Genomic DNA, 72089 nt, shown 5'->3' with positions numbered 1-72089 from the left:
AGAAAATAGAATTCCTCTTCTTTTTCTTCTTTTTTCTTTTTATTATTTATTTCTCCTCTTCTTCCTCTCCTCTTCTTCTCCTTTCTTCCTCTTCTTATTTTCCTTTTTCCTCTCATTCTTTTTCTTTTTCTTCCTTCTTAATATCACTTAGCAACTTTCTGACAAAATACATGAAGTAGTATTGCTTGTTTTTTTAAAATGTTCAAATAGAAAATTTAGAAAAAAATTAAAGGTTTTGCCTAATGCATTTTTCATATGAATATACAAACATTTGCATATTCTACAATAATTAATATCACCAAAAAAATCTATGAACAGAAAAAAAATACTAACTTTTCTAAAAATCTATCTTTTGCATACATGAACATATATATACACAGAGAACATACATACATATATACATTTTTATAAAAATGCAAAAAACAAAAAATCTAAAAAAAGGACATATACACGCTCCTTCTTTTCCTTCTTCTTCCTTCTTCCTTCTTCCTCTTTTCTTCTCCAACACAACACTTTTTTTCTTAAATGTTACATATGAACATATAAAGAGCATTATACAGCATATACAGAGCATTATATATATAGTAAACATACATACATACATACATACATCTTAAAAAATGAAAAATAGGCCGCGGTGGTCGGCGACGACGACGATGGTTGGCGGTGGCGCTTACGGATGGCATGCGGGGACGGCAATGAGAAGGAAAGGGGAGGAGGCAGGGGCTCACAACGCGGGGAGGGGTCGAGGTCGCCAGCCGGAATCGGTGTGGCGGCGGACGAACGGTCTCGGGGATGAACGGGTCGCGGGAGCCGGCGTGGTGCTTCCCCGGAGCGACGGCGACGACAGGCGCAGGGAGGGGTCGGGGCCGGCCTGAGGCAGAGGCGGTGGCGCGTGGGGCAGGGACGGCGTCGGGGCGACGCGGGGCAGCGGTGGCGTCGAGGCGGTGAGGTCGGGGCAGCGGTGGAGCGGGGCGGCGACGGCGTCGAGGCAGCGCGGTGAGGCAGAGGGCGACGGCGCGGGTGACGCGCGGCGACGGGGGCGGCGACGATGTGCGGGGGCGACGATGGCGGCAGCGACGGGCACGGGCGACGGGGCAGAGGGCGGCGGGGCAGCGGGAGAATGAGGAACTGAATGAAAATTTCACAAGTGTTTTCTTATATACTGAGAGCATTGGTCCCGGTTCGTGGAACCAACCGGCACCAACCGGGACCAAAGGTCTCTTTTCAGCAGCCCAAAGGGCGGGAAGCGGAGGCCTTTGGTCCCGGTTGGTGGCACCAACCGGGACTAAAGAGGGGCATTGGTCCCGGTTGGTGCCACGAACCGTGACCAATGCACCCCTTTAGTTCCGGTTGATGGCATCAATCGGGACCAAAGGCCTTGTGCTGCCCCACGTCAAAAGTTTAGTAACACCTCGCTAGCTGAGAGAGCTCGAGAGTGGTCTATAAGCGCTGATGCGCCCACCCTCTCGAGCTCCTCTCAATTGTAGGCTTTCGGGCCTAACCGTACGTTGTGTGCCTGTGGGCCTATTGGGCCTCCTGCGGGCCTGAATCCTGGCCCATGGTAGGGTTTCTAGTCGTATTCAGACCGTGGGGCCCGGTAGGTGGCACTTTTTTTTGTTTTCTTTGTTGCTTTATTTATTTTATTTTGTTGCTATTTTTATTGTTGCTATTTTTATTTATTTCATTAAAGTTTATTTTTAATTATTTTTCTTTTAGGTCACAAAAATTATAAACTTTCTGTTAGTGCCATTAGTTTTCAATTTTTTTTTGTTGCTTTATTTTTTTTTATTTTTTTTCTACTTACAACAAAATACTTATTGTTGCTATTTTTATTTATTTTATTAAAGCTTATTTTTAATTATTTTTCTTTTAGGTCACAAAAATTATAAACTTTCTGTTAGTGCCATTAGTTTTCAAATTTGTTTTTTTATTTTCTTTGTTGCTTTATTTATTTTATTTTGATTCTACTTACAACAAAATACTTATTGTTGCTATTTTTATTTATTTTATTAAAGTTTATTTTCAATTCTTTTTGCTTTTAGGTCAGAAGAATTATAAACTTTCTGTTAGTGCCATTAGTTTTTTTCCATTTTTTGTTTTGCTTTTTGCATTATTTATTTTCTTTCATTTTTTGCTTTATTTTTTAATTCTTTTTGCTTTTAGGTCAGAAAAATTATAAACTTTTTATTAGAGCCATTAGTTTTAGAAAAATTATAAACTTTCTGTTAGTGCCATTAGTTTTCAAATTTGAATAGTTAAAATTTGTATTCTTTGAAATTTGTGTGAATCACAAGTTTGTGATTAACTTTACTAAAAATGAGCATAGATGCGCTTATAGAGAAAATTCAACCTAAATTAATAGTAAATTTCTATGAATTTCAGAGAAATTCACTCGGAATTTAGGTTAAATTTCCTGTATAAGGGCATCTATTTTCGCTTTGAGAGGAGCTCAACAAGGCAGAGAGGGAAGGGCTTATAAACCAGTGTGAGCCCCCTTCGGTTGGCGAGGTAGGACTAAACTCTGACCGCAACGAGGACCACCCTTTAGTCCCGGTTTGTGGCACAAACCGGGACTAATGGTCATGGACCAGGGGCGAGGAGCATTGGTCCCGGTTGGTGCCACGAACCGGGACCAATGCTCCCTTTAGTCCCGGTTGGTGGTACCAACCGGGACCAAAGGCCTTGTGCTGCCCCGCGTCAAAAGTTTAGTACCACCTCGCTAGCTGAGAGAGCTCGAGAGTGGTTTATAAGCGCTGCTGCGCCCACCCTCTCGAGCTCCTCTCAATTGTGTGCTTTCGGGCCTAACCATACGTTGTGTGCCTGTGGGCCTATTGGGCCACCTGCGGGCCTGAATCCTGGCCCATGGTAGGGTTTCTAGTCGTATTCAGGCCGTGGGGGCCCAGTATGTGGCACTTTTTTTATTTTCTTTGTTGTTTTATTTATTTTATTTTGTTTCTACTTACAACAAAATACTTATTGTTTTTATTTTTATTTATTTTATTAAAGTTTATTTTTAATTATTTTTCTTTTAGGTCACAAAAATTATAAACTTTCTGTTAGTGCCATTAGTTTTCAAATTTGAATAGTTAAAATTTGAAATCTTTGATATTTGTGTGAATCACAAGTTTGTGATTAATTTTACTATAAAATAGTTTTTTTCCAGTTTTTTTGTTTTGTTTTTTGCATTATTTATTTTATTTTATTTTTTGCTTTATTTTTTAATACTTTTTGCTTTTACGTCAGAAAAATTATACACTTTCTGTTAGTGCCATTAGTTTTAGAAAAATTATAAACTTTCTGTTAGTGCCATTAGTTTTCAAATTTGAGTAGTTAAAATTTCAATTCTTTGAAATTTGTGTGAATCACAAGTTTGTGATTAACTTTACTATAAAAATAGTTTTTTTGCAGTTTTTTTGTTTTGTTTTTTGCATTATTTATTTTCTTTTGTCTTTTGCTTTATTTTTTAATTCCTTTTGCTTTTAGGTCTGAAAAATTATAAACTTTCTGTTAGTGCCATTAGTTTTAGAAAAAATATAAACTTTCTGTTAGTGCCATTAGTTTTCAAATTTGAATAGTTAAAATTTGAATAATGGTATTACGAGGGCCGAACCATAAGACATTAAAGCATTTCAAATGAACTCTGAAAAAGTTGAAAGTTGGTATGGTATCATAATTTCACCCACATAGCATGTGCATGTACAAAACGGACAATGGTATCATACTCATCTGTTACAAAGTTGGCATGGTATCATCATAATAGTTGCGGGAGAAAGTCTTCATTTTTTTCTTCGCTTGTGTCATTTGCTTATTGCGCCGTAACCATGGATAATCTTCATCGTTTATCAGGATGCTTGGGTCAGCCTTGACTTTGAAGGGAGGAATTTCATGAAACTTTTCATAATCTTCAGACATGTCTGTCTTGCCCTCCACTCCCATGATGTCCCTTTTTCCTGAAAGAACTATGTGGCGCTTTGGCTCATCGTATGATGTATTCGCTTCCTTATCTTTTCATTTTCTCGGTTTGGTAGACATGTCCTTCACATAGATAACCTGTGCCACATCATTGGCTAGGACGAAAGGTTCGTCAATGTACCCAAGATTTTTCAGATCCACTGTTGTCATTCCGTACTGTGGGTCTACCTGTACCCCGCCTCCTGACAGATTGACCCATTTGCACTTAAACAAAGGGACCTTAAAATCATGTCCGTAGTCAAGTTCCCATATGTCCACTATGTAACCATAATATGTGTCCTTTCCCCTCTCGGTTGATGCATCAAAGCGGACACCGTTGTTTTGGTTGGTGCTCTTTTGATCTTGGGCGATCATGTAAAATGTATTCACATTTATCTCGTATCCTTTGTAAGTCAATACAGTCAAAGATGGTCCCCTGGACAACAAGTACAGCTCATCACAAACAGTATTGTCACCTCTGAGACGTGTTTCCAACCAATTGCTGAAAGTCCTGATGTGTTCACATGTAATCCAGACGTCGCACTGCTCCGGGTGTTTGGAGCGCAGACTGATCTTGTGTTCATCGACATACGGGGTCACCAAGGTAGAGTTCTGTAGAACTGTGTAATGTGCTTGAGACCAAGAATATACGTCCCTGCATATTATTGAGTCCCCTCCCAGTGTGCCTTTTCCAGTCAGTCTCCCCTCATACCGCGATTTAGGGAGACCTATCTTCTTAAGGCCGGTAATGAACTCAACACAAAACCCAATGACATCCTCTGTTTGATGGCCCATGGAGATGCTTCCTTCTGGCCTAGCGCGGTTACGGACATATTTCTTTAGGACTCCCATGAACCTCTCAAAGGGGAACATATTGTGTAGAAATACGGGCCCCAGAATGACAATCTCGTCGACTAGATGAACTAGGACGTGCGTCATGATATTGAAGAAGGATGGTGGGAACACTAGCTCAAAACTGACAAGACATTGCGCCACATCACTCCTTAGCCTTGGTACAATTTCTGGATCGATCACCTTCTCAGAGATTGCATTGAGGAATGCACATAGCTTCACAATGGCTAATCGGACGTTTTCCGGTAGAAGCCCCCTCAATGGAACTAGAAGCAGTTGCGTCTTAATCACGTGGCAGTCATGAGACTTTAGGTTCTGGAACTTTTTCTCTGGCATATTTATTATTCCCTTTATATTCGACGAGAAGCCAGTCGTGACCTTCATACTGAGCAGGCATTCAAAGAAGATTTCTTTCTCTTCTTTCGTAAGAGCGTAGCTGGCAGGACCTTCATACTGCTTCGGAGGCATGCCGTCTTTTTTGTGCAAACATTGCAGGTCCTCCCGTGCCTCAGGTGTATCTTTTGTCTTCTCATACACGCCCAAGAAGCCTAGCAGGTTCACGCAAAGGTTCTTCGTCACGTGCATCACGTCGATTGAAGAGCGGACCTCTAGGTCTTTCCAGTAGGGTAGGTCCCAAAATATAGATTTCTTCTTCCACATGGGTGCGTGTCCCTCAGCGTCATTCGGAACAGCTAGTCCGCCGGGACCCTTTCCAAAGATTACGTGTAAATCATTGACCATAGCAAGTACATGATCACCGGTACGCATGGCGGGCTTCTTCCGGTGATCTGCCTCGCCTTTGAAATGCTTGCCTTTCTTTCGACATTGATGGTTGGTCGGAAGAAATTGATGATGGCCCAGGTACACATTCTTCCTGCATTTGTCCAGGTATATACTTTTAGTTTCATCTAAACAGTGCATGCATGCGTGGTATCCCTTGTTTGTCTGTCCTGAAAGGTTACTGAGAGCGGGCCAATCGTTGATGGTTACAAACAGCAACGCGTGCAGGTTAAATTCCTCCTGTTTGTGCTCATCCCACGTACATACACCATTTCCATTCCACAGCTGTAAAAGTTCTTCAACTAATGGCCTTAGGAACACATCAATGTCGTTGCCGGGTTGCTTAGGGCCTTGGATGAGAATTGGCATCATAATGAACTTCCGCTTCATGCACATCCAAGGAGGAAGGTTATACATACATAGAGTCACGGGCCAGGTGCTCTGATTGCTGCTCTGCTCCCCGAAAGGATTAATGCCATCCGCGCTTAAACCAAACCATACGTTCCTTGGGTCACTTGCAAACTCAGGCCAGTACTTTCTCTCAATTTTTCTCCACTGCGACCCGTCAGCGGGTGCTCTCAATTTCCCGTCTTTCTTACGGTCCTCACTGTGCCATCACATCAACTTGGCATGATCTTCGTTTCTGAACAGACGTTTCAACCGTGGTATTATAGGAGCATAACACATCACCTTCGCAGGAACCCTCTTCCTGGGGGGCTCGCCGTCAACATCACCAGGGTCATCTCGTCTGATCTTATACCGCAATGCACCGCATACCGGGCATGCGTTCAGATCCTTGTACGCACCGCGGTAGAGGATGCAGTCATTAGGGCATGCATGTATCTTCTGCACCTCCAATCCTAGAGGGCATACGACCTTCTTTGATGCGTATGTACTTTCAGGCAATTCGTTATCCTTTGGAAGCTTCTTCTTCAATATTTTCAGTAGATTCTCAAATCCTTTGTCAGGCACAATATTCTCTGCCTTCCACTACAGCAATTCCAGTACGGTACCGTGCTTTGTGTTGCCATCTTCGCAATTGGGGTACAACCCTTTTTTGTGATCCTCTAACATGCGATCGAACTTCAGCTTCTCCTTTTGACTTTCGCATTGCGTCCTTGCATCGACAATGACCCGGCGGAGATCATCATCATCGGGCACATCGTCTAGTTCCTCATGATCTTCAGCAGCTTCCCCCATTGCAGCATCATTGGGCACATCGTCTGGTTCCTCTTGATCTTCAGCAGCTTCCCCCGTTGCAGCATCACCGTATTCAGGGGGCACATAGTTGTCATCGTCCTCTTCTTCTTCGCCGTCTTCCATCATAACCCCTATTTCTCCATGCCTCGTCCAAACTTTATAGTGTGGCATGAAACCATTGTAAAGTAGGTGGGTGTGAAGGATTTTCCGGTCAGAGTAATACTTCGCATTCCCACATTTAGGGCATGGACAACACATAAAACCATTCTGCTTGTTTGCCTCAGCCACTTCGAGAAAATCATGCACGCCCTTAATGTACTCGGAGGTGTGTCTGTTATCGTACATCCATTATCGGTTCATCTGCATGCATTATATATAATTAAGTGTGTCAAAAACCATTACAGAACATCATGAATAGATAATTAAGTGACCAAATTAATAGAAGTTCATCATCACATTAAAACCAAAGTACATACATAGTTCTCATCTAACAACATATAGCTCTCCAGAGCATCTAATTAATTAAACCATACATTGAAACTATGTAAAACATTTCAATGGGAAAACAAATGCGATCATAATTGCAACCAAGGTAACAATTGATCCAACGACATAATGATACCAAGCCTCGGTATGAATGGCATGTTCTCTAATCTTTCTCATCTTCAACCGCATTGCATCCATCTTGATCTTGTGATCATCGACGACATCCGCAACATGCAACTCCAATATCATCTTCTCCTCCTCAATTTTTTTATTTTTTTCCTTCAAGTAATTGTTTTCTTCTTCAACTAAATTTAACCTCTCGACAATAGGGTCGGTTGGAATTTTTGGTTCAACTAGCTCCTACATAAATAAAATCTATGTCACGTTGGTCGGCATAATTGTTATAAACAATAAATGAACCAAATAGTTATAAAAAGATAATATATATACCACATCCGAATCATAGCCAGGACGAGGGCCGACGGGGGCGGATACCAAAACCATCGCACTATATAATAACAAGCAATAATAAAAGTAAGAAAATTAGACAAGTATCTATCTAAAGTAAGAATTTTTTCTTTCGGAAAGAAGATAAGAACAAGAGGCTCACCACAGTGGTGCCGGCGACGAGATCGACGCGGGCGATCAACGGCGGTGAAGATGGGAATGGGACGTGACGGGCCGCTAAACCTAGACAAATCTCAAGGAAAATGGAGCTTCGAGGTCGAGCTTCGAGAGGAGAAAGCTTAACTAGTGTGGCTCGGGCATTTCATCGAACACCTCATGTGCATAGGAGGTGAGCTAGAGCACCACAAAGCCCTCCCCTCACCGGCCAGAGAAAAACAGAGCACGGGAGTGCTTTGCTCGTGGGCGAGGGGTATATATAGGCACCTCATTGGTCCCGGTTCGTGGCATGAATCGGAACTAAAGGGAAGCCTGTGGTCCCGGTTCAAGCCACCAACCGGGACCAATGGTGGTGGGCCAGGAGCAAGGCCCATTGGTCCCGGTTTGTCCCACCAACTGGGACCAAATGATACGTCCATTTTGCATCATGCTTTTATATTGATATTTATTGCATTATGGACTGTTATTTCACTTTATGCCACAATACTTATGGCTATTCTCTCTTATTTTACAAGGTTTATATAAGGAGGAAGAATGCCGGCAGCTAGAATTCTGGGCTGGAAAAGGAGCAAATATTAGAGACCTATTCTGCGCAACTCTAAAAGTCCTAAAACTCCACGAAACATCTTAAAATAAATAAATAAAAATTCTCGCCAAAGATGAAGGCCAGGGGGCCCACACCCTGCTCATGAGGGTGGGGGCGCCCCCCCCTAGGGCGCGCCCCCTACCTCGTGGGCCCCCTGGTGGCTCTCCGACGTCCATCTTCTCCTATATGAAGCCTTTCGATGAGAAAAAAATAAAGAGGAACTTTTCGGGACGAGACTCTGCCGCCACGAGGCAGAACCTTGGCGGATCCAATCTAGAGCTCTGGCAGAGCTGTTCTGCCAGGGAAACTTCCCTCCGGGAGGGGGAAATCATCACCATCGTCATCACCAACGCTCCTCTCATCGGGAGAGGGCAATCTCCATCAACATCTTCACCAGCACCATCTCATCTCCAAACCCTAGTTCATCTCTTGTATCCAATTCTTGTCTCAAAGTCCGGGATTGGTGCTGGTAGGTTGCTAGTAGTGTTGATTACTCCTTGTAGTTGATGCTAGTTGGTTTATTTGGTGGAAGATCATATGTTCAGATCCTATATGCATATTATTACCCCTCTGATTATGAACATGAATATGCTTTGTGAGTAATTACGTTTGTTCCTCGGGACAAGGGAGAAGTCTTGCTATTAGTAGTCATGTGAATTTGGTATTCGTTTGATATTTTGATAAGATGTATGTTGTCTAGCCTCTAGTGGTGTTATGTGAACGTCGACTACATAACACTTCACCATTATTTGGGCCTAGAGGAAGGCATTGGGAAGTAATAAGTAGATGATGGGTTGCTAGAGTGACAGAAGCTTAAACCCTAGTTTATGCGTTGCTTCATAAGGGGCTGATTTGGATCCATATGTTTCATGCTATGGTTAGGTTTACCTTAATACTTTTGTTGTAGTTGCGGATGCTTGCAATAGAGGTTAATCATAAGTGGGATGCTTGTTCAAGTAAGAGCAGCACCCAAGCACCGGTCCACCCACATATCAAATTATCAAAGTATCGAACGCGAATCATATGAACGTGATGAAAACTAGCTTGATGATATTCCCATGTGTCCTCGGGAGCGCTTTTCCTATTATAAGAGTTTGTTCCGGCTTGTCCTTTGCTACAAAAGGATTGGGCCACCTTGCTGCACTTTATTTACTTTTGTTACTTGTTGCTCGTTACAATTTATCTTATCACAAAACTATCTGTTACCACTTATTTCAGTACTTGCAGAGAATACCTTGCTGAAAACCGCTTATCATTTCCTTCTGCTCCTCGTTGGGTTCGACACTCTTACTTATCAAAAGGACTACGATAGATCCCCTATACTTGTGGGTCATCAAGACTCTTTTCTGGCGCCGTTGCCGGGGAGTGTAGCGCCTTTGGTAGGTGGAATTTGGTAAGGAAAAATTTACATAGTGTGCTGAAATTTACTGTCACTTGCTACTATGGAAAGTAATTCTCTGAGGGGCTTGTTCGGGGTATCTTCACCCCGTCCGGTAGAGCAAAGAGTTTCTCCTCAACCTACTGAACCTATTGAAAATGAAACTCCTTTTGAATTTCCTTCGGGTATGATGGAAAAACTGCTAACTAACCCTTTTACAGGAGATGGAACAAAGCATCCTGATGAGCACTTAATATATGTGGATGAAGTTTGTGGATTATTTAAGCTTGCAGGTATACCCGATGATGTTGCTAAGAAGAAGGTCTTCCCTTTATCTTTGAAGGGAGACGCATTGATATGGTATAGGCTATGTGATGATATGAGATCATGGAATTATAAAAGATTGAAGTTGGAATTTCATCAAAAGTATTACCCTATGCATCTTGTTCATCGTGATCGCAATTATATATATAATTTCTGGCCTCGTGATACATCTCCAACGTATCTATAATTTTTGATTGCTCCATGCTATATTATCTACTTTTTGGACTATATTGGGCTTTATTTTCCACTTTTATATTATTTTTGGGACTAACCTATTAACCGGAGGCCTAGCCCAGAATTGTTGTTTTTGCCTATTTCAGTGTTTCGAAGAAATGGAATATCAAACGGAGTCCAAACGGAATGAAACCTTCGGGAACGTGATTTTCTCACCGAACGTGATCTAGGAGACTTGGACCCTACGCCAAGGCATCAGAGAGGCGGTCACGAGGGTGGGGGGCGCCCCCCCTAGGGCGGGCCCCCTGCCTCGTGGGCCCCTTCGGTGCTCCACCGACGTACTTCTTCCTCCTATATATACCTACGTACCCCCAAACGATCAGAAGGGGAGCCAAAAACCTAATTCCACCGCCGCAACTTTCTGTATCCACGAGATCCCATCTTGGGGCCTGTTTCGGAGCTCCGCCGGAGAGGGCCGTCATCACGGAGGGCTTCTACATCATCATAGCCTCTCCGATGAAGTGTGAGTAGTTTACCTCAGACCTTCAGGTCCATAGTTAGTAGCTAGATGGCTTCTTCTCTCTTTTTGGATCTCAATACAAAGTTCCCCCCTCTCGTGTGGAGATCTATTCGATGTAATCTTCTTCTTTTTGCGGTGTGTTTGTTGAAACCGATGAATTGTGGGTTTATGATCAAGTCTATCTATGAATAATATTTGAATCTTCTCTGAATTCTTTTATGTATGATTGGTTATCTTTGCAAGTCTCTTCGAATTATCTTTTTGGTTTGGCCAACTAGATTGGTAGTTCTTGCCATGGGAGAAGTGCTTAGCTTTGGGTTCGATATTGCGGTGTCCTTTCCCAGTGACAGAAGGGGCAGCAAGGCACGTATTGCATCGTTGCCATCGAGGATAACAAGATGGGGTTTATTTCATATTGCATGAATTTATCTCTCTACATCATGTCATCTTGCTTAAAGCGTTACTCTGTTTTTAACTTAATACTCTAGATGCATGCTGGATAGCGGTCGATGAGTGGAGTAATAGTAGTAGATGCGGAATCGTTTCAGTCTACTTGTCACGGACGTGATGCCTATATACATGATCATACCTAGATATTCTCATAACTATGCTCAATTCTGTCAATTTCTCAACAGTAATTTGTTCACCCACCGTAGAATACTTATGCTCTTGAAGAGAAGCCACTAGTGAAACCTATGGCCCCCGGGTCTACTCTCATCATATTAATCTCCACCACTTTAATCTTGCTTTGCTTTTACTTTTCACTTTGCATCTTTATATCAAAAATACCAAAAATATTATATCTATCAGATCTCACTCTCGTAAGTGACCGTGAAGGGATTGACAACCCCTAATCGCGTTGGTTGCGAGTAGCTATCATTTTGTGCAGGTACGAGGGACTTGAGCGTGGCCTCCTACTGGATTGATACCTTGGTTCTCAAAAACTGAGGGAAATACTTATGCTACTCTGCTGCATCATCCCTTCCTCTTCGGGGAAATCCAACACAAGCTCAAGAGGTAGCAAGAAGAATTTCTGGCGCCGTTGCCGGGGAGTCTACGCAAAAAGTCAACATACCAAGTACCCATCACAATCCCTATCTCTCGCATTACATTATTTGCCATTTGCCTCTCGTTTTCCTCTCCCCCACTTCACCCTTGCCGTTTTATTTGCCCTCTCTCTCTCTCTATCATCCCTCTCTTTTTCTGTTTGCCTCTTTTCCCTCACCATGTCAGAACCAAAAAGAGTTGGGAGTTCTCTCCCAAGTTCTAGTGCTTTAGACAATCCTGCTATCTTATCTAAACTCATAAATCAGAATGCTATGGAACAACTTGCCGGAGTTATCAATGAGAACCTTAGTAATTTTGATGAAGATGATTCTGGAATTTTTCGCTATTTACTTGATGAATCTTTGAAAGATGCTTGGGATAGGCTGTTAAGGATCCGGGCTAGCTATGTACCCCAATATCAAATTGAGGTTTACTTAAAAAGCTTTTATGTTGGGCTACCCACTTTGTTCAAACAAGTTTTAGATTCTATTTTCGATGGGGGGTTTCTTGAAGGGGACCCCATAGATACCTATGAGAGGATGAAAACTATATTTGGGCACCCCATTAATGAGAAAGCTGAAATCAAATCTCTCTTGCTTTCTTACCAAAACGAATCTATTGAAGAGATAAAAGCTAGCCTAGATGCCAATTTCCGCAACATTCTTAATCTTTCTTCTACCATTAATGGACATGTACTTTGTCAAAATAGAAAGATTAATTCCATACATAACAAGTTTGCTCTCTTTTTCTCTAAAACCAAAGATGGCAATACCTAGATCTATCCTCGCTTTTATGCCTAGCTAGGGGCGTTAAACGATAGCGCTTGTTGGGAGGCAACCCAATTTTATTTTTATTCCTTGATTTTTGCTCATGTTTAGTAATAAATAAATTATTTAGCCTCTGTTTTGGTTGTGTTTTTTGTGTTTAATTAGTATTTGTGCCAAGTATAACCGTTGGGAATACTTGGGGAAACTCTTGTTGAACTTGCTGTAAAACACAGAAACTTTAGCGCTCACGAGAACTGCTTTCATTTTTATTTGGAGAGAGATATTTAGTTAATTCTTTTTTAAGATGATTAATAGATAAATTACTCACGTCCAGCAATTTATTTTATAATTTTTGGGGTTCCATAAGTTTGCGTTAGTTACAGGTTACTACAGACTGTTCTGTTTTTGACAGATTCTGTTTTTCGTGTGTTGTTTGCTTATTTTGATGAATCTATGGCTAGTAAAATAGTTTATAATCCATAGATAAGTTGGAATACAGTAGGTTTAACACAAATATAAATAAATAATGAGTTAATTACAGTACCATGAAGTGGTCTTTTGTTTTCTTTCGCTAATGGAGCTCACGAGTTTTCTACTTTAAGTTTTGTGTTGTGAAGTTTTCAAGTTTTGGGTGAATTCTTGTGATGGATTATGGAACAAGGAGTGGCAAGAGCCTAATCTTGTGGATGCCCATGGCACCCCCAAGATAATCCAAGGACACCAAAAAGTCAAAGCTTGGGGATGCCCCGGAAGGCATCCCCTCTTTCGTCCACTTCCATCGGTAATTTACTTGGAGCTATATTTTTATTCACCAACATGATATGTGTTTTGCTTGGAGCGTCTTGTATTATTTTTGTATTTGTGTTTTAGTATGCCACAATCATCCTTGCTGTACACACCTTTTGAGAGAGCCATTCATGAATTAAAATTTGATAGAATACTCTATGTGCTTCACTTATATCTTTTGAGCTATGTAGTTATGCTCTATGTGCTTCACTTATATCTTTTTGAGCTAAGTAGTTTTGCTCTATGTGCCTCACTTATATCTTTTGAGCGTTATAATTTTTCTCTATGTGCTTCATTTATATCTTTTAGAGCATGGTGGTGGATTTGTTTTAAAGAAACTATTGGTCTCTCATGCTTCACTTAAATTATTTTGAGAGTCTCTTAATAGCATGGTAATTTGCTTAATAATAATATGCTTGGTATTCAAGATTTGTGAAACTTTCTTTTGAGTGTGTTGAATACTAAGAAAAGATTGAAGCATGATAATTGTTTTGAGATATGGAGGTGATAATATTATAATCATGCTAGTTGAGTAGTTGTGAATTTAAAGAATACTTGTGTTAAAGTTTGTGATTCCCGTAGCATGCACGTATGGTGAACCGTTATGTGATGAAGTCGGAGCATGATTTATTTATTGATTGTCTTCCTTATGAGTGGCAGTCGTGGACGAGTGATGGTCTTTTCCTACCAATCTATCCCCCTAGGAGCATGCGCACAATACTTTGCCTTGATAACTTCTAGATTTTTGCAATAAGTATATGAGTTCTTTATGACTAATGTTGAGTCCATGTATTATACGCACTCTCACCCTTCCACCTTTGCTAGCCTCTCTAATATCGCGCACCTTTCGCCGGTATCATACACCCACCATATACCTTCCTCAAAACAGCCACCATACCTACCTATTATGGCATTTCCATAGCCATTCCGAGATATATTGCCATGCAACTTTCCACCGTTCCGTTTATCATGACACATTCATCATTGTCATATTGCATATCCCGGTACACCGCCAGGAAGCATTCATATAGAGTCATATTTTGTTCTAAGTATCGAGTTGTAATTGTTGAGTTGTAAGAAAAATAAAAGTGTGATGATCATCATTTTTAGAGCATTGTCCCAAGTGAGGAAAGAATGATGGAGACTATGATTCCCCCATAAGTCGGGATGAGACTCCGGACGAAAAATAAATAAAAGAGGCCAAAGAAGCCCAAATAAAAATAAAAGAGGCCATAAAAAAGCAGAAAAGGCCCAAATAAATAAATAAATAAAATGAGAGAAAAAGAGAGAAGGGGCAATGTTACTATCCTTTTACCACACTTGTGCTTCAAAGTAGCACCATGATCTTCATAGTAGAGAGTCTCTCATGTTATCACTTTCATATATTAGTGGGAATCTTTCATTATAGAACTTGGCTTGTATATTCCAGTGATGGGCTTCCTCAAATTGCCCTAGGCCTTCATGAGCAAGCAAGTTGGATGCACACCCACTTAGTTTCTTTTTGAGCTTTCATATACTTATAGCTCTAGTGCATCTGTTGCATGGCAATCCCTACTCACTCACATTGATATCTACTGATGGGCATCTCCATAGCCCATTGATACGCCTAGTTGATGTGAGACTATCTTCTCCTTTTTGTCTTCTCCACAACCACCATTCTATTCCTAAAACAATTGCTTGCCTTGTCATCGGGGTTGTGCATGATTTAAATACTTTGTGTGGTGAAGATAGAGCATAGCCAGACTATATGATTTTGTAGGGATAACTTTCTTTGGCCATGATATTTTGAGAAGACATAATTGCTTTGTTAGTATGCTTGAAGTATTATTATTTTTATGTCAATATAAACTTTTGTCTTGAATCTTTCGAATCTGAATATTCATATCACAATTAAGAAGATTTGCATTGAAATTATGCCAAGTAGCACTCCGCATCAAAAATTCTCTTTTTATCATTTACCTACTCAAGGACGAGGAGGAATTAAGCTTGGGGATGCCTGATACGTCTCCAACATATCTATAATTTTTGATTGCTCCATCCTATATTATCTACTGTTTTGGACTATATTGGGCTTTATTTTCCACTTTTATATTATTTTTGGAACTAACCTATTAACCGGAGGCCCAACCCAGAATTGTTGTTTTTTTTTTGCCTATTTCAGTGTTTCGAAGAAACGGAATATCAAACGGAGTCCAAACGGAATGAAACCTTCGGGAACGTGATTTTATCACCGAACGTGATCCAGGAGACTTGGACCCTACGCCAAGGCATCAGAGAGGCAGTCACGAGGGTTGGGGGCGCCCCCCTAGGGCGCGCCCCCCTGCCTCGTGGGCCCCTCGGTGCTCCACCGATGTACTTCTTCCTCCTATATATACCTACATACCCCCAAACGATCAGAAGGGGATCCAAAAACCTAATCCCACCATCGCAACTTTCTGTATCCACGAGATCCCATCTTGGGGCCTGTTCCAGAGCTCTGCCGGAGAGGGTCGTCATCACGGAGGGCTTCTACATCATCATAGCCTCTCCGATGAAGTGTGAGTAGTTTACCTCAGACCTTCGGGTCCATAGTTAGTAGCTAGATGGCTTCTTCTCTCTTTTTGGATCTCAATACAAAGTTCTCCCCCTCTCTTGTGGAGATCTATTCGATGTAATCTTCTTTTTGCGGTGTGTTTGTTGAGACCGATGAATTGTGGGTTTATGATCAAGTCTATCTATGAATAATATTTGAATCTTCTCTGAATTCTTTTATGTATGATTGGTTATCTTTGCAAGTCTCTTCGAATTATCCGTTTGGTTTGGCCAACTAGATTGGTAGTTCTTGCCATGGGAGAAGTGCTTAGCTTTGGGTTCGATCTTGCGGTGTCCTTACCCAGTGACAGAAGGGGCAGCAAGGCACGTATTGCATCATTGCCATCGAGGATAACAAGATGGGGTTTATTTCATATTGCATGAATTTATCCCTCTACATCATGTCATCTTGCTTAAAGCGTTACTCTATTTTTAACTTAATACTCTAGATGCATGCTGGATAGCGGTCGATGAGTGGAGTAATAGTAGTATATGCAGAATCGTTTCGGTCTACTTGTCATGGACGTGATGCCTATATACATGATCATGCCTAGATATTCTCATAACTATGCTCAATTCTGTCAATTTCTCAACGGTAATTTGTTCACCCACCGTAGAATACTTATGCTCTTGAAGAGAAGCCACTAGTGAAACCTATGGCCCCTGGGTCTATTCTCATCATATTAATCTCCACCACTTTAATCTTGCTTTGCTTTTACTTTGCCTTTTACTTTTCACTTTGCATCTTTATATCAAAAATACCAAAAATATTATATCTATCAGATCTCACTCTCGTAAGTGACAGTGAAGGGATTGACAACCCCTAATCGCATTGGTTGCGAGTAGCTATCGTTTTGTACAGGTACGAGGGACTTGAGCATGGCCTCCTACTGGATTGATACCTTGGTTCTCAAAAACTGAGGGAAATACTTACGCTACTCTGCTGCATCATCCCTTCCTCTTTGGGGAAATCCAACGCAAGCTCAAGAGGTAGCACCTCGTGAAGGAGAAAGCATCGCTCAAGCTTGGGGGAGGCTTAAATCAATGTTATATTCATGCCCCAATCATGAGCTCTCGAGAGAAATAATTATGCAAAGTTTTTATGCTCGGCTTTCTGAAAACAATCACACCATGCTCGATACTTCTTGTGCTGGCTCTTTTATGATGAAGACTATTGAATTCAGATGGAATTTATTGGATAGAATTAAACGCAACTCTGAAGATTGGGACCTCGACGAAGGTAAGGAGTCGGGTATGACACCTAAGTTTGATTGTGTTAAATCTTTTATGTATACCGATATTTTCCGTAAGTTTAGCACTAAATATGGACTTGACTCTGAGATAGTAGCTTCTTTCCGTGAATCTTTTGCTACTTATGTTGATCTCCCTAAGGAGAAGTGGTTTAAATATCATCCTCCCAAAGAAGTAAAAGTAGCTTCACCTATTAAAGTTGAAGAAAATACTGTCACTTATAATGATCCTATTTTTCCTACTTCTTATGTTGAGAAACCACCTTTCCCTGTTAGAATAAAGGATCATGCTAAAGCTTCAACTGTTGTCCGTAAAAGCAATATTAGAACTTATACACCTCCTCAGCAAATTAAAGTAGAACCTAATATTTCTATTGTTAAAGATCTCTTGTCTGATAATATTGATGGGCATGTTATTCAGTTCGAAGGTGAAACTGCTAGAATTGCTAAACCTTGTGCTAAAGATAAACATAGACCTGTGGTAGGCGTGCCTGTTATTTCTGTTAAAATAGGAGATCATTGTTATCATGGCTTATGTGATATGGGTGCGAGTGCTAGTGTTAGCATACTTTATACGAAGAAATTAAGAATGAAATTGCACCTGCTGAGTTAGAAGGTATTGATGTCACAATTAAACTTGCCAATAGAGATACTATTTCACCAATTGGAATTGTTAGAGATGTTGAAGTCTTGTGTGGGAAAACTAAATATCCTGCTGATTTTCTTGTTCTTACTTCTCTGCAAGATAGCTTTTGTCCCATTATATTTGGTAGACCCTTCTTGAACACTATTAATGCTAGGATAGATTGCGAAAAGAATGTTGTTACTATTGGCTTAGGTGATATGGTTCATGAGTTTAATTTCTTTAAATTTAGTAAACAACATCGTGAGGAAGAATTACCTAGTAAGGATGAAATTATTGGTCTTGCTTCTATTGCAGTACCTCCTAGTGATCCTTTAGAACACTATTTGCTAGACCATGAAAATGATATGTTCATGAATGAAAGAAGGGAAATAGATGAAGTATTCTTTAAACAGGAACCTATTTTGCAACACAACTTGCCTGTTGAAATTTTAGGGGATCCTCCTCCACCCAAGGGTGATCCCGTGTTTGAGCTGAAACCGTTGCCTGATAATCTTAAATATTCTTATCTTGATGAAAAGAAGATATATCCTATTATTATTAGTGCTAACCTTACAGAGCATGAAGAAGAAAGGTTATTGAAAACTCTGAAGAAGCATCGTGCTGCTATTGGATATACTCTTGATGATCTTAAGGGCATTAGTCCCACTCTATGTCAACATAAAATAAATTTGGAAGCAGATGCCAAACCAGTTCGTGATCCTCAACGACGTCTGAATCCTAAAATGGAAGAAGTGGTAAGAAAAGAAATACTAAAGCTTCTGGAGGCAGGTATAATCTATCCCGTAGCTGATAGTGAGTGGGTAAGTCCTATCCATTGTGTCCCTAAGAAGGGAGGTATTATTGTTGTTCCTAATGATAAAGATGAATTGATTCCACAAAGAATTATCACAGGTTATAGGATGGTAATTGATTTCCGCAAATTAAATAAAGCTACTAAGAAAGATCATTACCCCTTACCTTTTATTGATCAAATGCTAGAAAGATTATGCAAACATACACACTATTGCTTTCTAGATGGTTATTTTGGTTTCTCTCAAATACTTTTGTCGGCTAGAGATCAATCAAAGACTACTTTTACATGCCCTTTTGGTACTTTTGCTTATAGATGTATGCCTTTTGGTTTATGTAATGCACCTGCTACCTTTCAAAGATGCATGATGGCTATATTCTCTTACTTTTGTGAAAAGATTTGTGAGGTTTTCATGGACGATTTTTCCGTCTATGGTTCCTCTTTTGATCATTGCTTGAGCAATCTTGATCGAGTTTTGCAGAGATGTGAAGAAACTAATCTTGTCTTGAATTGGGAAAAGTGCCACTTTATGGTTAATGAAGGTATTGTCTTGGGGCATAAAGTTTCTGAAAGAGGTATTGAAGTTGACAAAGCCAAGGTTGATGCTATTGAAAAGATGCCATGTCCCAAGGACATCAAAGGTATAAGAAGTTTCCTTGGTCACGCTGGATTTTATAGGAGGTTCATTAAGGACTTCTCAAAAATTTCTCGGCCTCTGACTAATTTATTGCAAAAAGATATACCATTTGCCTTTGATGATGATTGTGTAGAAGCATTTGAAATACTTAAGAAAGCATTAGTCTCTGCACCTGTTGTTCAGCCACCTGATTGGAATTTACCCTTTGAAATTATGTGTGATGCTAGTGATTATGTTGTAGGTGCTGTTCTAGGGCAAAGAGTTGATAAGAAATTAAATGTTATTCATTATGCTAGTAAGACTCTAGACAATGCTCAAAGAAATTATGCTACTACTGAAAAGGAGCTTTTAGCAGTTGTATTTGCTTGTGATAAGTTCAGACCTTATATTGTTGATTCTAAAGTAACTATTCAAACTGATCATGCTGCTATTAAATACCTTATGGAAAAGAAAGATGCTAAACCTAGACTTATAAGATGTGTTCTCTTGCTACAAGAATTTGATTTGCATATCGTTGATAGAAAGGGAGTTGAGAACCCTGTTGCAGACAACTTGTCTAGGTTAGAGAATGTTCTTGATTACCCACTACCTATTAATGATAGCTTTCCTAATGAACAATTAAATGTTATAAGTACTTCTCGTAGTACTCCATGGTATGCTGATTATGCTAATTATATTGTTGCTAAGTCTATACCACCTAGCTTCGCATACCAGCAAAAGAAAAGGTTTTTCTATGACTTGAGACATTACTTTTGGGTTGACCCACATCTTTATAAAGAAGGAGTAGATGGTGTTATTAGACGTTGTATACCTGAGCATGAACAGGAACAGATCCTACGCAAGTGTCATTCCGAGGCTTATGGAGGACACCACGCTGGAGATAGAACTGCACATAAGGTATTGCAATCTGGTTTTTATTGGCCTACTCTCTTCAAGGATGACCGTAAGTTTGTCTTGTCTTGTGATGAATGCCAAAGAATTGGTAATATTAGTAGACGTCAAGAAATGCCTATGAATTATTCTCTTGTTATTGAACCATTTGATGTTTGGGGCTTTGATTATATGGGACCTTTTCCTGCCTCTAATGGATACACACATATTCTAGTTGTTGTTGATTACGTTACTAAGTGGGTAGAAGCTATTCCAACTAGTAGTGCTGATCATAACACTTCTATTAAAATGCTTAAGGAAGTTATTTTCCCGAGGTTTGGAGTCCCTAGATATTTAATGACTGATGCTGGTTCACACTTTATTCATGGTGCTTTCCGTAAAATGCTTGCTAAATATGATGTTAATCATATAATTGCATCTCCTTATCACCCTCAGTCTAGTGGTCAAGTAGAGTTGAGCAATAGAGAGCTCAAATTAATTTTGCAAAAGACTGTTAATAGGTCTAGAAAGAATTGGTCTAAGAAACTTGATGATGCATTATGGGCTTATAGAACTACATACAAAAATCCTATGGGTATGTCTCCGTATAAAATGGTTTATGGAAAAGCATGTCACTTACCTCTCGAACTAGAACATAAGGCATATTGGGCTATTAAAGAGCTCAACTATGATTTTAAACTTTCCGGTGAGAAGAGGTTATTTGGTATTAGCTCACTTGATGAATGGAGAACCCAAGCTTATGAAAATGCCAAGTTGTTTAAAGAAAAAGTTAAAAGATGGCATGACAAAAGGATACAAAAGCGTGAGTTTAATGTAGGTGATTATGTATTGCTATAAAACTCTCGTTTAAGATTTTTTGTAGGAAAACTTCTCTCTAAATGGGGAGGCCCCTATGTTATCGAAGAGGTCTATCGTTCCGGTGCCATAAAAATCAACAACTTCGAGGGCACAAATCCGAAGGTGGTAAACGGTCAAAGAATCAAACATTATATCTTAGGTAATCCCATAAAGGTTGAAACCAATATTATTGAAACCATAACCCCGGAGGAATACATAAGGGACACTTTCCGGAATGTTTCAGACTCCGAAAAGGAATAGGTATGTGGTACGGTAAGTAAACCGACTCCAAAACAGTTTTTAAGGCAATATTTCTCCGTTTTGGAATATTTAGAAAAATAGAAAAAATAAGTAGCAGTCTGGGAAGGACACGAGGGCCCCATGAGGGTGGTGGGCGTGCCCTACCCCCCTGGGCGCGCCCCCTACCTCATGAGCACCTCGTGTGCCTTCCGGACTCCGTTTTCTTGCACGATACGTATTTTGGTCGGTAAAAATTCATTATATAACCTCCTGAAAGTTTTGACTCCCGTATCACGCAATTATTCTCTGTTCTTGTTTCGAGCTGTTTTTCTGACAGATCTAGATTATCATGACGTCCCCAAGTGCTTCCAAGGACAAGTTCTTCGAGAAGGTCATCAACCCTTACCTCGCAGAGGTGCTGCGACACCCTCAAACCATTGAGATGCGTGATGGGCTGTTGCACATCTGCGATGTTGAGGGACCAAAGGGAACCGGATGCGTGGAGACGAGGCTCGAAGCAATGGAGCAACAAGTTTTCAAGTGCCAGGGGATGGTGGAGCATGGAATCAACGCTAGCCACACGATGCTCGCGGAGTTCACTAACAACTACAAGTCGGATGCCAAGAACACCGAGGAGGCCATCTTCAAGCTATATGAGATGATCGAGCACCTCCAAGCCCAAATCTATGACCTGCAAAACCAAAACTATGAGTATGAATATAGATTCAAAAGAATGAGTTTGGCTGCAGATTCGAGGATTCCGGAGACTCGATCATCCTTCTATGATGGTGAACCTATGCCTTAGAAGATGGATGACAAGCCTGCATCATCAACAACACCTCCATCTTCTTCACCAACCAAGGAGATATAATCACATGGGTATGGGCACTCCCCTTGGCAACTGCCAAGCTTGGGGGAGGAGCCCCGGTATCGTATCACAATCACAACTCCTATCTTTATCATTTTTCTTAGTTCGATCCTATTAGAAGTATCTTGATCTAGTAGAATAAAGTTTATGGCATGATCTAGTTTTGAGTTTGCTTTATGATCTCTCTTTGTAATCGAGTCCGTGAGCTATATATAATAAAGATTAGTGTTGAGTCCAGGGCTTGATTATTTTGCCATGATCATTGGTGAATAAAAGAAAAGAGAAAAGAATAAAAAAGAAACAAAAAGTTCATATTGATCTTATTGAGAGTAATGACTTCACATAGAAAGAGTATGATGATTAAAAGTTGTTGGGAGTTGGCAGACATAGCTTTGGTCATTATTGCAATTAATAGGAAGTAATAAGGAAAGAGAGGTTTCACATATAGATATATTATCATTGACATCTTTTATGATTGGGAGCACTCATTAAAATATGACATGCTAAAGAGTTGATGTTGGACAAGGAAGACAACGTAATGAGTTATGTCTTTCTTATATCTGAGATAAAGTATGTTGTCATGGATCCTCTAACTTGTTGAGCTTGCCTTTCCCCCTCATGCTAGCCAAATTCTCAGCACCAAGTAGAAATACTACTTGTGCTTCCAAATACCCTTAAACCAGTTTTGCCATGAGAGTCCACCATATCTACCTATGGATTGACTAAGATGCTTCAAGTAAGTTGTCATCGGTGCAAAGCAATAAAAATTGCTCTAAATATGTATGATTGATTGGTGTGGGAGAAATAAGCTTTATACGATCTTGTGATGTGGAAGTAATTAAAGCGATGGACTGCATAATAAAGGTTCATATCACAAGGGGCAATATAAAGTGACGTTCTTTCGCATTGAGATTTTGTGCATCCAACCATAAAAGCGCATGACAACCTCTGCTTCCCTCTGCGAAGGGCCTATCCTTTATTATTATCTTCTACCTTATGCAAGAGTCATGGTGATCTTCACCTTTCCTTTTTCATTTTATCCTTCGGCAAGCTCAGCATGTTGGAAAGAACATGATATATATATCTAATTGGATGTAGGGGAGCATGAACCATTATTGTTGAAATTACCCTTGAGGTAAAAGGTTGTGGGGCAAAACTATAAGCCCCTATCTTTCTCTGTGTCCGATTAAAACTCTGTAACCACAAGTATTGCGTGAGTGTTAGCAATTATGGAGGACTAAATGATAGTTGAGTATGTGGACTTGCTTTTTAGCTCTGACATAGACTCTTTCCGATGTTATGATAAATTGCAATTGCTTCAATGACTGAGATTATAGTTTGTCAGAGCCCAATAAGGTTTATGATTTATACTTTTGCATTGTGAATAGATCATCACTTGAACATAAGTAATCATATGACAAAATCTATATATGTTGTTGTTATGAGAATAATCATGATGCCTTCATGTCCGTATTTTATTTTTATCGATGCCTCTACCTCTAAACATGAGGACATATTTATTGTTATCGGCTTTTCGCTTGAGGACAAGCGAGGTCTAAGCTTGGGGGAGTTGATACGTCCATTTTGCATCATGCTTTTATATTGATATTTATTGCATTATGGACTGTTATTTCACTTTATGCCACAATACTTATGGCTATTCTCTCTTATTTTACAAGGTTTATATAAGGAGGGAGAATACCGGCAGCTAGAATTCTGGGTTGGAAAAGGAGCAAATATTAGAGACCTATTCTGCGCAACTCCAAAAGTCCTGAAACTCCATGGAACATCTTAAAATAATAAAGAAAAATCCTCGCCAAAGATGAAGGCCAGGGGGCCCACACCCTGCTCACGAGGGTGGGGGGCGCCCCCCTAGGGCGCGCCCCCCTACCTCATGGGCCCCCTGGTGGCTCTCCGACGTCCATCTTCTCCTATATGAAGCCTTTCGGTGAGAAAAAAATAAAGAGGAACTTTTCGGGACGAAACTCCGCCGCCACGAGGTGGGACCTTGGCGGATCCAATCTAGAGCCCCGGCAGAGCTGTTCTGCCGGGGAAACTTCCCTCCGGGAGGGGGAAATCATCACCATCGTCATCACCAACGCTCCTCTCATCGGGAGAGGGCAATCTCCATCAACATCTTCACCAGCACCATCTCATCTCCAAACCCTAGTTCATCTCTTGTATCCAATTCTTGTCTCAAAGTCCGGGATTGGTGCTAGTAGGTTGCTAGTAGTGTTGATTACTCCTTGTAGTTGATGCTAGTTGGTTTATTTGGTGGAAGATCATATGTTCAGATCCTATATGCATATTATTACCCCTCTGATTATGAACATGAATATGCTTTGTGAGTAATTACGTTTGTTCCTGAGGACAAGGGAGAAGTCTTGCTATTAGTAGTCATGTGAATTTGGTATTCGTTTGATATTTTGATAAGATGTATGTTATCTAGCCTCTAGTGGTGTTATGTGAACGTCGACTACATAACACTTCACCATTATTTGGGCCTAGAGTAAGGCATTGGGAAGTAATAAGTAGATGATGGGTTGCTAGAGTGACAGAAGCTTAAACCCTAGTTTATGTGTTGCTTCGTAAGGGGCTGATTTGGATCCATATGTTTCATGCTATGGTTAGGTTTACCTTAATACTTTTGTTGTAGTTGCGGATGCTTGCAATAGACGTTAATCATAAGTGGGATGCTTGTTCAAGTAAGAGCAGCACCCAAGCACCGGTCCACCCACATATCAAATTATCAAAGTATCGAACGTGAATCATATGTACATGATGAAAACTAGCTTGATGATATTCCCATGTGTCCTCGGGAGCGCTTTTTCTATTATAAGAGTTTGTTCCGGCTTGTCCTTTGCTAAAAAAGGATTGGGCCACGTGCTGCACTTTATTTACTTTTGTTACTTGTTGCTCGTTACAATTTATCTTATCACAAAACTATCTGTTACCACTTATTTCAGTACTTGCAGAGAATACCTTGCTGGAAACCGCTTATCATTTCCTTCTGCTCCTCGTTGGGTTCGACACTCTTACTTATCGAAAGGACTACGATAGATCCCCTATACTTGTGGGTCATCACCAAAGGGGCCAGACGAACCGGGACCAATGCCCCCACGAGGCCCGGCAGGCCCCTGGCCTCACGAACCGGGACCAATGCCCCCATGGGTCCCGGTTCTGGACTGAACCGGGACTAATGGGCTGACCCGGCCTGAACCAAAGCCCTCTTTTCTACTAGTGATTGCTTTACCTCATCAAGGATAATAAGCACTAGACTAGTGCCCGATCTAACTTGGTCGTCTCTATGGAACACCCTAGCGTTCCTTTGCTTCCAGAGGTGCCATGCGGTAGCGATGACAAAGGAATCGAAACCTCTCTTGATCTTCCCATGAAAGGAGGCACACGTCCTATCCCACCATGCCATGAATGAGTCATCTTGGCTTGGGGTCTGAATGGGCCTTGAGGCATCCGTGCCAAACTTGTCTCGCGTAGACGCACTGAGCCAGGATGTGGTCCACATTGTCCTCTTCCTGTTCGCACGTGAAGCAAGGCGAAGTGGTCTCTTGTAGTCCATTCTCGCTCTGCGATTCGAGGTCCAAAGCCGATATTGTGAGGTCAGCCAGGCGAAAATTTTACATTTGAGTGGCGCCCAGCTTCTCCATACTTTTTTAGCGGTGGCGGAGCGTGTTAGACTAAAACAGAGCCTCTTATAGGTGGACTTTGCCGAGTAGGAACCGGAGTCATCACACGGCCAGATGAAAGCATCAGGTTCCGCCTCATTCCTAACCATCGAGGCGACCGCTTGCTGGAGGTGAATGAGTTGGATATGGGCAGTGAATGAGAGTTGACCTTCGATGTCTAGCATCCAAGCGCCTTGGAGGAGGGCCTGCTAGACGGTTCTTCTGCTTTTGGTTCGCTTATCGACCATTGCCACGAGCAGGGGAGCGATGTCCCTGATGGAGAAACCGTGTATCCACCTATCAGTCCAGAAAAGAATCTTTGAACCCTCGCCAACTCTGATGAGCACCATGCTGTCAAACACTGCTTTCGCTTCCTTATTGATTATGAGATGCAAGCCATGCCACGGCCGGTTGGGGTCCGTTCTCTTGAGCCACTCCCATCGAACCCGAAGTGCTAGCCCTTGCAGTTCGAGATTTTTGATGCCCAAGCCGTCATAGCAAGTAGGCCGACATATTGTTTGCCAAGCCACGAGACATTGCCCTCCATTTACAGTAGGTTTCCCTGCCTAGAAGAATGCTCTCATACATCTGTCGACCTCTTCGAACACCCACACAGGCGCATCCATGACCAACAAGTGATGGATCGGCCACGCCGAGATCACGCACTTAGCGAGCACGAGCCTGCCCGGTCTCTGTATCATCCCTCGCTGCCAAGCTGGCAGGAAGTTCTTGACTTGGTCGAGCATTGGTTGCCATTGAGCTTTTGACAACTTGTGGACTCCGAGCTAGAGCCCCAGATATTTGCAAGGGAACGCGCCCATTTGACAGTTGAAGAACTGCTGCACTCTTTCGGCGTCTCCTGTAAGTCCTCGGATGAGTATGGCCGAGGTTTTGAGATAGTTGACTCTCAGCCCGGAGGCGTGCCCAAAGGCCTGGAGTATCTCTCTGACACACGCCAAGTCTTGCTCCGTTGGTCGTACGAAGAGCGCAACATCGTCAGCGTACAGAGACAATCTTTGATTTGCCATTATGTCGTTGAATGATGAAAGGGCGCCCGCGCTAGTAGCTCTACAAATCAGGACATATAGGACCTCCATGGCAATCACAAAGAGGAGCAGCGAGCTGGGATCTCCTTGCCTCAGACACCGGGCGTGATCAAATCTCTTCCCTTGGTTCCCGTTCACAATGACTCTGGTGGAAGCAGATTGGAGCACAGTATCGCGACCCATCGCAGGAAGTTAGTGCCGAATCCCTTGGCTCTGAGCACTTCAAAGAGGAATGGCCACGAAATGGTGTCCAACGCGCACGAGATGTCCAGTTTGAGGAAAACTCCAGGTGCCCTTCTAGCGTGAATTTTCCTAGCGACTTGTCTGACCAAGAGGAAGTTGTCATGCAAACTCCTTCCCTGGATAAATGCAGATTGATTTGCACCAACTAACTCCGCCATTCTCTTTCTGACTCGATTGGCCATGATCTTGGAGAAGAGCTTCCCAAAGCTGTGGGGTAAGCTAATAGGCCGGTAGTCACCCACTAACTCCGCGTCACATCTCTTTGGAATGAGGACCAACAACGCCATGTTTAGCTTAGCAAAACCTCTTCCGTCGCACACATAAAGCTTGAGGATGGCAGCCATAATGTCGTGCTTAATGATTGGCCACGCCCGCTGATAGAAAGCGCCAATAAATCCATCGGGCCCTGGTGCACAGTCTGGATGCATCTCTCTGATGACTTGGCACACTTCCTCCTCGGTGAATATCACATCAAGCTCGCTCAGGTCAACTTGATGTATCCCCAGAAACTCTAGGTCAAGGGTGAAGTCCCTCGCCTGGTCGGTGTCGAGCAGGCTCTCATAAGCCGAAGAGAACACAACTTCGATCTGGGACTGCTCGGTGATCACATCGTCTCCCACTTTGACATGCGGAATGAAATTCTTCGTCCTCCTGCCGTTTGCAAATGCTTGGAACAACTTTGTGTTCGCGTCTCCCTCTTGTATCCACCTCATCCTCGATCACTTGCGCTCAATTGTCCGATGGAGCGAGGCCATCCCCAGAAGTGCCAATTTGAGAGTGCGCCGTAGCCAGATTTCTTGATCAGTGAGGATGCGGTCCTCCTGCGCCTTGTCGAATCTATAGATCTCGTATGTAGCCATAGCCATGAGGAGCTTTATATTTCCGGTGGTTCTCTGGCCCCAAGCTTGCAGCGCCTGAGCCATGTTCCTGAGCAGCGCATCCAATCTTTGGAAGGGGTCAGTAATGGTATCGCTACAGACCCACGCATCGCAAACTGCTTCGTCAAAGCCTTGGAGCTTCGTCTAGTATATCTCAAATCTGAATCTCTTCTTGGGGTGAAAAACTAGCCCGGAACTAATAAGTAGTGGTGCATGATCAGAAACTCCTGAGGAAAGGGCTTGTAGTATACTGTCGGGGAAGTACAACTCCCAATCCACTGAGACAAGAACGTGGTCAATCTTAGTCAATGTTGGCGTGTCCCTCTCATTCGACCACGTGAACCTACGCCCATGCATATAAACCTCTTTCAGTTCATTGCAGTCGACGAAGCTTCGGAATCTAGCCATCATGGTTCTATTGAGATTTGTGTTACTCTTCTCCGACGCACGCAAAATCATGTTGAAGTCGCCAAGCACCATCCATGGACCCGGGCAGAGAGCGTGCCTCGCTTGTAGCTCCTCAAGAAAGGCAGTTTTTAGCAGGTTGCCTTGAGGGCCATAAACCACCGACATCCACCAAACGGATCCATTCTTAGTGTGCACTTGACCCGTGATGAAGTCGGAGTTCAGGCTAAATTGGTCAATCTCGATCGCTGAAGAGTCCCAAGCCACGAGGATCCCTCCTCTAGTCTCCAAAGCCAGCAAGTAGGCGAAGCCATCAAAGGATGGCCCAAGGCATTGTATTACCGTAAAGCGGTCAATTACATCCAGTTTTGTCTCTTGAAGACATATAATGTTCACACACACATTGGTGATAAACTCTCGAGTCGCATCCCGCTTCGCACCGCTGTTCAAACCTCTCACATTCCAACATAAAATGGAAGGTCTAAAATCCAAAGGGAATGATCATCTCCACGCTCACTCAAACACCGAGCTTAGTGCACCACCATGGAGCTCGGGCATCCCGCAGCAATGTCCCCACTGACCGATGATACGTCTCCAACGTATCTATAATTTTTGATTGCTCCATGCTATATTATCTACTGTTTTGGGCAATATTGGGCTTTATTTTCCACTTTTATATTATTGTTGGGACTAACCTATTAACCGGAGGCCCAGCCCAGATTTGTTGTTTTATGCCTACTCCAGTGTTTCGAAGAAAAGGAATATCAAACGGAGTCGAAACGGAACGAAATCAATTGGAGAAGTTATTTTTGGAACGAAAGCCACCGGATAGACTTGGACTCCACGTCAGGAGATACGGGAGGTGCTCACGAGGGTGGGGGCGCCCCCCCTAGGGCGCGCCCCCCTGCCTCGTGGGGCCCCCGTAGCTCCTCCGACATACTCATTTCGCCCACATATACCTACGTAACCTAAAACTTCCAGAACGGAGATTAGATCAGGAGTTCCGCCGCCAGAAGCCTCCTAAGCCACCGAAAACCAATCTAGACCCGTTTCAGCACCCTGCCGGAGGGGGGAAATCCTTCTCCGGTGGCCATCTTCATCATCCCGGTGCTCTCCATGACGAGGAGGGAGTAGTTCTCCCTCGGGGCTGAAGGTATGTACCAGTAGCTATGTGTTTGATCTCTCTCTCTCTCGTGTCCTTGATTTGGCACGATCTTGATGTATCGCGAGCTTTGCTATTATAGTTGGATCTTATGATGTTTTCTTCCCCCTCTACTCTCTTGTAATGGATTGAGTTTCCCCTTTGAAGTTATCTTATCGGATTGAGTCTTTAAAGATTTGAGAACACTTGATGTATGTCTTGCCGTGGATATCTGTGGTGACAATGGGATATCACGTGATTCACTTGATGTATGTTTTGGTGATCAACTTGCTGGTTCCACCCATGAACCTATGCATAGGGGTTGGCACACGTTTTCGTCGTGATTCTCCGGTAGAAACTTTGGGGCACTCTTTGAGGTTCTATGTGTTGGTTGAATAGATGAATCTGAGATTGTGTGATGCATATCGTATAATCATACCCACGGATACTTGAGGTGACATTGGAGTATCTAGGTGACATTAGGGTTTTGGTTGATTTGTGTCTTAAGGTGTTATTCTAGTACGAACTCTAGGGCTGTTTGTGACACTTATAGGAATAGCCCAACGGATTGATTGGAAAGAATAACTTTGAGGTGGTTTCGTACCCTACCATAATCTCTTCGTTTGTTCTCCGCTATTAGTGACTTTGGAGTGACTCTTTGTTGCATGTTGAGGGATAGTTATGTGATCCAATTATGATATTATTGTTGAGGGAACTTGCACTAGCGAAAGTATGAACCCTAGGCCTTGTTTCAACACATTGCAATACTGTTTACGCTCACTTTTATCATTAGTTACCTTGCTGTTTTTATAATTTCAGATTACAAATACCTTTGTCTACCATCCATATTGCACTTGTATCACCATCTCTTCGCCTAACTAGTGCACCTATACAATTTACCATTGTATTGGGTTTGTTGGGGACACAACAGACTCTTTGTTATTTGGTTGCAGGGTTGCTTGAGAGATATCATCTTCATCCTACGCCTCCTACGGATTGATAAACCTTAGGTCATCCATTTGAGGGAAATTTGCTACTGTCCTACAAACCTCTGCACTTGGAGGCCCAACAACGTCTATAAGAAGAAGGTTGTGTAGTAGACATCAAGCTCTTTTCTGGCGCCGTTGCCGGGGAGGTGAGTGCTTGAAGGTATATCTTTAGATCTTGCAATCGAGTCTTTTAGTTTCTTGTTTTATCACTAGTTTAGTTTATAAAAGAAAACTATAAAAATGGAATTGAGTTTGTCTCATACGCTTCACCTTTTTAATATCTTTCGTAAGTATGATGCAAAGGAAAATTGTGCTCAAGTGCTAGAAGAAGAAATCTATAAAATGTTTGGCACTAAATATTTGAATGATGAGCATGATTGCAATGTTGTTAGTATGAATTCCTTGAATATCCATGATGCTAATGATATGCAAAGCCACAAGCTTGGGTAAGCTATGTTTGATGAAGATGATATTTTTTGTCCCCCAAGTTTTGATGAGCAAATTTATTATGATGAAAGCATGCCTCCTATATATGATGATTATTGTGATGACATGTATGCTTTAAAGAATAATAATAACAATGAAACTTGTCATCTCGATTTCAATTTTCAATCACATGATAATTATTTTGTTGAGTTTGCTCCCACTATTATTCATGAGAAGAATTTTGCTTGTGTGGAGAGTAACAAAATTTCTATGCTTGTAGATCATGAAAAGAATGCTTTAGGTGCTGGTTATATTGTTGAATTAATTCATGATGCTACTAAAAATTATTATGAGGGAGGAATATATGCTTGTAGGAATTGCAATAATATCAAGTTTCCTCTCTATGTGCTTAAAGTTTTGAAGTTATGCTTGTTTTACCTTCCTATGCAAGTTGATTCTTGTTCCCACAAGTTGTTTGCTCACAAAATCCCTATGCATAGGAAGTATGTTAGACTTAAATATGCTAGTCATATTCTTCATGATTCTCTCTTTATGTTTCAATTCTTATCTTTTATGTGAGCATCGTTGAAATCATCATACCTAGCTAGGGGCATTAAACGATAGCGCTTGTTGGGAGGCAACCCAATTTTATTTTTGTTCCTTGCTTTTTGTTACTGTTTAGTAATAAATAATTCATCTAGCCTCTTTTTAGATGTGGTTTTATGTGTTTAATTAGTGTTTGTGCCAAGTAGAACCTTTGGGAAGACTTGGGGAAAGTCTTGTTGATCATGCTGTCAAAAACAGAAACTTTAGCGCTCACGAGAATTGCTGCCATTTTTATTTGGAGAGTGCTATTTAGTTAATTCTTTTTTGCAGATGATTAATAGATAAATTAATCAGGTCCATCAATTTATTTGAGAATTTTATGAGTTCCAGAAGTATACGTTTGATCCAGATTACTACAGACTGTTCTGTTTTTGACAGATTCTGTTTTTCATGTGTTGTTTACTTATTTTGATGAATCTATGGCTAGTAAAATAGTTTATAAACCATAGAGAAGTTGTAATACAGTAGATATTACACCAATATAAATAAATAATGAGTTCATTACAGTGTCTTGAAGTGGTGATTTACTTTCTTATACTAACGGAGCTTACGAGTTTTCTGTTAAGTTTTGTGTTGTGAAGTTTTCAAGTTTTGGGTAAGGATTCGATGGACTATGGAATAAGGAGTGGCAAGATCCTAAGCTTGGGGATGCCCAAGGCACCCCAAGGTAAGATTCAAGGATAGTGAAGAGCCTAAGCTTGGGGATGCCCCGGAAGGCATCCCCTCTTTCGTCTTCGTTCATCGGTAACTTTACTTGGAGCTATATTTTTATTCGCCACATGATATGTGTTTTGCTTGGAGCGTCAATTTTTTTGTTAAGATTTTCTTGCTGTTATTTAGAACAATGTTTTGCATCTTTTATTTCAATAAAAGTGGCATTGATAGCCTTTACTATGCCTATGTTAGAAGTACACATGTTGCTGTTTGAAAACAGAAAGTTTACCGCTGTTGCAATAATTCCCTAGAAAAGTCAGAATGTGATAAAATGTTGAAACCTTTTGCATATTAAGCTCTGATAAATTTACTACAGTGGGAATTTTCTTTAATAATTTTTGGATCTAGGGAAGTATGGATGTTGCAGCATTCTTTACAGACTATCCTGTTTAGGCAGATTGCTGTTATGTTTGCATTGTTTGCATATGTTTGCTTCTTTAATGATTCTATTTGAGGATAGGACTATTAAATATGCAGAGGCATTTAGTATGCAATGTTGAATAATAATTTTAGTGATTTGCTGCAGTAGAGTATGATAAGGTTTTTGCAATGGTTTATACTAACCTATCTCACGAGTCCTTGTTGAGTTTTGTGTGGATGAAGTTTTTGAGATTTAGGGAGACCGTGATATGAGAGGAATTAAGGAGACACAAAAGCTCAAGATTGGGGATGCCCAAGGCACCCCAAGATAATATTTCAAGAAGTCTCAAGCGTCTAAGCTTGGGGATGCCCCGGTTGGCATCCCACCTTTCTTCTTCAACAATTATCGGTTAGTTTCGGTTGATCCTAAGTTTTTGCTTCTTCACATGATGTTTGCCATTCTTAGAATGTCATTTTATTTAGTTTTGCTTGCTGTTTGAATAAAGTATCAAGGTCTGAAATTATTAAATGTTAGAGAGTCTCCACATAGTTGAATAATTATTCAACTACTCATTGATATTCACTTATATCTTTCGGAGTAGTTTGTTATTTGCTCTAGTGCTTCACTTATATATTTTAGAGCATGGTGGTAGTTTTATTTTGAAGAAATAAATGAACTCTCATGCTTCACTTAGATTATTTTGAGAGTCTTAAATATCATGGTAATTTGCTTAAAATCCTAATATGCTAGGTATTCAAGAATAATAAAATTCTCTTATGAGTGTGTTGAATACTATGAGCAGTTTGATACTTGATAATTGTTCTGAGATATGGAGATGGTGATATTAGAGTCATGATAGTCAAGTAGTTGTGAATTTTAGAGATACTTGTGTTGAAGTTTGTGATTCCCGTAGCATGCGCGTATGGTGAACCGTTATGTGATGAAGTCGGAGCATGATTTATTTATTGATTGTCTTCCTTATGAGTGGCGGTCGGTGACGAGCAATGGTCTTTTCCTACCAATCTATCCCCCTAGGAGCATGCGCGTAGTACTTTGTTTCGATAACTAATAGATTTTTGCAATAAGTATGTGAGTTATTTATGACTAATGTTGAGTCCATGGATTATACGCACTCTCACCCTTCCACCTTTGCTAGCCTCTCTAATACCGCGCGCCTTTCACCGGTATCATACACCCACCATATACCTTCCTCAAAGCAGCCACCATACCTACCTATTATGGCATTTTCATAGCCATTCCGAGATATATTGCATGCAACTTTCCACCGTTCCATTTATGACACACTCCATCATTGTCATATTGCTTAGCATGATCATGTAGTTGACATCGTATTTGTGGCAAAGCCACCATTGATAATTCTTTCATACATGTCACTCATGAGTCATTGCACATCCTGGTACACCGCCGGAGGCATTCATATAGAGTCATATCTTGTTCTAAGTATCGAGTTGTAATTCTTGAGTTGTAAGTAAATAAAAGTGTGATGATCATCATTATTAGAGCATTGTACCAGTGAGGAAAGGATGATGGAGACTATGATTCCCCCACAAGTCGGGATGAGACTCCGGACAGAAAAAAAAGAGAAAAGAGGCCAAAGAAGCCCAAATAAAAAAATAAAAGAGGCCATAAAAAAGGAGAAAAGGCCCAAATAAAAAAATAATAAAAAATGAGAGAAAAAGAGAGAAGGGACAATGTTACTATCCTTTTACCACACTTGTGCTTCAAAGTAGCACCATGATCTTCATGATAGAGAGTCTCTCGTTATGTCACTTTCATATACTAGTGGGAATTTTACATTATAGAACTTGGCTTGTATATTCCAATGATGGGCTTCCTCAAAATGCCCTATGTCTTCATGAGCAAGCAAGTTGGATGCACACCCACTAGTTTCTTTTGTTGAGCTTTCATACATTTATAGCTCTAGTGCATCTGTTGCATGGCAATCCCTACTCCCTCACATTGATATCTATTGATGGGCATCTCCATAGCCCGTTGATACGTCTAGTTGATGTGAGACTATCTTCCCCCTTTTTGTCTTCTCCACAACCACCATTCTACTCCACCTATAGTGCTATGTCCATGGCTCACGCTCATGTACTGCGTGAAGATTGAAAGAGTTTGAGAACATCAAAAGTATGAAACAATTGCTTGGCTTGTATCGGGGTTGTGCATGATTTAAATATTTTGTGTGGTGAAGATAGAGCATAGCCAGACTATATGATTTTGTAGGGATAGCTTCTTTGGCCATGTTATTTTGAGAAGACATAATTGCTTTGTTAGTATGCTTGAAGTATTATTATTTTTATGTCAATATAAACTTTTGTCTTGAATCTTTCGGATCTGAATATTCATATCACAAGTAAGAAGAATTACATTGAAATATGCCAACTAGCATTCCCCAACGTATCTACTCGAGGACGAGCAGGAATTAAGCTTGGGGATGCTTGATACGTCTCCAACGTATCTATAATTTTTGATTGCTCCATGCTATATTATCTCCTGTTTTGGGCAATATTGGGCTTTATTTTTTCACTTTTATATTATTTTTGGGACTAACCTATTAACCGGAGCCCAGCCCAGATTTGCTGTTTTATGCCTATTTCAGTGTTTCGAAGAAAAGGAATATCAAACGGAGTCGAAACAGAACGAAATCAACTGGAGAAGTTATTTTTGGAACGAAATCCACCGGATAGACTTGGACTCCACGTTAGGAGATACGGGAGGTGCTCACGAGGGTGGGGGGCGCCCCCTCCCCTAGGGCACGCCCCCTGCCTCGTGGGGCCCCCGTAGCTCCTCCGACGTACTCCTTTCGCCCATATATACCTACGTAACCTAAAACTTCCAGAACGGAGATTAGATCGGGAGTTCCGCCGCCAGAAGCCTCCCTAGCCACCGAAAATCAATCTAGACCCGTTCCGGCACCCTGCCGGAGGGGGCAATCCTTCTCCAGTGGCCATCTTCATCATCCCGGTGCTCTCCATGACGGGGAGGGAGTAGTTCTCCCTCGGGGCTGAGGGTATGTACCAGTAGCTATGTGTTTGATCTCTCTCTCTCGTGTTCTTGATTTGGCACGATCTTGATGTATCGCGAGCTTTGCTATTATAGTTGGATCTTATGATGTTTTCTTCCCCCTCTACTCTCTTGTAATGGATTGAGTTTCCCCTTTGAAGTTATCTTATCGAATTGAGTCTTTAAAGATTTGAGAACACTTGATGTATGTCTTGCCGTGGATATCTGTGGTGACAATGGGATATCACGTGATTCACTTGATGTATGTTTTGGTGATCAACTTGCGGGTTCCGCCCATGAACCTATGCATAGGGGTTGGCACATGTTTTCGTCGCGATTCTCCGGTAGAAACTTTGGGGCACTCTTTGAGGTTCTATGTGTTGGTTGAATAGATGAATCTGAGATTTGTGATGCATATCGTATAATCATACCCACGGATACTTGAGGTGACATTGGAGTATCTAGGTGACATTAGGGTTTTGGTTGATTTGTGTCTTAAGGTGTTATTCTAGTACGAACTCTAGGGCTGTTTGTGACACTTATAGGAATAGCCCAACGGATTGATTGGAAAGAATAACTTTGAGGTGGTTTCGTACCCTACCATAATCTCTTTGTTTGTTCTCCGCTATTAGTGACTTTGGAGTGACTCTTTGTTGCATGTTGAGGGATAGTTATGTGATCCAATTATGATATTATTGTTGAGGGAACTTGCACTAGCGAAAGTATGAACCCTAGGCCTTGTTTCAACACATTGCAATACCGTTTACGCTCACTTTTATCATTAGTTACCTTGCTGTTTTTATAATTTCAGATTACAAATACCTTTATCTACCATCCATATTGCACTTGTATCACCATCTCTTCACCGAACTAGTGCACCTATACAATTTACCATTGTATTGGGTGTGTTGGGGACACAAGAGACTCTTTGTTATTTGGTTGCAGGGTTGCTTGAGAGAGACCATCTTCATCCTACGCCTCCTATGGATTGATAAACCTTAGGTCATCCACTTGAGGGAAATTTGCTACTGTCCTACAAACCTCTGCACTTGGAGGCCCAACAACGTCTACAAGAAGAAGGTTGTGTAGTAGACATCAACCGGTATCGTCTTGCCGAAGAGAGACGCGATCACACAGATGTGCTGCTCACGGAGTGGTGATCCGAACAGCCCCTTGAGGTCTTCCACCATCTGCTCATCGACCTCAAGATCATGCGGTGCCAAACCCAGCGCATGCAATAAAACATTCTCAACGGGGGAGGCCTTGACCGCTCCGGCACGTTTGGTAGACCTGGTGGTGCGCCTGGGGGTGAAAGGCTCAGCCTCAGGCCTCAATGATGAAGCATGCACCTCTTTCAGGAGGGGGGTGCCAATTTCTTAACGATGCTCACGCAGAAATTCTTTTACTTGGTGTAGGCAATGGCTTCTGGGGGGGTCATTCCAGCTAAGGCGGCCGAATCATGGGCAACCAACTGGGAGTTCTCCGTCAGGCCCTCCGCCACAGTGCCTAACTCCAAACGATCCCAAAGGCATGGCAAGTTCTCAGTATCAAGCAAAACAAACATGCTCGACGGCATGACAGATAAAGTGTTCACGCTATCCTATTACAAGGCGCTTTAAGCAGCCCAAAATAAATAATTGTTTTCATAGGAGTGGCAGACTGCAATGGATAAACCGGCCTCCGGTTTATGATTCCTCATCTGGACGGCTTGAAGATTGAGGGTCATCTTGAGCGGTCGCATTCTCCTCATCCCTACCCAGTCGCTGGAAATCAATCGTTGGCCAATCGATTCCAGCTAAGTCTTGAAAACGGCTTCTTCATGAATAAGGTTGGAAGGGTCAATGTCAGGAGCGTAAGTGTGCTTACGGATTGGCGGAACAAGATCTTCTACATTATGAATCGGTGCGGGTTGTCTTTTCCCCTCAACATCGTAAACCGGTTGATAATGAGATAGATCTGTGTCATCCACCAATTTTCTCGCTATAGGCCGCATTTCCTTTGTCAGCCTTCGGAGATCATCGTTGTTGAAATTTGTGCCATCTTCCTTCATGCTGGGGTAGCCTTGGCCGATATCTGCCGGTTCAAGATCTGGAATCCACGCCTTGGCCCGGATTAGCACGGTCAGTGCACCTGATCTTGCGGCTGATCTCTTCAGTTCATCCAACCGGGTAGGTAGCATGGCCAGCTTTTCGATGGTTTCTTTTATCAGCGTTGGAGGAGGCTTGTTATAAGATGTAGTGCAAATGGCTCGCTGGGATCCAGAATACAATTGTTCTATCAAAGTATAGGCCGCTTTAAGCTTCATCCGCATGTCGGCACCCAGATGCGTGATGCGGGTTCCTGTCATGGTAAAGCATCAGTAAACCGGCTATTGATAAGATATTATGAATTGGAAAAACTTCATATGAAGACTCACCAAATACAACAAAGGCCATGGCATTAATCTGTTGTTTTAAGCCGGTCAGTTCTTCAACCACCGGATTCAGGGCTGCTTCTACGTCTTCGGCCTTCTTTGTTAAACCGACCTTCTTTGTCTCCCAGTCTGCATGCTCTTTGTTAAAGGTTTCTTTCAGTTTCTCCATGGTTGCTAAGGCATTCGTCAGTTCTTCCTTGGCCTTAGAAGCCTCTGCTTGCTAAGATTTAATGTTCTCCTGAAGGTCAGCGATTTGAGCGTCCTTCTTACTCAGCTCGGCCTACAAAGGGCAAGAAAAAACATCAATGAGATATGTATATTTGAAGTACCGAGCGTATAACAAGTTATGCACTTTGTACTTGGGGGCTAATGCCTATTGGCTCTATCATCAGAAAATTTTGCAAGTCCCAAGTACAATACACGCATTATCCTTGACACTTGGGGGCTAATGTACATCTGTTCAAAGTTGAAGCGTTGATTAAAGACCCGGTTTACCTTGGGAAGATAAACCGGCCCTTGGGGGCTACACAGATGAAAACTACAGGAATACAACGATCAAATACCGGTTTATTTCAAAGGATCACCTGCCATATGGAGGATAAGCATGCAAGGGTTGAGATATTACAAAGTCCCGATTTATGATTGCTATCATAAACCGGCCCTTGGGGGCTACTAGAGTTGGTATTTACAATTGGACTTAAGAAAGGAAAAGTTATGTCCATACCTCATAGAGCTCCTTCATTAGATTCACCAAACCGGCTTCATAGTCACGGTTTGAGTGTAGACGGTTTAGGAAGCCAGAGTGGAGTTCTTGAGCACTGAAGTGGGCATAGCTTGATAAATCGGTGCTCCACTTGCCTTTCTCCATGGCAGCACGTTCTTCTTTGGCACTATGTTTTGCCAATGCAACAGGTTGGCCAGGAGAGGTGTGGCTAATACCGGTAATGATAACCTCATCTTCTTTGTCTCCAGCAGCCTTTTCTGGAGTTGATGGAATGTCAGTAGTTATCACTGGACTAGAAGGTCTATCATCAGTCCGGATTGGATTCGCCGGTTCATCATATGGCACAGCAGTATCAACTTCTACTTGTTCATCAGCATTATGATATTGAGGGGGTGGTTCATCAAATATGGCTTCAGTACTTGGACCCTCCGGTCCTGCAGTTTTTTCCGGTTCAATAACCACATGGTCTTCAGGCGGATTATTCACCCAAGCCTTTTTACTGGGTCTGGCCTTGGCGCTAAACAAAGTAATATACAAAGGTTAGTATAGCATATAAAGTGTGAAACATCAAAAGATTGGGTTGAAATACTTACCCAGCCACAGTTTTGAGAGGAGGGAGTTGGGTTGTTGTTGACTCGCCAGAGGATGAAGGAGGTGTCACCTGATAATTCGAATCGGACAGATTAAGAGGTTGTCGGAAATAGCCTGCCTTGGGATAAGAAGTGTCAGAAGTGGGTGAGACCTCAGATCGGCGTTTTTGAACCGGGGTGTCCGGTAAACCGGTCGAAGTAACCTTTTGGCTGTTGTGTCGGGTTGTGCAGCAAGCCTCGTGTTGCTGCTTCTTCAAAATAAATGTTGGATCCAAGTGAGCAAGAGGGTGAGAAAAGCTTACTTTCCGGACTGCTTGACGGATTTTTTGTGTTGGCAGAGGATCTAAACCGGAGGAAAGGATAATTACCTCTGCATCGTCAGCTTGGCTGCCCTCAACGTCCTCCTGATAAGTATCATTGTCAATGAGATGCATGAAAAGTGAACCAAGTGAATCAAGTTCTACCTCTGCGTCCGGTTCATCCGGGTCGTCATCCAGTTCTAAACTGATGCGTTCAGGTGCCTTCCTCTTTGTGGTTTTCTTGACGGCTTTCATTTTAGGACGAGAAGGCTTCACCGCTTTCTCTTGAGGTTTCTTTTTCCGGAAAGGATCATCACCCTGTTTAAGCATGAGTAGACGGTATTCAAAGATTGCACAGTCCAAGGATATCAAGTTTAAAGCGGCAGAATAATACTTACAGCAGGTGGTTTGTTTTGCGCGTAAAAGGGGTTTAATCAGGTTTGGTGACAGACAGCCTCTGATTCATTCAACATTTTCTTAACATATTCGGTGACTTCTTCATCTGTTAGCTGAATATTGATATGACGTTGGGAGTCTTGTACGTCACCAGTATACTCACACATTAAGCCGGAGCGGCGACTTAATGGCAATATGCTCCAGGATATCCAGCAACGGATGAAGTCCACGTCTGTTAAACCGTTGGCCAAGAAGGCTCTCAGCTTGGCGAGTTGAGGCGCGTACGAGGCCCGTTCCTGGGCACTTAGTCATTGTGGAAGTGGATGAGTATTGGCAAGCCGGTGGGCACGGTAACCCGGTAGTGGGTTCTCATCTTCAGGAGAGGTGTCTCTACAATAGAACCAAGTTTGATTCCACTCTTTGGGTGACTGTGCAGCTTGGCATGAGGAAACTCAACCTCTTTTCTTTTCTGAATAGAGACGCCGCCAAGTTCAGTATTGGGTCCATCTACGAACTCAGTGCGACGGTTTAGATGGAAGAAATCTCGGAACAACTCAACAGTTGGCTTTTCTTGTAGGTATGCTTCACAGAAAACTTGAAAGTTGCATATATTGGATACCGAGTTGGGTCCAAAATCTTGAGGATGGAGCTGAAAGCTAGCAAGAACATCTTGGAAAAACTTCGATCCGGGCGGTTTAAAGCCACGGCCTATGTGATCAACAAACACCACTACTTCAACCTGCTTAGGGGTGGGAGGATTTTCCGGCCCAGGAACTCGCCACCGGATCTCATTCTTCTTTGGTAAGGTGCCAATCTTGACCATTCCGTTGAGTTGCTCCTCAGTAACCCGGGAGGGGACCCAGTTGCAGGAATAAAACTTCTTGGCCATTGCAAGTGAAAGGCTGGGAGGAAAAATAATGCCGGTTTACGATTCAATAATGATGATGCATAAAGTACAACAAGGAAAAGGAATCCAAGTATGTGCAAATTGGTAAACCGACGACAGGGTATTTATGAATAATAAGGAATGAACAGAGGCAGAGGTATGTGCATACGGTTAAACTGGAGTATAAATAAATTGGCAGTTTAAAAGGGGACTAATGGTACCTGCCGGATTATCATACTTTAGAAAGTTAAACCACCTATATTGGTGTGAAGGGTACAGATCTGAAAAATACCTAAGTGCGGGAAACAGGTTTCACAGATTTATATGGTGATTTCAGATCTAAGGGGTGACAGAAAATGAGAATATATTCAATAACTAAGTTACAGATATTAGTTCATCAGGTTCGGATGAGTTTTCTTCTATATAAAGGGGATGATCAGGTTCAGATAAGAACTAAGTCGCACGAAGAGATAGCAGATCTAGTTAGTTTTTGATGCTACTGGGAAGAAAAGGGAAGAACACCACCGGAGCTGCGACGAACTCCGATGAACACGAAAACCCTAAAGTGGATCTATGAAGAAAAGGGGGAAAACTTACGGAAGCTGTTAAGGTAGCAGAGGTGTGCCGCGGAGGCCAAGGATGAGGCAGAGACGAAGCTTGACGGCGGCGGCGGCGTTTGGGCGCAGGGGCGTCGTGAGGAAGAAGAAGATGTTGGGGAACATAGTAATTTCAAAGAAAATCTTACGCACACGCAAGATCATGGTGATGCATAGCAACGAGAGGGGAGAGTGTTGTCCACGTACCCTCGTAGACCGAAAGCGGAAGCGTTATCACAACGCGGTTGATGTAGTCGTACGTCTTCATGATCCAACCGATCAAGTACCGAACGTACGGCAACTCCGAGTTCAGCACACGTTCAGCCCGATGACGTCCCTCGAACTCCGATCCAGCCGAGTGTTGAGGGAAAGTTTCGTCAGCATGACAGCGTGGTGACGATGTTGATGTTCTACCAACGCAGGGCTCGCCTAAGCACCGCTACAGTATTATCGAGGTGGACTATGGTGGAGGGGGGCACCTCACACGGCTAAGAGATCAATGATCAATTGTTGTGTCTCTAGGGTGCCCCCCTGCCCCTGTATATAAAGGAGCAAGGGGGGTTCGGCTGGCCATAGGAGGAGGCGCGCCGGAGGAGTCCTACTCCCACCGGGAGTAGGACTCCCCTCCTTTTTCCTAGTTGGATTAGGACTTGGGGGGGAGGAGGAGAGAGGGGAAAGGAAAGGGGGGGCGCCGCCCCCCTCCTTGTCCAATTCGGACTTGGGGGGGAGGGGCGCGCGGCTGCCCCTTGGCCGCCTCTCCTCTTCCTCCACTTGGGCCCATAAGGCCCTATAGCCTCCGGGGGGTTCTGGTAACCCCTCCGGTACTCTGGTAAAATCACTATTTCACCCAGAACACTTTCGATATCCAAACATAGGCTTCCAATATATCAATCTTCATGTCTCGACCATTTCGAGACTCCTCGTCATGTCCGTGATCACATCCGGGACTCCGAACTCCTTCGGTACATCAAAACACATAAACTCATAATATAACCGTCATCGAACTTTAAGCATGCGGACCCTACGGGTTCGAGAACTATGTAGACATGACCGAGACACGTCTCCGGTCAATAACCAATAGAGGAACTTGGATGCTCATATTGGCTCCTACATATTCTACGAAGATCTTTATCGGTCAAACCGCATAACAACATACGTTGTCCCCTTTGTCATTGGTATGTTACTTGCTCGAGATTCGATCGTCGGTATCTCAATACCTAGTTCAATCTCGTTACCGGCAAGTCTCTTTACTCGTTCCGTAATATATCATTCTGCAACTAACTCATTAGTTGCAATGCTTGCAAGGCTTTAAGTGATGTGCATTACCAAGTGGGCCCAGAGATACCTCTCCGACAATCAGAGTGACAAATCCTAATCTCGAAACATGCCAACCCAACAAGTACCTTCGGAGACACCTGTAGAGGACCTTTATAATCACCTAGTTACGCTGTGATGTTTGGTGGCACACAAAGTGTTCCTCTGGTAAACGGGAGTTGCATAATCTCATAGTCATAGGAACATGTATAAGTCATGAAGAAAGCAATAGCAACAAACTAAACGATCAAGTCCTAAGCTAATGGAATGGGTCAAGTCAATCACATCATTCTCCTAATGATGTGATCCCGTTAATCAAATGACAACTCATGTCTATGGTTAGGAAACATAACCATCTTTGATCAACGAGCTAGTCAAGTAGAGGCATACTAGTGACACTCTGTTTGTCTATGTATTCACACATGTATTATGTTTCTGGTTAATACAATTCTAGCATGATTAATAAACATTTATCATGATATAAGGAAATAAATAATAACTTTATTATTGCCTCTAGGGCATATTTCCTTCAGAAGAGATGAAGAGGTAGCGGAGGAAACGGAAAAGGGGGGTCTCAGCCCTATTTATAAGGCGAACAGATAAACGACAGGTGCAAGAATCGAGGAGCTCAAAATGGATATTTAATAAAGTTGTCGCCTCGATGATCGGATACTCATTAATGAAGGGCGTCTTCGGCTTCAACGAATAGGTGACATCATGACAGTTTACTGCGGATCTGAAGGATGACATCACGGCGGTTTACAAGATCCATGCGAAGGTGCTAAGGCAAGAATTTTTCTAAGTGTTGAAGATTGACATGAACAAGTTCAAATCAATCTGGGGCCTAATGTTGGGGATATTACTACTGGATATAAACCGGCCAGGAGTAGCCGAGTTAACTCTATGAAGATTAGAAGCCCATGAAGACGTAAGGATGGTGGCGCTTTACGAAGGCCCAAGGCCCAAAGGTGGGTTAAGGCCTGTAGATATAAACCGACTTTCTCATGTAACTTGCATTGTAAGATAGGAAGGATAGAGACCGAGCCGGACACGTTTATGATTCGGCCTCGGGACTCTATAAACCGGGGGCGTCAACCTGTGTATATAAAGGGACGACCCGACAGCGGTTTAGGGACAACACACAACAACTCGAGATCCAGGCAAAGCGGATTCGCTCCCTGGTCATCGAAACCCCAGTAATTCCATCACAACTAGATGTAGGCTTTTACCTTCATCGAAGGGGCTGAACTAGTATAAAACTCTCATGTCCCTTGTCCAGTTTAACCCCTTTGAGCTAACCCATAGCGATGGCTCCATGACTAAGTCCTTTCACAAGGACATCTGCCATGACAAAACCACGACAAGAACATTGCATCGGATCCCCAGAAAAACTAATCTCAACCGGGTGTTTCCCCGCCAGAACGATGGCTGTGCATGGCTGCGCAACGGACGTTGACACGTCTACGTGAACAGGAGTTGCATGGTTTCCATCAACAATCATTGGCCCGGGATTCACCTCCCGCTCCTCGATCTCCACCCATGTCTCCTTGTCGTGTCTCTACTCATCGGTCTCCTCCCTGTCTCCTTGTCGTGGCCCCGCATCTCAGATTCCCCGCGTGGTGGCCCCTGCAAGGCATCTGGGCCCGCCCTTGTCTGGCTATCGCTTGTCTCCTCCTGGTGTGAGTGGGAAATTGTTGGGGCCCGCGGCATCGGGATGATCCCCGCCTGGGAGGCGGGGCCCGCCCTTAACGACTCCATGGCCTGTCCCGCCGAATCAGGCCTCCGCGCACTCGCTAGGGGTCCCACCATATCATCACACGAAGGTACGGACACACTCGCCCTCTGTAGGATGGAGACAGGGGCAGTGTGAGCCCGGGCCTCCTGCTCTGCCTGACCCACCTCCAGGCCCGCCCCAACGCCTTCCATGGGCACAGGCTGCTCAATCATAGGCGCCTCAACTTGCACACCAATTCTCTCCTCGCCCTGCCGCGGCTGCCCGTTGGTGGCAATCATTGCCCGCTCACTAATTGGCGCCCTCCAGTTTGAACCTTCCACTCTGGTATCCACCGATGGAACAGCTGCCGTGGTCAAACGCTCAAAAGCTGACTGCCTGACAGAGAGCCTATCCTGGACTGCCTGACCCTGCCCGGCTGACGTGACACGCGAACGAACCTCCATGGGCGGCAAACCCCATGCCGCACCTGCCGGCGGCAAAGCCACTGAACCCCGCCTCCTCGAGGGGCCAGCGCCGGCTCCGCCGCGGTGATCACGGACGCCAAACTGCCATCCTGGACGACTGGAAGCTCCACCCCAACCACGATTGCCATTGCTGCCTGCGCTCGGCAAACCACTCTGTCCGCTCTCCGATGACACCTCCACTCTCCAGGGCGGCTCCACGAACTCACTGAAATCTGTAACCTCGTTGAGGTGGATCAGAACTTTGTATTGCAACAATGTGGGCTCGAACAACGACGCCACCAAGCCTGGCTCCGGCACCGCCAGCCAACGCATTGACGGGATGTCGTTCGGGTTTGCCGTCCACGCAGTGAGCTTGAATGCAGAGAGATCCCTCCTAGAGCTTGTCTCCGGCATAACCGTGTCTACCAGGCATGATGAACCAAGCAAGTCCTCTGCTATCTCCCTCTCCCAGGCATGTGGTGGAATTCCCTCTAGCACCAGCGAGACCCTTGTGCTGAGCATGGAGTGCACGGCCTACGCCTGGCGATTCCACTACCTGAAGAGCAGTCGGTGTCCGTGGTGCTCAAGTGACGGGCTGGCGCTAACTCTGTTGCGGAGCTCTGCGCTAGCAAAGACGACGAGGAAGTCCTCTGGCCGGAAACGATGAACCGAGACCCACTGAGGCTGGATGTCAAGCTTCTCCTGTAGCGCTTGCAGAACAAACTCCGGTTGCAGGTCATGCCGCGCGCCGCCCATGTAGGCCACCATGGCGAAGAGGAGCCATTGTTCCAGCTCCGCCATGGACCTGCCACGCCGCACGACGCACACGCCCGCGGACTTGAACTCCTCAGCCGAGGCACCCGGCAGCGGCGCGCAAGGCGGTGGAAGGCGCGGCCACTCCGGCGCATCCCGCAGACCAGCCGACGGCGGCGGCGGCGGGGGAGGGGTCAGCGACCTGGCGAGCTCAGCCCGCCCCCTCAGGGTGTCCTGCTCCCTGCGAGCCACCTTCGCCAATGCTTGCGCCGGAGCTCGTCCTCCGACGAGGGACTCCGAGGGCGCTTGCACTCCTTGGACGGGTGCCCCTCCATGCCGCATCTGAAGTAGACGATGTCATTCATGCAGTCATTTTTGAAATGCCCCTCCTTTAGGCAGCGGAAACACTTGCCGTCCATGTCCGGCGAGACCTCCCGTCTCACCGGATCCCGGGCCCTAGGAGGGGGAGCGGCCTCGCGCCTCTCCAGACGCCTCCGCCACATCTCTCTCCGGGAAGGCCATGGGAGGATGAAAGGCTCCACAGGTCGGGACTCGCCATCCGCGGTCACGGTCGCCGCCCCCGAGGAGTCCGCCTCCGCTGAGCTCCCCGAAAGCCCGAGGCCGGAGATGACGGGCCTCTCCGCGCGCCCGGGGAACGCCGATGAGATGGACTGCGGGCTGGACGCCATCGAGCGGGAGTGGCCGCCGGGGCTGGAGTGGCCGTCGGCGGGGAAGGGGGTGGACACCGGCACCGGAGCGGCGCACGGCGGGGAGGGAGCGGGGGAGCGAGGGAGCAAGGGGGGAATTGTTGCATGGAAGAGTCAATCCATGGTAGGTGCACATCAACGGGATTTTGAAGGCTTGCTCTTTCTGTGCAATTGTGCACTTGCCCAACGGGATATGATTGTAATTTATCAAATTAATTTTTCATTGTGACCAATAAAATAGAGCGCATGCATGATTAGTGGCACAGGACGACTTTTTTCCTAAGAAAGGGCAAAGTCTTGAACAAATAATTGTTTGATGCAAAACCGAAATAGTCAATACACAGTTACACACTAACAATGCACACTTCTGGAAATTATACCACACTCTGTACCGTGGTGGTGTAACCGGAGCCAAAGTTCATCAAGTTGAATGTAGATGCGTCATATTATCCCGATGAAGGCATTGGAGCAGCTGCTGCTATTTTGAGAGATGCAAAAGGAACTTTTTTGGCGGCCGAATGTAAGTTTATTCCAATTACAGCAAACGTGGTTATCACTGAAGCTCTAGCCATCAGAGATTTTTTTTCGAAAAGGAGGGACTCCCCGGCCTCTGCATCAGAACGATGCATACGGCCATCTAATTAAACCAAATAAGTTCCAACAAGGTCTCAAAGTCTCCTACTGAAAAGTGAAAAAAGCTCACACAGAGCCAAAATGGGCTAGAAATAGAAACTAGCCATATAAAAGACGCCACAACCGGCTGGCTGAAAAAAAAGATAGGTAAACTAATTGCCTATCCTATTACATGATCGCCATCCAAACCGGTTAAAGATATCCTGAGCTACCATCTCCCAACGGATAGTCCAGTAACCAAACGCTCCCTGGTCTCCGTCGGAGTGAGTAGCGACCACGAACGGATGAACATCATGGCTCTGAAAATAACCTGCAAAAAATGAATATGTGTTGTCCTGTTAAAAAGAAAATCATTTCTGCAATTCCAGAGCGCCCACACCAAGGCACAGACTCCTACACGAATATGTCTCGCTAACTCGGGCTCTACCCCGTTAAGCCACGTTCCAAATAACATGTTGACTGAACTCAGTGGAGTAATATTAAAGGCAATATGGATCGTCCTCCATAAAACTTTAGCTAGCGGGCAATCAAGAAAAAGGTGTTTAATCATCTCATCCCGATCACAGAAGCTACACCTAGTAGATCTTATCCAATTACGCTTTGTCAAGTTGTCCTTGGTTAAAATAACTTGTTTATGGAGAAACCACATAAACACTTTGATTTTCAAAGGGACTTTGACAGCCCAAACATGTTTGGAACTAGGGATCGAGCTTGAATTGATAGCATCAACATACATTGATTTAACAGTAAAAACTCCAGACCTAGTAAGCTTCCAGCGTAATTCATTTGGTTGTTGGGAAAGCTGAATGTCCATCAGTCTCCTTACTAGATGCAGCCATTCTTCCCAACGATTACCCACTAATGCCCTTCTGAACTGAATATTAAGGGGGGATCGATTCTAATACCGTGGCAACAAAAGTCTCACGTCTTTGAACTATGCGATACAAAGACGGGTATTGGATTGCTAAGGGTGCCTCTCCGAGCCAAGTATCCTCCCAGAATCGCGTACTGGCACCGTCACCAACAATAAACTTTGTCCTATTAAACAAGGAAAGCTTTACTTTCATAAGCCCTTTCCAAAAGGGTGAATCAGTCGGTCTTACTGTCACCTGAGACAGAGTTTTGGTTTGAAGATACTTGCTACGGAGGATTTGCGCCCAAGTGGCGTCAGTCCCACATGATAACTTCCACAACCACTTGCTGAGAAGACATATGTTCTTAACTTTAAGATTCTCAATACCAAGACCCCCTTGGTCTTTCGGTCTACAGATGATATCCCATTTGGCTAACCAGTATTTTCTTTTTACCTCATCACCCTGCCAGAAGAAACGCGATCGATAGAAATCCAGTCTTTTCCTAACTCCAACTGGGACTTCGAAGAACGACAAAAGAAACATAAGCATACTCGTGAGAACCAAATTTATCAGAATTAAACGGCCTCCGTACGACATGAGCTTGCCCTTCCAGCAACTCAGTTTCTTTTCAAATCGATCCTCGATTCACTTCCACTCTGTGTTTGTCAGCTTACGATGGTGGGTTGGTATTCCTAAGTAGGTGAAAGGCAAAGCCCCCAAATCACACCCGAACAGTTGCCTATAAGCCTCTTGTTCATCGTTGGCTCTACCAAAGCAGAACAACTCGCTTTTGTGAAAGTTAATTTTTAACCCGGTCAATTGTTCAAATAAGCATAACACTAGCTTCATATTTCTTGCTTTTTCCAAGTCATGCTCCATAAAGATGATTGTATCATCAGCGTATTGGAGGATGGACACACCTCCATAAACTAGATGAGGTACCAGGCCACCCACTTGACCAGCCTGCTTGGCCCTTCCTATTAGAATTGCCAACATATCCACTACAATGTTGAACAAGATAGGGGACATCGGATCCCCTTGTCGCAGGCCCTTTTGTGTCTGGAAATAATGACCGATCTCATCATTGACTTTGATTCCAACACTCCCTTTTTGCGTATATGACTCTACCTGGCGTCGCCAGATTTCATCAAAGCCTTTCATACGCAATGCATGTTGTAGGAATGGTCATTTTACTTTATCATACGCTTTCTCAAAATCCACCTTAAAGATGACTCCATCCAACTTTTTCGAGTGGATTTCATGGAGCGTTTCATGCAGGACCACCACCCCTTCTAGGATGTTTCTGTCCGGCATGAAAGCAGTTTGGGAATGCTGCACCATAGAATGTGCAATCTGTGTGAGCCGATTGGTCCCAACCTTGGTGAAAATTTTGAAACTAACATTGAGAAGGCAGATCGGCCTAAACTGCTCGATTCTCATAGCATCCATTTTCTTAGGAACCAGTGTTATTGTTCCAAAATTTAAGTGAAATAACTGAAGCCGTCCAGAGAAAAGATCGTGAAACATTGGAAGTAAATCCCCCTTAATAATGTGCCAACATCTCTTGTAAAACTCCACCGGGAATCCATCAGGCCCGGGAGCCTTATTGTTTTTCATCTGCGCTATAGCATCAAACACCTCCTTCTCCGAGAATGGGGCAACCAGAATATCATTATCACGAGCAGTTAGTTGAGGCACATCCTCAATCCTGGACTCATCGAGGGATACACAACTATCCTCCGGAGGTCCAAATAACTGTTTATAATATTCGGTGATATAAAGTTTCAGGTTGTCCTGCCCTACAATCGTTCCTTCATCTTGCTCAAGCTGAAAGATTCTCTTCTTTCTGTGCTTGCCATTAGCAATCAAGTGAAAGAATTGAGTGTTTGCATCCCCCTGGACCACTCTGCGGACCTTAGCCCGCAATGCCCACTTCAATTCTTCTTCGCGGAGAAGTTCTTTCAACCTCATCTCCGCATCGAGCTTAATCTGGAGCTCTGCAGATTGCAAAATCATGGACTCGGCTTTTATATCTAGGGACTGAATCAGAGAAAGGAGCCTTTCCTTTTCAACTTTATAAACCCCACTAAGGTGATTAGCTCATCCCCGTAGGAAACTTCTCAAATGCCTAATCTTGTTCTGCCAACGCTGGACAGAGGTCGTGCCTCCTGCATCTTTAGCTAGGGATGAAAACTGCGCAGAAACGGACGGAACTGGGTGCTACCATATTTGTTTTCATATTTTTTTGTTGAAGCGAAAACGAATACAGAAACCCCGAAAACGAATACAAAAACAAATACTACCGGAAACAGACACTGGGCGAATACAGAGTGGACACGGAAACAAAACGGTTTGCTGACCAGAACTTAAAACACCCTTGAATAATAGAGAAATATAGATGAAAAACAAACAAATTATGGAATTGTTAACATGTCTACAAAATAATATGGTTGTGTTAGCAACATAGGATAGTATTGTATTAGTACATGACAATTTTGTATATGGTCAAGTTGAGTACGTGTTTGGCCCCCAAATGATCCATTCTGCTCATTCTACTCATTGTGTGTTGTTTGGTAGTTGGGCTACAAAGCGGCCATAGGCCCATAGTAGAAACAGAAATTCCATATTGACGGAAACAGAAAGTTCCATTTCCACTTCTGTTCCACCAAAAAACACCATTCCGTTTTTGTTTCTGTTTCCGCATAAAAAATTCCATTTCCATTTCCGTTTTGCAAATTTCCATTTCCGTTTTCATATTTCCTCTCCGTTTCCATTTTTCCTCCGGAAAAACAGAAACTTTCCACTCCATTTTCATCCCTATCTTTAGCCCATTCCCCGGCTACCAGATCCAGGAAGCCTTCTCGTTCAAACCATGCAAGTTCGAAAGAAAAGGTGTTTTTGTTTCCCACGTGGTTTGGCTCACCTGAGTCCATGAATAAAGGTGTGTGATCCGAGATTCCGCGCGAGAGAGCCTGGACCGTTATGAGAGGGAACTTTTGTTCCCACTCGACACTCGCGAGAACTCGATCTAGCTTCTCATACGTCAGGTTTGGCAAAGCGTTAGCCCAGGTAAACTTTATTCCGGAAAGCTCTATCTCTCTCAGATCCAAGCTTTCAATAATGGTATCGAACATAAACGACCATCTGCCATCAAAATTATCATTATTCTTTTCATCTCTCCTCCTACTGATAATGAAGTCACCCCCAACCAAAATTGGGAGCTGCTTGGATCCGCAAATTCGAACAAGGTCCGCCAAAAACTCCGGTTTAAGCTCGGGTTGTGCGACACCATACACCGCCACCAGAGCCCAGTTAAACCCATCCGCTTTGGACCTGACCCGAAATTTAACCGCGAAGTCACCCATCACTACACTACGAACTTCTAGTGAATCGCATCTCACTCCAAGCAAGATCCCACCCGATCTTCCTCGTGGAGGAAGGCAATGCCAATCAAAATCAACACCACCCGATAAAGTACTGAGAAACTAGGGCGCAAAATTATCCCTACCAGTTTCAAAGAGAGCAATGAAATCTAATCGATGCCTCAGCAAGGAACCTTCTTTTAGCCAAGTCCTTTAGACCTATGCAATTCCAAAAGATTCCTTTCATGGGTCATCATGAAATTTTTTGGCCGTTCGAATCCTAGCACTCCTACGAACCGCGGAAGCCGCATAAACCTTCCGCTTCCACTTACGCTTGGGTTTATTGTGGTCCTCCATCCGGTCCTCATAACCGGGATCAGTTGGTCTTGCTACTGCATCCTCTAGAACTACATCCTCTTCCTCAGATTCAAGAGTGGATGGTGCAAGATCCGCACACAAATTATCGAGCACTCTTACCCCTAATGCGTCAATCTCTGCATCGTTCATAGGTTTTACTGCTGCTAGGTTTCAAATAATATCTAGAGCGCGTTCCGCTTCCAAATCTAGGAGATCATTAACCGAGTTAGAAATTTCATTACTAGTACTCCCTAGCGAAACTCCTAACTGGTTGGCATTATTAATAATCTCATCATTAGAGAAATGCAAAATAGAATTAGACATGTTGACTGACATACCAGTGGTGACCTCAATGTCACGAAGTTTGGCCGCCCTCATAGCGCACCTCTGCTGCATGTCATCAACCTCCGGGTGGTCCTGGAGACGAGTACTCATCCGTCTCCCCGCAGAGACCGGGTCAGGGATCCCACCAAAAGCAATGACCTCCTCCCGAGTAAAGCCTCGCGCTGAAGAATCAGCCACGGATACCGGAGGAGGCGGGGGAGGGCTCCCAGACCCCACGGACGGGCAGCCGAGGGAGGGATGTGCGGGCGCCGCCTGCCCGAACACTCCCCCCGCCGCAACCCGCTAGCCTGAGGGTGTCGCTGTCCTGACTGCCGAAGAAGGATGAGGGGTCGAGGCCACCTGCCCCAGACCCCCACCCAGCAAGCACCATTGTAGGAGCGGCCGTCGTTACCGCCATCGTAGGAGAAGGAGTCAAGTCCACCTGACCCAGACGGTCTCCCCCACGGCCGGTCATCGTCGGCGTCATCGGCGTCACCGACGCCAGGATAGGAGGAGGAGAGGTCGCGGCCACCTGCCTCGGACTCCCCCCATGCACAACCTCCGAAACAGAGAACGTCTCCCGGCCCGAGACCACTGGGGAGGCGGGGGAGAGCGAAACCACCTGAGGCTCCAACTCCCCACCCCCTACCAAGGTCGTCGCCGAGTGCGTCCCTATCAAGCCTCCCGCCATAGGACTATCAATAGTATCAAGCTCCAACACCGGAAGCATGCACTCAAAAACATCATCAGACTCCACCCGGTCGCTCCAAAGTCTGGGAGGGGCAGACGCTGGCTCAAAGGATCCAAACTGCAAAGTACTCATCGGCACCGACGGAGCTGGGGCCGGCTTGACCCCCGGCCCATCCCCGGGCAACTGAGCAACAGGTCCCGATCCATTGGACCTCTCTCATCCAGCCTCATCAGTCGGATCCCCACTAGCACCTGCGTTGTCGTCACCCTCGTGCATATCCACATCAGTCCCATTAACCGCGTCGGCAAACAACTCAGTATCCTCAAACTCAATCTCAAGAGGAAACACCTCTCCCATATAAGTCCAGTTGACCACGTCCAGGACAAACTCAATGTCCAGAACACCCACTAAGAGTCGGGCCACCCCATGGGCGCGGGTGAATGCCATATCCACTTTCTCAGTTTTTCCAACCATTATACCCAGACTAGCCACAACTCGAACATCTGTCAAAGACTCAGAGGGGGCGCCGGAAAACCGCAGCCACACCTGAGTGAGCGGCTTTCCCTTAGGCTTCACCTTCTTCCACTCATGAAATTCCAGAATGCATTTAGTGCCAGGGACCTTGCACAACCCAAAGCTCAGCAACCTCTGCAAATCGTCCATAGTTGGGAAGTCAACCCTGAAGAAACTATCTTCAATATGGACAAGCTCCCACTGAAAATCTCCTGGGCCAGTTCCTGAAGTCCCTGCACAATTTGAGCCTCAGAAACTACCCCCTGGGTAGCTTTGACAATCCCAGTAGTCAAGCTCTGCGTCGCTACCGGAATCTCTCTCGCAGCCGGGGACTCAAAGAACATGAGCTCAGCACAATATACTCCATACATCATAAGAGCTGGCACCTGATCACGCAGAAACGGGCAGCCCCCCATGGCATGTGCTGGCTTACCACACGAACCGCACAGCTCCGCCACGCACTCAGCAATGAAGTGAACCTTCTCACCACATCGATAGCATAGCATTTTTTCCTTCTTACGCGCCCACTTGGAAGCTCTCTCAGACTCCGACCTGTCACCTGCCTCAGCAGAAATACCAGTAGAAGGAACCTCCATGTTGGCCAAAGCCGTCACTACCTCCATCGCCTGGCTAGGCAGTTCGGTCGACTGAACGGGATCGGCCGCCACATCAGTATCCTAATGGTCAACAACGACCGGTGGCGGAGGCTGTCTGCGGTACCGACCACGACCACCAGCACGACCACCACGATGACCACGGTAGCCACCTCTCTGCCGATAGTCCGGGCCAGAATATGAGATGGTCTAGCTTTTGCTAATAATATGAGATTCCATCGGGTTGAGGCTGAGTCAGACTCGCAAGATGCCATCAACTTTTGTAATGGACGGACAAGGTGGTGGGACGCGACAGCAGCTATTTTTTCGGAGTGCATTGATGTTGGTGCAACAATTGCGAAGGTCAAGTTTAAGCATTGTAATAGATCCGTAAATCAAGCGGCGCATGTGCTAGCTAAGTTTAGTTATTGTAATAAATTCTTTTGTACCTTGTTGGATGATCCTCTGTTCGTATGGCCAAATTATGGTCCTTTTGTGGATACAACATCAGGGGACGGCCCGTGAAATCAGATTTCAGGGTAAGTTGACCGCACTCGATTGTCTAGTTAACAAACTCATAAACGATGTATCTTTATTTGATGATCAATAAAGCTAGCCATGATGGTCTTCCATAAAAAACCAATGCACACTTCAAAATATCTTATCAAATTCGCAATTCACAAACATCCAATTTTCATTAAAATAATTACAATTGCATAATACAAGTTGTTAATATTGAGAGAAATATACCTCTACTTCTGCCCTTCTTCATTGGCTTTGATTGCCTCTTCCCTTTCCTCTCCATCTTTTGCTAGTGCCGACAGTTGGTGCCGCCCCTCATCGGAGTCTGCGCCACTGCATGGTCGGTCGCTCGCTAGGCCCTAGCCACAGCGGCCGCCCGCAGCGCCTCGGTGCACCCCTTCAATCTGCACCCTATCCGACATCTCCCAGCGACCCAGCCGCCCCGCTTGCCCGACCCCCATAGTCGCCCTCACTGGCCGCCGTCTACCATCGTCTGCCTCATCGTGGTCAGTCACGGTCTAGGGTTGCAACACCTTGCCCAAAAAAACTTCCGGGTTGCGACAAGTGGACCAAATCAAGGTGTGGCAGCTACTACACCTTGCCCTCCGGAGTCCTCCGCTGCTGCGCATGATATAGGTATGAGCTCACCTTGTTTATGAAACACAATGTGCGAGCTGCAGAGTAGAATCGCGCGAGAACCACTTATCTTTTCAAACTCTAGTAACATGTGAAGAGAGCTCTTTGTAAGGAGGTCTCAACTTTCGTTCACTAACATGGTGGAACTAAACTTTCCATCAGGGCATCTCCAACGGCAACTCGTAAATTTTCTCCCGCATCCATCCGCGGATTGAGGGGACCAGTTCGCGAACATGGATGCGGGAGGCCGACATTCAATGCTGCCCGCATTCATCTGGCCTCCCTAATTTTTCTGAAAGCCCGCACGTTTAAATAGCCGCATACATAGAGTTCAGAAGATCAAATGGCTGCATACATAGAGTACAGACGTTCAAATAGCCACATGTAGCAGCAGTTCAAATTTAAACAAGTTCAAATATTACATTCCAACATTGTTGTCCCCTTTAACTGCCCACTGATGCTCAATCAAATCGGAATCCATTGCTTCAAAGAAGAAGGAACAACTTTTTTAACTCCGGAAATTCATCGAACAGTCGCCGGGCATGTGAGTAGATGGCACCTGTCGGGGCGGTCGGAGGAGATGGGTTGAACAGTGACGGAGGAGAAGCGGGGTGGAGCCCGGCTGGAACGTTGGAGTTGACGGAGACGTAGAGTTCTGACAGCGGTGTTGCGTGGCGGCCGGCGTGGTGGAGCGGCGGCGAAGGCAAAAGAGAAAGAACGAAGGAGAGAAAATGGGAAGGATGGGGACGCCGAATCCGGGAAGGGGATTGGGTGGGCGGGGGTCGTCGGAGTCCTACATGTCCGTTGTCCGAACTCCAGCAAAGTCCCCCACGTTTGTCTCGGATTTTCGGGAAAAGTATATCCGGACCGTCGACGAACCGATACATGCCCGTGTGGGATGGCTTTCGCGGTCCGGACAACGATGTTTGGACGTATCGAGCGGTTCGAGGGTCTACCTTGAGCCTTTGACGAAATCACTAATTAAGGAGTACTCGTTGCAAAGAACACTCTACTTTTCCAGGTCGCGACAAGTGGCGCACATGCAGCATGCCACTTGTCGCAACCTGGAAGTTTTCCCTTTTTTCGTAGATCCATTTATTCAAAACGTTTTATCTTTTAAACCGTGCTTCCAAATCTCGAACCGTTTTCACTATTGGATTCCTCGCGTCGAGATCTTCAAAACTAGATCCCATGTTGATAGGTTTTGACGAACTTTTTTTTCACAAAAAAACCGGACGAAAAAAATCGGGCAAAAAAACCGAAATCGGGAGCATGGTTTTTTGCCCTTTCCGAAAGAGGCACGCCTGTGCCTCTCGCGAAAATCACGCCCGTGCCTTTCGTGGAAGTAAAACCGTGACTCTCGTGGAAGGAAAAAAACAGAAAACACGTTTTTTTTTCTCGTTTCTGAGAGGCACGGCCGTGACTCTCGCGAAAGCACAACCGTGCCTCTCACGGAAGCAAAACCGTGATTCTCGCGAAAGAAAAAAAACAGAAAACGTGTATTTTTTTTCCTTTCTGAGAGGCACGGCTGTGACTCTCGCGAAAGCACAACCATGCCTCTCGTGGAAGCAAAACCGTGACTCTCGCGAAAGAAAAAAAATAGAAAACACATTTTGTTTTTTCTTTTTCCGAGAGGCACGGCCGTGACTCTCGCGAAAGCACAACCGTGCCTCTCGCGGAAGCAAAACCATGACTCTCGCGAAAGAGAAAAAAAGAAGGAAAAAACGCATTTTTTCCGTTTCGGAAAGGCACGGTCGTGACTCTCGCTAAAGCACAACCGTGCCTCTCGCGGAAAAAAACCGTGACTTTCGCGAAAGAGAAAAAAATGCGTTTTTTTCGCGTAAATTTTTTTTCATCGAAAAGCTAAGGAAGACCGGGGGAAAACAAAAACATCGAAAAAACCCAAAAAAACCGTTTAAAAAGCCGAAAACGCGTGCGGAAAAATAAAATAAAATCGAAGGATGTGTCCAGAGCGCGACACGTGGCGAATGGCTGAGAGCGCGCCAAGTGGCGCTGATCGTTGCGAGGCCCCCGAAGGAGGGCTCGTTAACTAGTTGCTCCCGGCCTTTGAAGAAGCCCTCATGTCCTAGTATTACTTTTATATGAGCCCAAAGCCCATCTTGTTTCAACAGAGGGCTTGTCCAGGACACCGAGCCGTCCCTGTTTGATCCTCCGGCTGCATTGATTCAACTTGCGTCTGAAAGAGAAATCTAGTTACCTTAAAGATTAGCAAACGCACAATCTATTTTGTTTATTTGTCTCTCACCCAAAGGTACAAGTATTCTCAAGGCAAGAAACTATATACCTGAATGTGTCAATTAAATTATTCGATCAGGTACCATAAACACTCCCCGCAAAAAAAAAAGGTACCATAAACACACCTGCATTTTGTCCTAAAATTGTCTGCACATATTATTATCTCTCGTTCAGGGTAACACCGTGATTTCCAAACAGATTTTCCGGTAGGAATTGGCCGATCACGCCTTATGACATTATCGATCAGAATCCATATATTTTTTGTTTTTCCTGTCAACGATGTAATCGATCAACTCGGTGCTGTTGATTAGTACTTGTACTAGCTACTGTTACTAATTGATCACTTCCTACTACTCTGTTGGCTTCGATTCCTATGAATCCGACAGCTAGGTGGCTGACTAATCTATCCGTTTGGTAATTACTTTGCATGACGGAGCCATGTTTGATGGAATCAAAGGCAACGTAGCACTACTATGTTCTTGCCTCTTTAATGAACACTTTGTCACCTTAACTTCACATCAATTTCCCAACAATGACCAGACATAATATGACCCTCTTAAGTTTAGAGAGAGATTTTGATGGGAAGAACTTAGGCTGGTCATAGTGGGGAGTAACTTAGACCAGTAACATGCATATGTTGCTGGTGTAAGTTACTACCTTTATAATGGGTAATAACATATGAATGATAACATGCAAATCTTTATTAATTGAGATATAGACTAAATTTTACTTCGAGATGTGTTATCTTACAGTAACATATTATGCTTCCACAAGTATCTCTCTCCTCATTAACTCCATGCCACATAAGCAAATTTGTCTTAAGATATGTTATGTTACTCCAACTATGACCAGCCTTACTGTAAACAGAAGTGGCCCCTTGGTGGAAACTAATCTTCTAGACAATAATGGGTACCAGGAATTTCTTATTTGAATGGGTGTTGGTTTGTTATCAAAAGGCGGGCCTGTTGCATCGTGGAAGCAACCGTTAATTACTAAGACCATCACACTCCTTCTAAAAAAAAACCATCACACTCGTGTCGGCATTCTGGAATGACCACCATTTTTGTTTTAATTCTCCATCTTTATATTTCATTTTGTTAAAAGAAATATTTTGTGAAAACACATGCCCATTTCAAAAACAAGTGAACGCCTTTTAAAACTACATGAACTTCAAAAAAGACGTGAACACCTTTTCAAATTACATGGACATTTTGCAAAAGTGCGTGAATGTTTTTATGATTATTAAAACATTTTAAATTTACAGAGATACTATTTAGTAACATGAATATATTTCAAAATATGTGAACATTTCTTAAGATACATGAATATTTTTAAATATTTACTATATTTTAAAAATATGTGAATTCTTTTTATAGCACATGAATACTTTTAAAAATTACACAACCATTTCTAAAGTATATGGAAAATTTTATAATTACATGAATATTTGGAAAATATATTACTATTTTTTAAAAACTGTGAATTCTTTTTACAGCACATGAATAATTTTAAAAAAATTACACAACCATTTCTAAAGTATATGGAAACTTTTATAATTACATGAATATTTTGAAAATATTTTACTATATTTTTGTAATCTGTGAATTCTTTTTATAGCACATGAATACTTGTTTTAAAATTACACAACCATTTCTAAATATATGGAAACTTTTATAATTACATGAATATTTTTTTTATTTTTTTGATAATATGTGAATTATTTTTGTAGCACATGACTACTTTTTAAAAATTACACAACCATTTCTAAAGCACATGGAATGTTTTATAATTACATGAATATTTTTTATAAATACATTTACATCTTTAAAATGCATGAATGTTTCTTCAATACTTCATTTTTTTGTATACGTGTGAATACCTTTTATAATACATGCATTTTTTATTCTTGTTTTACCGACTTCATTGTAATTTACATATATTTTAACAAAATCTGAAAATGGACAGAAAAACACACTTTTTTTGTTTGTGGTCAAGAAAGACACACCTTTGCAAATGGGCTGCGCCCGTTTGTTTGTTCTTTTTGTTCTAGTTTGTTTTTACTTTTAGGAACGTCTGTCGATCTAGTTATACGTGGGCTTTGATATCGTTCATTTGGGCTTTGATAGTCGCCACGGATTTTTGTCCCCTGGCTTGGGCTGCCGAGCCGAACCACACTAATCAGAGTCCACACTGTTAAAAGGAAAAGAGTAAGGAAAATGTTTAAAAACAACCGGATGATCTCACTCGATTGTAAGCCCCCTCGAGCGAACGACACGCGTCCTCTACTGGCCCATCCACCGCTTTCTTCTCGTAGCATTATCTTCACGGGAAAGCTCCCGTCCACAAGTTTTTCTTCTCACAGGCCTTCTTCTTCCTCCGGTGGTGCTACCTCTTCCGACCACCGCCGCCGTTACACACGACTGCTATTACCCTGCTACCTCTCCCAAAAGACACGTTGCAAACTCCTCGTCGCTGACCACCGTCACCCGTTGCCGTATAGGCCGCCCCAACACTGCTACTGCCCTGCTACCTCTCCAAAAAAGCAACATCCATGGAGATCAGCTAGGCGAGCACGGTGTGCTGCAATTGATCAGCGCCTCCGTCCGTGGCTGCCGACGCTACGACATAGCATCGCGCGCGCCCGTCGCTGCTGCATTGGAGCATCGTCGGCACTGTGATGATGACTGCGACGGCCATGGCGGTTGCAACTCCAGCGCTGCACTGGAGCTTCGCCGGTGCCGAGACGACGACCGCGACGGGCCGGCCATGGCGTTGCAACTCCGACGCTGCAATGGAGCTTCGCCGAGCTGCTGCCCTCACCCTGTAGGTTTTGCCGCACCGGCGCTACGATGGAGCTTCGCCAGTGCTGCGACGACAGCAGGCGATGCTGCAATGAAGCTTCGCTGGTGCGTCAATGAAGCTTCGCCAGAGCTCGTCGGCGATGCATCTAAGTTTCTTCGCCACGCTCGGTGTTGCTATGGAGCAGCACCCGGTGGCTTCGATGGTGTGATGCATCGGTTGCCGACGACTCTTGGAGCTGCGATGCAGCAGTTGACGGCGGCTCCAGTGACGCGAGGTCACCGACGCAAGGTCGCCAACGCAAGGTGCCAGGGGGGGGTGCTGTCCTGCTTTGCATCAGGCGGCGTTGCTCTGTATCAGAATCAGATGGATGGGGATTAGAGAAGAAAGGCCAAGCCTGTGGTGACTCGATCAAACGGCCATCGATGCAGGATCGAACGGCTAGCTGGGGAAATCATCCGCCTGATTTGTAGCAGGTGCCAAAGAGTAAACTACAACTAGAATCCAAAACAAAAACGCTCAACCTCGTTAAACACCGCCACGTGTACACCTGGCCCGACCACAAACACGAGACGCCGTCGCCCTCCGCCGCCGCAAATCAAACCGTCGTCTCGTCTCGTCTCGCCACTCCGTCCTTCACACTTCACACGGACCGCACCGACCCGCGAGAGAAAAGGAGAAAAGAGGAAGAATCGGTCGTACGATCGCGCGGCCGAAACCCTAGGCCGCAGCCCCCCTCCCATGCCCTCGCCGCCGCCGCCATGAGCCTCTCCGCCCTCTCTCGCGCGCTCGCGCGCTCCTCCCGGTCGCGCCAGGTCTCTCTCTCTCTCTCTCTCTCTCTCTCTCTCTCTCTCTCTCTCTCCGGCGGCTCCGGGTGCATCGGCTCACGGTGTGCAATGTTCGGTCCCCCTAGGGTTATCTGCTCGGGGGCCATGGCGTGTTCCGCGCGCCGCTGCCTTCGCCTTCGCCGTCGCCGTCGCCGCTGCTGCCCGGCGGTGAGGGCGCCGGGCTGCGGCTCGTGCGTCGCTACCTGACGTCCGCTCTGGGGAGCCGGGCTGCGGCGGCCAACGGGGCCGGGAAGGTCCGGGGCGGGAGGTCCCTGCTCGCCAACTCGCAGGCCCGGCGGCTGTTCTCCGACCAGTCGAAAAAGAGTAAGCTTTCTTCCCTGTTTTGGTGTTCCTTTGATCCGCTTTGTCGGTGGCTGTGTTGATGATGCGCCCCTTGATGGTTCAGATTTCCCCAAGGAGAAGGAGGTGCCGAAAGGGGATGGGAGCAACAAGTCTGAATCGAAGAGTATGTTTTGATTCTGAGTTTGCATTCCACAGTGTTTTTGTAGTTTGGGAAATCCATGGAGTTGTCTATGGAACCTATTTTCCTGTCTCTTATACATAGCCTTGTTATTGCCTTCTGCTTCTCCTAATAGAATGTGCAATGGTTCTGCCGTGCATTTGAAAAAAAAGTTGAGGGATTTTGCAAGACAAATCCAGTTTCATCATTATCCTCATATAGCCAGTATGTATACTTTCACATATACTAATGGTCAAAGTCTTAAAAAATTGACTGCTTGGATCCCATGTCTTGCCCTTTTGGGCAGAGGGGATATATACTCATAATGTAAGACGTTTTTTGACACTATACTGAGTCAAAAAACGTCTTACATTATGGGACGGAGGGAGTAGGATATAGCTTTAGCTAGTCTTTCAGTGTTAAGTGCCACATCTGCTTGTAGTTTTCCTAAAAAATGAGTGTGCCATCATGAACATGTACAAATGTGCCTGCAAGTTTGCAGCTTTTCATGCGGTTGTGTGCATTTGGTCCTTTTAACTTGGCGTGCCGGGCCATGCACTAATGTTGTTGCTTCCTCTGTGCACTATGCAGATGAACCCAGTTCAGGTGGTCAGCCAAACGTCCAGCAGAAACTTCTGAAGCTATTCCAGGACTCTATTGGTCCTGTATTCCTTCTTGGCCTATTACTGGCAACATTATCGGGTTCATCGGAGAAGGAGGTACTCTGTTTATACAATAATAATAGTCATTGCCAGTTTGGTTAATTGTGTTGGTCACCTGATCTCTTCTGCATAGACATCTGAAAAGAGTTGGTTCATTTAAATGTGGTGTGTACATTATTTGAATATGGAAATTGCTTCAGAATCCAGTTGAGTGGTGCCAGGTGGTTGTATAAATGATTAAACTCTTTTGAAAAAAATATTGGTGGTGTGATCTAGCTAAGAGGTAGAGAAAACATGTGCTTTTCCTTTAGATGTTCTTAGTATATGGTATTTCTCTAATGTTTATCAGTTACTAATGTTACTGAAAAGAGGCAACTTCATAGCCGCACCCAAATATTCGATTCCTTGCAGCTTGCCACAAATACACCCCAGTAGTTCACAACTGATGACATATCTTACTACCCCAGTTATTAATATTGCTTAATGGCATTGCTACCATGCGCTTTATATTTTATTATTTTCAGTCTCTAAGATACTGTACCTCCTGCCGTCCTGGTAACACCTGATATGATAGATCTTTATTAATCGATAGTTTCATATCTGTTGCATTTTTGATATACAGGATGTAGTTTCTTTTACTAGTCCACTATAACTCATAAGGCCCATTTGCTTCTAACTCTTGCAGATAAGCTTTCAAGAATTTAAGAACAAGCTTTTAGAACCTGGGTTAGTTGACCGCATCGTTGTTATAAACAAGACAGTTGCAAAAGTTCATGTCAGAAGTTCACCCTCGACCAAGCAAAACCAGCATAATGATACAAGTATTACTACCAGTCATCTTCCTGGTCAAGAGGCTCCTAGCAAATACAAGTATTACTTTAACATTGGAAGTGTTGATTCTTTCGAAGAGAAGTTAGAAGAGGCTCAGGAAGCATTGGGGATATATCGACATGATTACATCCCTGTGATTTATGCTGATAAGATAAGCTGGTTCCAGGAAATCATGAAGTTTGCCCCGACACTTTTCATTGTTGGCTTGCTATATGTGGTGGGGAGAAAGATGTCGATTAGTATTGGTAGTGGTTCTGGGCAAGGAGGCCGTAGTATTTTCAGTATTGGAAAAGCTCAAGTGACAAAGATGGATAAAAACTCCAAAAACAAGGTTAGTTTTTGTGTCTGCTGCTTTGTTCCGTCGCTAATTTGATGTAATCTGGAAGATTATTTCTTGCTTCCATTGTATAGTAAAGGAGCTTTGACTGGGTTCATCATTGCAAAGCAACAGCAAAGCTGAGCTCAAGTAATCCTTTTTTTTGGTATACTGCAGGTTTTCTTTAAGGATGTAGCTGGTTGTGATGAAGCTAAACAAGAAATCATGGAATTTGTTCATTTCCTGAAAAATCCTGACAAATATGAAGCACTGGGAGCTAAAATACCGAAGGGTGCTCTTCTTTGTGGACCCCCTGGCACAGGAAAGACTCTCCTTGCTAAAGCTACTGCTGGAGAGTCTGGTGTACCTTTCTTGTCTATATCTGGTTCAGACTTCTTGGAAATGTTTGTTGGTGTTGGACCATCCAGGGTGAGAAGCTTATTTCAAGAAGCTCGGGAATGTGCACCTAGTATTGTATTTATTGATGAAATTGATGCAATTGGTCGTGCAAGAGGCCGTGGAGGGTATTCTGGTGGGAACAGTGAGCGTGAAAATACGTTGAATCAGTTGCTTGTAGAGATGGATGGGTTTGGAACAACAGCTGGGGTAGTTGTACTTGCAGGCACAAATAGACCTGACATCCTGGATAAGGCTTTGCTAAGACCAGGAAGATTTGATCGTCAGATAAGTATTGATAGGCCAGACATAAATGGCCGTGAACAAATATTCCGCATCTACCTTGCAAAGCTAAAACTGGATAAGGAGCCGTCGTTCTATTCACAAAGATTAGCTGCGCTGACACCTGGATTTGCTGGAGCAGATATTGCCAATATCTGTAACGAGGCTGCTCTAATTACTGCAAGAAGAGATGAGAAGCTGATTACAATGCAGCATTTTGAATCTGCAATTGATAGGGTAATTGGAGGCTTGGAGAAGAAAAATACGGTAAGATTCCATTTATCTCCAATCCAGTAGTTAAGTTAATCTCGCTGTATCTACTGTCCAGTGTAAATAATACTCCAACACTGGATGCAGCTAGTGGAAGGCATACCTTTCTTGATACGATGTGACTGTTAATTGAACTATAGATAAATGGACATATGGTACTGGTATCCATATTCTTAACTATGTACTTATTGATCTGTGTGTAGGTCATTAGCAAACTGGAGCGTCGAACCGTTGCTTACCATGAATCTGGTCATGCTGTTGCTGGATGGTTTTTGGAGCATGCAGAGCCACTCCTTAAAGTTACAATTGTACCTCGTGGAACAGCTGCTTTAGGCTTTGCCCAGTACGTACCAAGTGAGAATCTTTTGATGACAAAAGAACAGTTTTTTGACAGGACATGCATGACCCTAGGTGGCCGAGCCGCTGAGGAGGTAACACAACATCTCATAGATCCCTTGCTTGTATAACCGAGTTTTGTTGTCGTAGCAAACTAGCGAGTGGCATAATTGTTTTTTCCTCCCCAGGTTTTGATTGGGAAGATCTCGACTGGTGCTCAGAATGATCTGGAGAAAGTTACTAAAATGACTTACGAGCAGGTTGCAGTATATGGCTTCAGTGAAAAGGTTGGGCTCCTATCTTTCCCTCAAAGGTATGATGGTTTTGGAATGGACAAGCCATATAGCGGGCAGACAGCATCCATGATTGACACTGAGGTGAGGGAATTGGTTGCCAAGGCCTACAACACCACTACTGAGCTGATAAGGAAGCACAAGGACAAAGTTGCCCAAGTTGCAGAGCTGTTGCTTGAGAAGGAGGTCCTCCATCAGGATGATCTGGTCCGGGTTCTAGGGGAGCGCCCATTCAAGCCAGACGAGCCAACAAATTATGATCGCTTCAAACAAGGTTTCATGGATTCTGAGGACAGTAAGAGTGCTGAAGTCGACCCATCATCATCCGTTGGCGAGGCAGTGCCAACATAACTTGGACAACACCGCATTACGCTGCACATAAAGATTTGGTAACTTTATTTGGCATGGCTGTATAAATGAATGCCTTTGTCAAGCCCTAGACTCCTATTTTGCTAATCGAGACGGCGTCGACTCTCCGCTGCTTACCCTGCAATTGGCACCACAAAAGGCCATGAGATTTTTCCTTGAATCCTGTTACCCAGCTCTGCTGTTGAAAAACCTGTGTTTCTGCGGCACTGTGGGCTAGCCAGAATGTTTTGCCCTGTTTGTTTTCCTCTGTAGTTTCGCTTCTTTGCATGACAATGGCAATTTGTTGGAGCAATGAATCAAGCAAATTACTAACCAGTGTTTCTTTCATGAACTGCACTGATATCATACAACTGCGTGCATGCAATTCTTGAACGTGTCAATACCAGACTAGAAGTAGAAGGTACACGACTCGTGCAAAGATTTCGTAAATCTGCTTGTCATGGCAAGCTGTATAAATGAATGCCTTTGTAAGCCCTTTGCTGATCGAAAACGCCGTCGACTTTCCGTAGGTGATCCTCTATCTAGTCAAAAAATCAATTCACTACCTTCCCCTGCAGTCAGTACGGCAAAATGCCATGATATTTCCTTGGATCTTTTTATTATGCGCTCTGCTGATGAAAAACAGGTGTTCCAGCTAGCCTGAATATTTTGCCCTGTTCGTTTTCCTTTGTAGTTTCACTCTTGCATGACGACGACGGCAATTTGTTGGAGAAATGAATCAAGACGGTTACTGGCCTATTATATTAATCAAGGAGAGAATAGAGTTACTAGTTTGTTTTACAATACGACACATGGATGGGTCAGTGTCAATTTGCTGGAGAAGCGAACGGAACAGCGTTTCTTGCGTCAACTGCAATGGAATGCCAGACCTGCAACAATCCTTTCATGTACGTAGTGTCAACTTTGAAGTAGCAGTAGTTGGGACGATTCACGACGCGGATTCATCACCAGAAAAGCGCCCTCGACCGAAAGCGCCGGACGCCGCCGTGCCGGGCACAAAACCTGCACGCTCGTGTGACAATCCAAGAATGGTCGTCCTGCGTATACTCCCTCCGTTCTTGAAAGAGTGTACTTTTAACTTTGTTGGAGAGTCAAACTGTTTGAAAGTTTGATCAAATTTATGCAAAAATATATCAATATTTGTGAAACCAAATAGGTATATGATGAAAATATATTATATCGTAAATTGAATGTTACTAATTTGACGGCATAAATATTGATGTATTATTGTATAAATACAGTCAAACATAAAAAAGTTTGACTTTTTAAAAAAGTTGAAAGTACACTTTTTGAAGAACGAAGAAAGTATGTGTAAATACACACGCCAAAATGAGAGACCATACAAGTGCCTAGGATCACGCGGGAGCAGTGCACATTGCAGCCATGTGTAGTGGGCAGCAACCCATCGGATCTGAAAGGGAAGTAAAGCAGCATAGGAGGCGATGAGGTTGGGTCGGGTATCCTTCTCTTCCTTTGGAGACTTGCTGCGGAAAAGAAGATGGATGAACAGTTCGAGCACAACGCTAAACCCCCACCCCCAACCAACCAACCTGCCCGCCTTGAAATCCATGAATCTCCCCAGCCAGTTCCATGACATTGTCGCCTTCAGACTAGTCACAATGAAAGTAACTTAACTAGTAACATCACACATTTCAATACAAGATTGCTTATGTGACAGCTAATTAATGAGGAGAGAAGGGTTTGTGGTAACTTAGTTAGTTACTGTAACATCACACATTTCAAGACATAATGAGTCTATAGCCTAATAAATGAACTCTTTCATAATATCACTCATATGTTACTACCCACTATGGAGGTAGTAACATAGACTAGTAACATCGACAAGTTACTACTCTATATTACTCCCCACTGTGAGCAGTCTCATAGTTGATAGTGTTGTATGTGTGATAACATAGATGTCTTCATTTATTACTTTATAGACTTATTTTGCATTGGGAAGCACTATATGATGGTAATATATTATATCACTCTATTTATCTCTCTCCTCATTAACTATTTGTCATCTCATCATTTTTGTTTATATGGCATTTATGTTACTAGGTATGTTATTCCCATTATGACCAGCCTAATAATCGAGCGCGCCAAATTAAAGGGCAGGCCAGACAGCCGGTGGGCGGATGCGAATGTGCTGCCAATCAGCAACAGGCTCCGACCACCTTCCTCCTCCGGCCGTCCATGGCCCAGCCCCATCCTATCTACCGGCGTCGTCGCTGTCGTCGCCGGTTCCAGTCGCTTGGCATGCAAGGAGGGCACTGGATACGGCAGGAAGGCGCCAAGGGAAAGGGAAGCTTCCCACCTAGCTAGCCGTGTGATCCGCGGCCGTTCCACTTGGGCTCCCCTCCGGCCTTTAGTTCCAAAAGCGAGTGGTAGCAGGGCTCAACCACCTGTGATTCTAACGCGCCCCTGAGCTCCCCCGCAGTTTGGTGGAAGCGATCCACCTGTGATTGGAAGATATCTGAGTTTGGTTACACGAGTTGCACATATTATACGCATATACAGTTGTTGGTTTAGCAACATGTCGTCGTCGGCAAAGTGACGGAAAAGAGCAAGCGGTAAAATAACATCGTAATCGTAACGTCGCTACATGTTTAAGAAAAGTTAAACGTCGGCGGTGATGGACAGTGAGATGCGGTGCTTCTTAAGTAACCCTCGCAGGTGCTGCGGTTTCAACGCTGCACGTAGGCCAAGTGCTCCTCAAGTTGCAGTTACGGCATAATTCTTCCTTCCCAAAGAAAAGCTGTGGTGCCATCAGTAGTACTAGACAGTAGCTCTTGAATTGAATGCTGCGCCGGGAGTCAATGCCTTTTGTTTGAATTCTCTTGTGGTTTTGTGCAACGTTTTTGTAGTAAATCACCTAAGCTTTGTGCAGTCCGTGCAAATATTTCCACGCAGTTCTTAGGCTAGTCATAGTGAGAAGTACCATACACTAGTATGTATATGACACTAATCTATATTACTATCTTCATAGTAGGGAGTAACATAAAGTAGTGTCATAAATTGTTGTATTATAGACCACGTACGAAGCGAGTGCGTACAACGAAAATAACCTGCAGAGAAGAAGCATTTTTGTCATTAAAAACCAAATCGTTTCTACATAGCCAAAGCGACCATAGTAAGGCGTACGCTCCCACCCTTATTAGCGTTTTGAATCTATTTGAAATACCGTCCAACCAATGACCAAAAATATTGGCAACACTTGTGGACGGATACAAATTTGACGCTATTTGGATGACTGACCACGTAGGATGCACAAACTTGCATTGAAAAAAGAGGTGTTTGATTGTCTCGTTATGAGTACAAAAACAACACTTCTTACTTCCTGGCTAGTTGCGTCGTGTAAGGTTGTCTTTGGTTAGCACAACACCTCTACGAAGATACCACATGAATATTTTAACTTTTAGTGGAATCTTTGCCTTCCAGATTTTCTTGTTATTGCTCTCCGGTACCTCAGAATGCGTGAGCGCACGATACATAGAGTCTACCGTGAAAGACCCCGATGTAGTAAGGTTCCAACGAAATACATCACGGCCTTGCGTCAGGTTAATCAGATCCAGACGGATAAGAGATTATGCCATGACATAAGTCGGGCGCCAACCAAATCCCGCCTGAACGAAATATTGGGCGGGGATGAGCTGAGCACCTGCGCAATAGTATTGTTCTTATCGCGAGCAATGTTGTACAAGGCTGGATATTGTTCTCGGAGACTGGCATTGCCTAGCCAGATGTCTTCCCAGAAACGAATCTTCAACCCGTCTTTTATCGCGAAAGACCAAAAGCGAAAGAGTTGTTTCTTTGCCGCCATTAGGCCAGCCCAAAAGTGTGACCCGTCCTTTATCGCGAAAGACCCAAAGCGAAAGAGTTGTTGCTTTGAGAAGTGCTATGTGATGTTAACATATTATGTTACTCTAAACACCTTTCTCCTCATTAACTACATGTCACATAGGCAAATTTATCCTTGTTAAATTACTCCTACTATGACCAGCCTTATGAATGGTTCAGTAGGAGTACATACTACTACCTCCATCCTGATTTATTGATGATTTTCGTATTTTGTGCTAAAATTTGAACATAGATTTAATTGACAAAATGTTAATGCATGTTATAAAAAATTATATCGTTGGATTCGTATTTAAACATAGTTTTGAATGATATTATTGTTTGTGACATGCATTAACATTTTATTAACTGAATTTATGGTTAAAATTTGGCACAAAGTACTAAGGGGACCAATAAACCAGGACGGATGTAGTATAGCGTAAAACTGATACTCACATCGTTTTTCTCTTCCCGAAGCAATGAAAGGAAAATCAATTCGTGCCCTATTCACGAGAAGGAATTACCGAACAATAAGTCAAGATATGAAAACCAGTTGTCCATTCCGCGGTATATACAAGTACTCGTATATTCCAATGGCAGCACAAACACCACATGTTCTGCGTGTTAATTAAGTCTTGGAAGTGCTAGAGAGAGGATTTGACTTGTTGGAAATTTAATTCCTCTTAATCCCCTTCAAACCACTCTGAATCCATGCAACCAAACAAACCGCCAGGTAGCGCCGACTTCAGGGGAGTGGCATCGATGAAGAGCGGGTCCTGCACCACCGCCACCTCCATCACGACAACCGTGAATTGCCTTCATCGACGGGAGCTTCACAAACACTACATCCAAAGAAAAAACAGAAGATAACCAGAAAACCAGCTCTAGTCTCCCTTTCTTCCTCCATGGCTTCCACATGACACCGCTGACCAGTGGCGTAGCTAGGAATTTGGGTCAGGGTGGTCCAACTGATATCTCTACTCCTATAAAATACCAGTTGGTGATGTTGGTGTGTCTGTTATCCATCATTTCCGATCATTAGATCTGCATCTTGAAGGAAATATGCCCTAGAGGCAACAATAAAGTTATTATTTATTTCCTTATTTCATGATAAATGTTTATTATTCATGCTATAATTGTATTAACCGGAAACATAATACATGTGTGAATACATAGACAAATAGAGTGTCACTAGTATGCCTCTACTTGACTAGCTCGTTGATCAAAGATGGTTAAGTTTCCTAACCATATACATGAGTTGTCATTTGATTAACGGGATCACATCATTAGGAGAATGATGTGATTGACTTGACCCATTCCGTTAGCTTAGCACTTGATCGTTTAGTTTGTTGCTATTGCTTTCTTCATGACTTATACATGTTCCTATGACTATGAGATTATGCAACTCCCGTTTATCGGAGGAACACTTTGTGTGCCACCAAACGTCACAACGCAACTGTGTGATTATAAAGGTGCCCTACAGGTGTCTCCAAAGGTACTTGTTGGGTTGGCGTATTTCGAGATTAGGATTTGTCACTCCGATTGTCGGAGAGGTATCTCTGGACCCACTCGATAATGCACATCACTATAAGCCTTGCAAGCATTGCAACTAATGAGTTAGTTGCGGGATGATGTATTACGGAACGAGTAAAGAGACTTGCCGGTAACGAGATTGAACTAGGTATTGAGATACCGACGATCGAATCTCGGGCAAGTAACATACCGATAACAAAGGGAACAACGTATGTTGCTATGCGGTCTGACCGATAAAGATCTTCGTAGAATATGTAGGAGCCAATATGGGCATCCAGGTCCCGCTATTAGTTATTGACCAGAGAGGTGTCTCGGTCATGTCTACATAGTTCTCGAATCCGTAGGGTCCGCATGCTTAACGTTCGTTGACGATATAGTACTATATGAGTTATGTATGTTGATGACCGAATGTTGTTTGAAGTCCGGGATGAGATCACGGAGACGAGGAACTCCGGAATGGTCCGGAGATAAAGTTTGATATATGGGATAGTAGTGTTTGATCACCGGAAGGGTTCCGGAATTCACCGAAAGGGGTTCCGGATGTTTGCCGAAATGATTGGGCACGAGAACACTTTATCTGGGCCAAAGGGGAAAGCCCACGAGGCTTTTGGAAAGTGTAAAAGGAAGTTTTGCGGAGACCAGAGGCTAGATGCCAGGAACCCTGGCGTCTAGGGGGTAGAAGCCGGGAACCCTGGCGTCTAGCCCTGGAGTCCGAGAAGGACTCTTGCCTTTCGGGTGAAACCGACTTTGAGGAGGCTTTTACTCCAAGTTTCGACCCCAGGGCTCAACATATAAATAGAGGGGTAGGGCTAGCACCAAAGACACATCAAGAAACACCAAGCCGTGTGCCGACAACCCCGTCCACTCTAGTTTATCCTCCGCCATAGTTTTTGTAGTGCTTAGGCGAAGCCCTGCGGAGATTATTCTTCACCAACACCGTCACCACGCCGTCGTGCTATCGGAACTCATCTACTACTTCGGCCCTCTTTCTGGATCGAGAAGGCGAGGACGTCACCGAGCCGAACGTGTGCAGAACTCGAAGGTGCCGTGCTTTTGGTACTTGGATCAGTCGGACGTGAAGACGTACGACTACATCAACCGTGTTGATATAACGCTTCTGCGAACGGTCTACGAGGGTACGTAGACAACACTCTCCCCTCTCGTTGCTATGCATCACCATGATCTTGCGTGTGCATAGGAATTTTTTTCAAATTACTACGTTCCCCAACACATCTAACGACTGTGAGGTAAGTTATGACCTTTTTACAACAACAACCAACTCCTCTGCTCCAGTTTACAGAAAACCCCTTATTATCTTGAAACCAATCATCCCCCCTTCACCTCATCAAAACAGTATAAAGAATATATTTTGAGTGAAACATAATACATTTTTAGTGATATATGTATATCAAAACTAGAGTGTTTTCTTTCAAATTTGTGAACAAGTATTATTCTAGTTTGGATCCGTTGCAACACATGGACACATTGCTAGTAAGAAAAATGTTTATCAACATTATTTATTTCCACGTTTATAATTAGTGTTTATATTTT

At 43.8% G+C, this 72089-nt stretch overlaps 1 protein-coding gene and 1 pseudogene across 1 annotated transcript; one reads left to right on the top strand and one right to left on the bottom strand.

The window, feature by feature from the left end:
• Window positions 1–38363: 38363 nt before the first annotated feature.
• Window positions 38364–46568, bottom strand: LOC147980676 (uncharacterized; annotated as a pseudogene).
• A 14164-nt stretch (window positions 46569–60732) lies between these two features.
• LOC125545257 (ATP-dependent zinc metalloprotease FTSH 3, mitochondrial) lies at window positions 60733–65499 on the top strand. Its single transcript, XM_048709148.2, has 8 exons — window positions 60733–60941; window positions 61040–61277; window positions 61360–61419; window positions 62005–62132; window positions 62761–63237; window positions 63400–64167; window positions 64374–64601; window positions 64695–65499. Exons 1-8 carry the CDS (start codon window positions 60888–60890, stop codon window positions 65148–65150), a joined length of 2409 nt encoding a protein of 802 aa, XP_048565105.1. The 5' UTR covers window positions 60733–60887; the 3' UTR covers window positions 65151–65499.
• The last annotated feature ends 6590 nt before the right edge of the window (window positions 65500–72089 follow it).

The sequence above is a fragment of the Triticum urartu genome, chromosome 3A (assembly GCF_056163025.1).
Source record: "Triticum urartu cultivar PI428250 chromosome 3A, HENAU_Tu73, whole genome shotgun sequence".
Taxonomy (NCBI): domain Eukaryota; kingdom Viridiplantae; phylum Streptophyta; class Magnoliopsida; order Poales; family Poaceae; genus Triticum; species Triticum urartu.
The sequence above is the reverse complement of the archived record's forward strand: the minus strand, read 5'-3'. Positions and strand labels throughout refer to the sequence as shown.

Bases quoted from the DNA above. Each gene is read 5' to 3' on its own strand.
- LOC125545257 (XM_048709148.2), top strand. From the start codon at position 60,888: ATGAGCCTCTCCGCCCTCTCTCGCGCGCTCGCGCGCTCCTCCCGGTCG. The intron at 61,420-62,004 runs GTATGTTTTGAT...TGCACTATGCAG, and splicing joins CAACAAGTCTGAATCGAAGA to ATGAACCCAGTTCAGGTGGT. The intron at 63,238-63,399 runs GTTAGTTTTTGT...GGTATACTGCAG, and splicing joins ATAAAAACTCCAAAAACAAG to GTTTTCTTTAAGGATGTAGC.